Source organism: Heteronotia binoei, chromosome 8, assembly GCF_032191835.1.
Source record: "Heteronotia binoei isolate CCM8104 ecotype False Entrance Well chromosome 8, APGP_CSIRO_Hbin_v1, whole genome shotgun sequence".
Lineage (NCBI taxonomy): Eukaryota > Metazoa > Chordata > Lepidosauria > Squamata > Gekkonidae > Heteronotia > Heteronotia binoei.
This window is the reverse complement of record NC_083230.1, coordinates 117,292,059-117,364,147: the sequence shown is the minus strand read 5'-3', so window position 1 is coordinate 117,364,147 and position 72,089 is coordinate 117,292,059.

The window sequence follows — 72,089 nt, the reverse complement described above, 5'->3', positions numbered from 1 at the left end:
TATTAGTTTAGTGAGATTGTCGGTGCTGAAGGTCATAGCCACCTCCCCCTAACCATTAAAGGTGAGCTTGAAAAGTTCGGTCTTACAGGCCCTGAGAAACTGTGGCAGGTCCCGCAGGGCCCTGATGTTTTCGGGGAGGTCATTCCACAACGTGGGGGCTGTTACTGAGAACACTGGCTCTAGTGCTGGTCCATCGAGCTTCTTTCGGTCCAAGGATCTTAAGGAGATTTTGAGACCCTGAACGGAGTGCTCTCTGGGGCGCGTATGGGGAATGGCGGTCCCGAAGGTAGACAGGTCCCAGGCCATAGAGGGCTTTAAAGTTTATAACCAGCACCTTGAAGCGAATCCGGAACGCCACAGGCAACCAGCGTAAGGCTTTCAGCGTAGGTTGAATGTGCTCCCGTACAGGTAGCGCCATTAACAACCTGGCTGCTGCATTTTGCAGCAGTTGCAGCCTCCGAAGTTGAGTCAAGGGCAGCCCCATGTAGAGGGTGTTACAGTAGTCTATTCTCGACGGGACCGTTGCATGGATCAGGTATGGGACCAACTGCCTTATCTGCCTAAGATGGTAGCATGCAGATTTGACAGTGGTTGCTACCTGGGCCTCTATCGTCAGCAAAGGCTCCAGGAGCACCCTCAGGCTCTTGACCCTTGACACTGGCACTAGTAGCGTCCCATCAAAGGCCGGCAAGGGGATTTCCCTACCCTGGCTGCTGCAACTTGGTAGCTTGGTAGCATAAATGTATTCAATGTAGAATCTCTTCAGTTGAGATCCTGATGTCCCTGATAAGATGGAGGGGCCATGACTCAGCGATAGAGCATCTTCTCGACATGCAGAAGGTCCCAGGTTCAATCCCTAGGAAGAAGAAGAAGATATTGGATTTATATCCCGCCCTCCACTCCGAAGAGTCTCAGAGCGGCTCACAATCTCCTTTACCTTCCTCCCCCACAACAGACACCCTGTGAGGTAGATGAAGATATTGGATTTATATCCCGCCCTCCATTCCGAAGAGTCTCAGAGCGGCTCACAATCTCCTTTACCTTCCTCCCCCACAACAACAGACACCCTGTGAGGTAGATGAAGATATTGGATTTATATCCCGCCCTCCACTCCGAAGAGTCTCAGAGTGGCTCACAATCTCCTTTATCTTCCTCCCCCACAACAACAGACACCCTGTGAGGTAGATGAAGATATTGGATTTATATCCCACCCTCCACTCCAAAGAGTCTCAGAGCGGCTCACAATCTCCTTTACCTTCCTCCCCCACAACAGACACCCTGTGAGGTAGATGAAGATATTGGATTTATATCCCACCCTCCATTCCGAAGAGTCTCAGAGTGGCTCACAATCTCCTTTACTTTCCTCCCCCACAACAGACACCCTGTGAGGTGGGTGGGGCTGGAGAGGGCTCTCACAGCAGCTGTCCTTTCAAGGACAACCTCTGCCAGAGCTATGGCTGACCCAAGGCCATGCTAGCAGGTGCAAGTGGAGGAGTGGGGAATCAAACCTGGTTCTCTCAGATAAGAGTCCGCACACTTAACCACTACACCAAACTGGAACTCCAGTTAAAAGGACCGGGCATCAGGTTATGTGAAAGACCTCTGCGAAAGACCTTGGAGATCTGTGACCAGTCTGAGCAGACAGTACTTGTATTGATGGACCAAGGGTCTGATTCAGTTGAAGGCAGCTTCATGTGTGTTCGAAATCGCAAGTGACAAAACTCAAAAGACCTCGATCCAAGATCTTGGGACTAGGAAGAACTCCAAGAAGAAACATACGAGACCATAGAAGGCAGCTTTATATGTTTATAAAGCTTTTTGATGTTCTACTTTCAGATGGGAGCTTGCCAACTTCAATATCTACAAAACGGCAACTTACGTAACTCTGTGTCGTATTTATAAAGCATTGTTTCTATCGGGGGGCGTTGAGTCTACAAAGGCTTTTTACGCGATGGGTTGAAGCAAGTGCCGCAAGCGCATTAACGTTTCAAAGAGTCCCTAGTGTCTCCCTTAAGTAAATATAATAAGACACTGAGTGGAGAGAAGCCAGCCCACTCAACAAATAGCAGTCGGCCACACTAAAGATAAAACAAACTTTCATTAAAAGAAATTAGGAGCCTAACAAAACAGGAGAAACAGCTTAATGAACTACTAGTGTGGTACAAATCTCTGCAAACTGACAAGGAAATAGACCATCCCGCTTTCATCTTGAAAGTTCCTGGGCTCGTAAAAAAAAAAAAAAAAGAAAGAAAGAAAAAAAAGGTCTAATCAACAAAGAACCCAGCCCAGGTTCCTTGCTATTTTATCAGCCTTTTAAAAGGAGCTTTGAATATACTCAATTAGAAGGTAAAAAGAGAGGGAAGAACAATGAGCAAACACCAGTCGCCTTTTTAACTTTCGGCAGCCTTTAAAAAGGCACGAAAGCACTCGCTAGGACAAAAGTCCTTTGATGAAAGTTGGCTTTTGTTCACTACTAGGAAAGGCCCAATGTTTCAGTTGTTGCAGTGGGAACCAATCACAATATTTATTAACGTACTTAGCTACCCATGCAGTCCAAAGCAGAGTTATACCCTTCTAAATCCATTGAAGTGAAGGGGCTTAGAAAAGTGTATCTAACTCTGCTTAAGAACAACTCTGCTGGATCAGAGCAGTGGTCCATCTAGTTCAGCATTCTGAGAACATCAGAAGAGCCCTGTTGGATCAGATCAATGGTCCATCTAGTTCAGCATCCTGAGTACATAAGAAGAGCCCAGCTGAATCAGACCAGAGGTCCATCTAGTTCAGCATCCTGAGAACATAAGAAGAGCCCTGTTGGATCAGACCAATGGTCCATCTAGTTCAGCATCCTGAGAACATCAGAAGAGCCCTGATGATTCAGACCAGTGGTCCATCTAGTTCAGTATCCTAAGCATGTAAGAAGAGCCCTGCTGGATCAGACCAGAGGTTCTTCTAATCCAGCATCCGGTCTCACACAGTGGCCAGCCAGTTCCTCTGGTGCAGAGGCTGTGGCCTTCCCTTGATATTGCCTCCTGACTCATGGATTCAGAGGCTTAGTGCCTCTGATTGTGGAGGTTCCCCTCAGCCACCTTGGCTAGTAGCCATAAGAACATAAGAGAAGCCATGTTGAATCAGGCCAATGGCCCATCCAGTCCAACACTCTGTCACACAGTGGCCAAAAAAACCAGGTGCCATCAGGAGTTCCACCAATGGGACACTAGAAGCCCTCCCACTGTTGCCGCCCCACCCCCAGCTCCAGCCATCAGTAGACTTATCCTCCATGACTCTAATTCCCATCTATTCCAGCATCCTGTCTCACACACTGGCCAACCAGTTCCTCTGGATGGCCAACAACAGGGTATAGAGGTCAAGGTCTTCTCTTGGTGTTGCCTCCTGCCTCTGGAATCCAGAGGTTTAGTGCCTCGGAATGTGGAGATTCCCCTCAGTCACCATGGCAAGTAGCCATTGATAGACTTATCCCTATATGGCCGAGGACCAGCCTACCTAAGGGACCGTCTCTCCCCATATGAACCCCAGAGGGCACTGAGGTCAGTGGGTAAAAACAAAATGACCATCCCTGGGCCGAGAGAGGTCAAACTCCAACATACTAGAGTACGGGCCTTTTCAGCGGCTGCACCGGCATTGTGGAACCAGCTTCCGGAGGAGGTGCGGGCCCTGCGGGACCTTGGCCAGTTCCGCAGGGCCTGCAAGACCGCCCTTTTTAGACAAGCCTATAATGACACTGACTGCTGAGTTGCCTGGTGTAAGAACCGCCATCCATAAGACTACCTAAACTGGCAGAACCAGCGCCATAACAGCTCTATCGCTGCCAGATATACTCATATATATTTAGTCTAACGAAAATCATGTATTTTAACTTAACTGACTGGTTTTTATGTTTAATTTTAACTGTTAAATTTAAAGTTTTATTAATTATGTTAATGTGTAAGTTGTTGTTAGCCGCCCTGAGCCACCTAGGCGGGGAGGGCGGGATAGAAATAAAAGTTATTATTATTATTATTATTATTATCCTCCATGAATCTTTCTAATCCTCTTTTAAAGATGTTTCTTCCTGTGGCCATCACTACACACCCTGGCAGCGAATTCCACGTTTTAATCACTCTCTGTGTAAAGTAGAATTTCCTTTTGTCCATCCTGAACCTACTGCCCATCAGCTTCATTGGATGCCTTCGAGTTCTAGTGCTTGGGGAGAGGGAGAAAAATTTCCCTTTGTCAGCTCTCTCTATCCCATCCACAATTTTATAGACCTCTATTAGGTCTCCCCCCCACCTCAGTCATAAGAACATAAGAGAAGCCATGTTGGATCAGGCCAATGGCCCATCCAGTCCAACACTCTGTCACATAAGAACATAAGAGAAGCCATGTTGGATCAGGCCAATGGCCCATCCAGTCCAACACTCTGTGTCACAGAAGAACATAAGAGAAGCCATGTTGGATCAGGCCAAAGGCCCATCCAGTCCAACACTCTGCGTCACATAAGAACATAAGAGAAGCCATGTTGGATCACACCAATGGCCCATCCAGCCCAACACTCTGTGTCACATAAGAACAGAAGAGAAGCCATGTTGGATCAGGCCAATGGCCCATCCAGCCCAACACTCTGTGTCACATAAGAACAGAAGAGAAGCCATGTTGGATCAGGCCAATGGCCCATCCAGCCCAACACTCTGTGTCACATAAGAACACAAGAGAAGCCATGTTGGATCAGGCCAGTGGCCCATCCAGCCCAACACTCTGTGTCACATAAGAACACAAGAGAAGCCATGTTGGATCAGGCCAGTGGCCCATCCAGTCCAACACTCTGTGTCACATAAGAACACAAGAGAAGCCATGTTGGATCAGGCCAGTGGCCCATCCAGTCCAACACTCTGTGTCACATAAGAACATAAGAGAAGCCATGTTGTTTCAGGCTAATGGCCCATCCAGTCCAACACTCTGTCACATATACACACACACACACACTACTGTGGCTAATAGCCACTGATGGACCTCTGCTCCATATTTTTATCCAATTCCCTCTTGAAACTGGCTATGCTTGTAGCCGCCGCCACCTCCTGTGGCAGTGAATTCCACACGTTAATCACCCTTTTATCTGTTTGAACCTGACTGCTCAGCATTTCATCGAATGCCCATGAGTTCTTGTATTGTGAGAAAGAGAGAAAAGCACTTCTTTCTCTACTTTCTCCATCCCATGCATAATCTTGTAAACCTCTATCATGTCACCCCGAAGTCAACGTTTCTCCAAGCTATAGAGCCCCAAGCGTTTTAACCTTTCTTCATAGGGAAAGTGTTCCAAACCTTTAATCATTCTAGCTGCCCTTCTCTGGACTTTTTCCAGTGCTATAATATCCTTTTTGAGGTGCGGTGACCAGAATTGTACACAGTCATCTCTTTTTTGAAAATGAAACGTCCCAGATTCTTCAGCCTTTCCTCGTAGGGAAGGGGCTCCAACCCCTGAATCATCTCGGTTGCCCTTCTCTGCAATATCCTTGTTAGGGGACCAGAACTCTACATAGTATTTCATGGACAGACTTACCCTCTATGAATCTATCGAATTCCCTTTGAAAGCTGTTTCTTCCTGTGGCCATCAGTACATTTTCTGGCAGCGAATCAAACATTTTAATCACTCGCTGGCTGCGATCACGCACACTAAATAATGCACTTTCAATCCGCTTTTTGATGCACTTTCCAACTGGATTTTGCTGCGTGAACTGGCCAAATCCAGTTGAAAAGTGCATTGAAAATGGATTGAAAGTGCATTATTTATTGTGTGTGATCGCAGCCTCTGCGTAAAGTACTGTTTCCTTTTGTCCTTCCTAAACTCTACTGCCCATCAGCTTCATCAGATGCCATTGAGTTCTAGTTTTCCTGGGGAGACGGACAAAAAATTATCTTTGTCCACTCTCTCCACCTCATGGATCTTTTTATATACCTCTCTCCTGCCCCCCCGCCCCTTGTCTCTTTTCTAAACCAAAAATTCCCAGCCTCTTTAGACTTTCCTCCTAGGGAAAGCGACCCAAGCCTTGAATGATCTGGGTTGCCCTCCTCTGTACTTTTTCCAGCTCTGCAGTGTCCTCTTTGAGATACGGTAACCAGCATTCCAAATGAGCCCCGTGGCGCAGAGTGGTAAAGCTGCAGTTCTGCAGGCGGAGCCCTGAGTTCGATCCCAGCGGAAGCTGGTTCAGGTAGCCGGCTCCAGCTTGACTCAGCCTTCCATCCTTCCGAGGTCGGTAAAATGAGTACCCAGCTTGCTGGGGGGGGGGGAGTGTAGATGACTGGGGAAGGCAATGGCAAACCACCCCGTAAAAAGGTCTGCCATGAAAACGTTGTGAAAGCAACGTCACCCCAGAGTCGGAACAAATATTACAAACAAACACGAACAAATATTACACACACGTCTTTATTAAAACTCTTAATACTTTCTTTGCACAGAAAGATAAAATGCATATGCATGCACTTCACAACATGGCCATACCAGAAGATGACTTTTTAAAAAACAAAAAATGGGAATAACAGTCCCCATAAGACCAGCATAGGGAAAGGTTAGGGAATTGTGTTTTTTTTGCATCAATGGGAGAAGGAAACACACATGTACCATACAAACCACTGACCACTGTTTGCATCATTATGCATCTCTCTTTGCCTTGACACTAAGGTTAGTAAATACAGCTCCTACAAGAGCTACAAAACTAAGGGGGAACCCTGTGCCACCCTCTTTAATTCTGTCCTGCCTTCCAGTGGCTCCCTCGGCTCTTGAGCTCTCTCCCTGTTCTAGGTCTCCAGGTGCCTCTGTGGTGAAGAGCTTGCAAACTTGCCTATTTCTCCCTCTTTCTCTGCTTCACACATTGCAGAAATAGTCGCCTACCTATGGGTCAGCACTTAGAGTCTGTGACATCACATGGGAAGGTGAAAGTGAATTGCCTGTGACACTCTTACCATCACTCTTCAATTCTGATGTGTTTATTGACTTCGCTGTTTTCCAACACTATAAATGGTATCTAAACCAAACTGGCTGTTCTTTCAAATTGTTAATTGTACTATTTTGCCATAGATCCTAACTTGGTACTGTTTTGCATGCTTAATCACTGCCCACCAGCTCAATGTAACTCTGCTCACTGTACCCCATTTCATTGTCTGATGAAGTCAGGGTTGCCAATCCCCAGGTGGGGGCAGGGGATTCCCTGGTTTGGAGGCCCTCCCCCCGCTTCAGGGTCATCAGAAAGCAGGGTGGGGAGGGAAATGTCTACTGGGGACTCCATTATTCTCTATAGAGATCAATTCCCATAGGGTATAATGGAGAATTGATCTGTGGGTATCTGGGGCTCTGGGGGAAGCTGTTTCTTGTGATAAAGGCACCAAATTTCCAGCATAGTTTCTGGTGCCTCTCCTCAAAACACCCGCCAAGTTTCAAAAAGATTGGACAAGGGGATCCAGTTCTATGAGCCCCAAAGAAGGTGTCTCTACTCTCCATTGTTCCTAATGGAGGGAAGGCATTTAAAAGGTGTACAGTCTCTTAAATTTGATGGCCAGAACTCCCTTTGGAGTTCAATTATGCTTATCACAACCTTGCTCCTGGCTCCATCCCCAAAGTCTCCTGGCTCCACCCCCAAAGTCCCCAGATATTTCTTAAATTGGAGCTGGCAACCCAAGATGAAGTGTGCATGCACATGAAAGCTTACATTGTGAGTAAAGCTCTGTTGGTCTTAAAGGTTATCAAAGATTTCAGGTTTTCACAGCTGGTTTGTAGAATCTTTCGGGCTCAAGTGCCGTGTTCTACTGGAGAAAGTTTTCCTTCCAGACGTTTCGTTCTCAGCTGCGGAGAACATCCTCAGTGGCGTTGCAGCCGGAGCAGGCGCTCTGACCTTCTTGGCTGCTGTGCATTGAGTGGGGACAGGGTTGCGGGAGAGCTGCTATTTCTAGGCTGGAGAGGGTGTGATGAAAGGGCGATTGGTTTGTGGATGTGCCCATTGTTTGGTGGGGCTTCCTGGAAGGGTAGTGATAAGGAAACTGACTGTTTCTTATCACTACCCTTATCACTACCCTTCCAGGAAGCCCCACCAAACAATGGGCACATCCACAAACCAATTGCCCTTTCATCACACCCTCTCCAGCCTAGAAATAGCAGCTCTCCAGCAGCCCTGGCCCCACTCAAAGCACAGCAGCCAAGAAGGTCAGAGCGCCTGCTCCGGCTGCAACGCCACTGAGGATGTTCTCCGCAGCTGAGAACGAAACGTCTGGAAGGAAAACTTTCTCCAGTAGAACACGGCACCTGAGCCCGAAAGATTCTACAAACCCTAATGGTCTTAAAGGTGTTAATGAACTCCAACTTTGTTCTATAAATGAGATATTTAACAGGGAATTTATTCACTGGAGCCAGAATGTTAACAGCCAGGACATGGAGACAGGAGAAAGCAGCAGATATTGAGTTATGACTAACTGAGAAATATCAGAGTATAGAAAGTTCTGGGCAGGAGGCCGATATGCACAAAATAATTACAAAGAAATCTGGTCTTCTTCATTACAGCTTGAAACAGAAACAAACCAAAAAGAAACAGTTATAAAAAAGAAATATAGAATCTTGTTTGGATTATAAATTCTTATTTTGTTGTGAATTCTTATTTTAAGGATACATTATAATAATTACAAAATAATTTCATAGAAGTTTGGTCTTTTTCACTGCGGCTTGGAACAAAAGCAAGTCAAAAGAATCGGTTATAAAAAGAAATATGGGATCTTGTTTGGATTATAAATTCCTCTTTTGTTGTTAATTCCTATTTTAAGGATACATTATATATTATGCAAAGGGAAGGCAATAGATATACACAAAAGAAGTTTGTAAAAGTTTGGTCTTTTTAATTACATTTCAGACCAAAAACAATTCACGTAAAAACAAGAGAAATATGGAATATTGTTTGGATTCTAAATTCTTATTTCTTTGTGATTTTTTTTTTAAAGTTAGGGATGTAACATTTATCTTTTTTAAGTTTTTATCTTTTTTATCTTATCGATTTATCTTTTTACATTTTATTTCATGTCACATAACAACGTATCGTGCACAATGTGCTATGAAATCTAAAAAAAAAAAGATAAACCGATAAAGATAATTAGCATTGACATGTTGTAAGGATGACCTAAAAAGCATCTGTGAAATGCTTAAGATGTTCCAAAATATTATTACTTGGTGTAGTTTTGTTGAATTGGTTGGACGAATTCACATAAACGCCAATGTATGTTTTAAGGAACGAGGTGGCCAGGGAGGGAGGACAGAAGAGAACGAATTCATCTCTTGGCCCCAGGTTGGAGGAAGTATTGATATCCTCCAATATGTCACCCGTCCCATTTGCAACAGGATAACTAGCTCGGCAAGTGTTGTAGCGCTCTTAATGCGAGCAGAGACATTCTTAAGCTAGCAATGGTGCATCGGCCCAGGAGCAGTCCTCAGGGAGAACCATTCTGTCTTTCTGTCACCACTTAGCAGAAAAGTAGCCCCCAGTGGGCCTGAAATGGATCCCCTATCCCAACAGATTGAACTTTTTAGCCCCGGCCGTTATCAGCCATATCTCCCCTTTTTTAGGGATTAGATTTCAGTAAAGTAAAGAGAAGGCCAAGTTCAGAGTGGGACCCTGAAAGGGATTTGGATGCAATCATAAAAATATCAGTTTTACCTCCTCGCCAGTGGTATTCCTCACAACCATCGATCCAGCTGGAAATTCACATCTTGCTGCAGGGTTTTATAGTAAAGGAGACGGGGAATAAAATAAATATGGAAAATCTTATATATTTGTTTAGGATATTTATGGGCTGCCCCTTCAGAAGCCTGTTTACAATTAAAAACATTTGCAATTAAAAATCAGACTGTTAAAAATGCAAGCCATGTAAAGGTTTTCAGAGAGCCAGTTTGGTGTTGTGGTTAAGTGCACGGACTCTTATCTGGGAGAACAAGATTTGATTCCCCACTCCTTCACTTACAGCTGCCGGAATGGCCTTGGGTCAGCCATAGCTCTCGTAGGAGTTGTCCTTGAAAGGGCAGCTTCTGCAAAAGCTCTCTCAGCCCCACCCACCTCACAGGGTGTCTGTTGTGGGGGAAGAAGATAAAGGAGATTGTGAGCCACTCTGAGTCTCTGATTCAGAGAGAAGGGCAGGATATACATCTGCAATTCTTCTCCAAAACAATTTTCACTAGCCCACTCCCAAAATGTGCTATATGGCTGTTCTTCATCTTGAAATAGCCCAGGCAATATTCACCCTTTTGTGTGTTTCTTACTTTGTGATGCTTTCCTATTTGTATCAAGAAGTGACACAAATTGCACAATAGTTCCTCATCCCTCACACAAAAACAGCACCAAAAACCTTGTAAAAACATAAGAACATAAGAGAAGCCATGTTGGATCAGGCCAATGGCCCATCCAGTCCAACACTCTGTGTCACACAGTGGCCAAAAAATTTTATATATATATACATACACACACACACACTGTGGCTAATAGCCACTGAGGGACCTCTGCTCCATATATTTATCTAACCCCCTCTTGAAGCTGGCTATGCTTGTAGCCGCCACCACCTCCTGTGGCAGTGAATTCCACATGTTAATCACCCTTTGGGTGAAGAAGTACCTCCTTTTATCCGTTCTAACCCGACTGCTCAGCAATTTCATTGTAACATTCTGTAATTCTCCCCCCCTCACCCCGCCAAAATTCTATCCACTGGAAAGACTACATATCCCTTGATGCAGGACATCCTGATATGCAAAAGGCCTTCACCAACTTCTGTCAGATGTCTCACACATAGTTAATACCACTGTACATACACAGGATGCATCTATAGTTTTTTTCCCAGTGCAATCAAAGTTCATTTATTTCAATGGGCTTTAATGCGGTAACTTGGTTTAGGATTGCACTGTTATTCAAGAACCTTTACAGACTATCTTTCCGTTGAACAAAATCAATGCATAGGGCAAGGGTGGCCAAACTTGCTTAATGTAAGACCCATATAGAATAAATGCCAGATGTTTGAGAGCTGCAAGACAAGAAGGAAGGAAGGAAGGAAGGAAGGAAGGAAGGAAGGAAGGAAGGAAGGAAGGAAGGAAGGAAGGAAGGAAGGAAGGAAGGAAGGAAGGAGGGAGGAAGATGTTTGAGAGAAGGAAGGGAGGGAGGGAAGAAGGAAGGAAGATGGAGGGAAGGAAAGGGGAAAGAAAGCAACATTAAATGTATTCTCCAAGCTGCTGGCTGTCTTGGCTTGGAAAAGTGATTTAAAGAGACAAATGCCTTCTTCAAGCTGGCCGATGGAGTGGTGGAGGCTTCAAGAGCCACGAAATATGTGTGAAAGAGCCACATATGGGGGTTAGTTATCATATAACAACTAAAGCAACAGACTTGCGACTAAAATAAAACCAAATCTGATGACCACAGCAAGATAAAGCAATCTGTGAACAAACTAAAGCAATAAGCAACCCAAAAACATTTCACAAGAGCAATGATAAAAACAATCAAGGGATAAAACAACTCAAGGCCTTCCAGAAGATAACACACATGGAGAGACATGTGGCTGCTTTTTCCTGAATCACAATGTTTGTCCATCAAAGTCGGCATTGTCTACTCAGACAGGCACCAGCTCTCCAGAGTCTCAGGTAGAAGTCTCTCCACATCAACTACCACCTGATCCTTTTAACTGGAGGTGCCTGGGATTGAACCTGGGACCTTCTGCATGCCAAGCAGAGGTTCTTCTGCTGAGCCACAGCCCTTCCCTAACAGACAGCAGCACCTTCCCAAAGACATGAAAGTGTGGGCAAGATTCAATGACGTTTCCTACCACTGGTAGAAGAATGGATGCTTTTGAGATGTGGTGCTGAAGAAGAATCTTGAGAGTCCCTTGGACTGCAAGAAGATCCAATCAGTAAGTCCTAAGGGAAATCAACCCTGATTGTTTCCTGGAAGGCCAGATGCTGAAGCTGAAGCTCGAATACTTTGGCCACCAAAGGAGAAGGGAGCACTCCCTGGAGAAGATCCTGATGCTGGGAAAGACAGAAGGCCAAAGAAGAAGGGAACGGCAAAAGATGCGATGGCTGGACAGTGTTACTGATGTAACAAACAAGAATTTGAGCAGACTTCGGAGGATGGTGGAAAACAGGAGGGTCTGGCGGAACTTTGTCCATGGGGTTGCAAAGAGTCGGACTCGATTGTGCGACTGAACAACAACAAAACCCACTGGTAATCAAGCCATCTTCACCATAATGATGTAGATCAAAGTTTGTCTCTAAACTATGGTAGGGTTACCATATTTCTTGGGAGGAAAGAAAAAAAAGGACATATTTCCCAACTGACTATTTCAAACAAGTGATCATTATGACAAATCTCATTTTAAAGACCTCTACTATTTAAGCTGTGATAACTGCTACTAACTAGAAATATTCCTAACCTTCCAACTTCCAAAGACAACATTTTCATCAGCTTTTTCTTAAAGAGCCCTAGTCTAATCAAAGCGCATTAACCTGGAAATCATGTTCATGTTGAAATTCTCAGGAAGTTGGATTTTTTAATGGTACTGGTCATGTTGGCCCATTTCCAAGAACTGTAGCGAGTACTCCATTTTTAGTAGATTAAGAACATAAGAGAAGCCATGTTGTATCAGGCCAATGACCCATCCAGTCCAGCACTCTGTCACACAGTGGTCAAAAAACCCAAGTGCCATCAGGAGTTCCACCAGTGGGGCCAGGACACTAGAAGCCCTCCCACTGTGCCCCCCCCCCAAGCACCAAGAATACAGAGCATCACTGCCTCAGTCAATACGCTGTGACTAATAGCCACTGATGGACCTCTGCTCCATATGCTTATCCAATCCCTTCTTGAAGCTTTCTATGCTTGTAGCCATCACCATCTCCTGTGGCAGTGAATTCCACGTTAATCACTCTTTGGGTGAACAAAAAATTCCTTTTATCAGTTCTAACCCGACTGCTCAGCAATTTCATTGAATGTCCACAAGTTTTCGTATTACGAGAAAGGGAGAAAAGTACTTCTTTACCTTCTCTATCCCATGCATAATTTTGTAAACCTCTATCTTATTGATGTTTCTCCAAGCTAAAGAACCCCAAGCATTTTAACTTTTCTTCATAGGGAAAGTGTTCCAACCCTTTAATCATTCTAGTTGCCCTTTTCTGCACTTTTCCCAATGCTATAATATCTTTTTTGAGGTGCGGTGACCAGAATTGTACACAGTGTTCCAAACGTACAGCATTACTGATGTAACTAACACAAATTTGAGCAGTCTTCAAAGGATGGTGGAAGACAGAAGGGTCTGGCGTGACTTGGTCCATGGGGTCACAAAGAGTCGGAATCGACTGTGCGACTGAACAACAAAAAAATTCCAAATGTATTCCAAATTGTACACAGTATTCCAAATTATATTAAAAGTTATGAAGTGTTGCTCTAGACAATAAGAGAAATGACTTTTGTTCTCCAGCGGCTCTTATCTATAGCAGAACTGCAAAGGACTTGGCCCAAGGTGAAAACATGGGACAAAAAGAAGAAAGGATCTTTTCCAGGGGCTATCTTTCAAATAATCAGCGTGCAGGAAAAGGCCATGATTCTTAATGAACAGCCCTCATGTTCATCAGTGATATCTCCAGATTTGGAGAACAAGTTAATAAAGAAGGGAACATTATATTGATGTTTAATTTTACAATTAAGTAAGAACCAATACCCTCCGCCCCATGAAACTTGATTCCTACGGCTATGAGTATAACCCCTTGGATCCTCCAGAGGTTTTCCACCCTTTGATGCTTGACTTGCAATAAACGCTTCCCATCAATTGTTTCTGGTTTCCCTTTTTATAGCAAGTTGTTTAGACATGATTAAGAAAGTATTAATGGGGCGATAGGGAGAGATAAGATATAGCCAGACCTCATCCAGTCATTTGATCCAAAAATAATACATCAACAAGGATGGTGATCAAAAAGCCGCAAAAAGAGCCTCAAGTGAGAACTTTTGAAACAGTCCGAAGTTGCAGTGACTGTTGTGATTGTCCGCTAGCCAAGGTGAAGATATGCTTTTCCACTCACTGCAGATGTCTTACGATGGGTTTCCCACACTTTGAACACCAAAGCCAATCTTTTTTATTGAAAGAATAATATATGAGGGTGATTTCCATAGACTGGAAAACCCGTTGTGAGTACAATCTAGATCCCATTGAGATAGTTTTGTTGGTTGTTGAAGCAAAGGTCAGAAAAGTTTCCCAATATAATACTAGAATTCTGTTTGAAACCCTAGATGGGATATAGGTGGAACCTGGTAATCTCCTGTTATTACCGTTGATATCCAGATCACCAAAATCAGTTCCCTTGGAGAAAATGGCTGCTTTGGAAGAAGGACTCTATGGCTTTATATCCTGCTGAGAAGAAGAAGAAGAAGCGGAGGAGGAGGAGATTTATATCCCACTCTTTATTACCCGGAGGAGTCTCAGAACGAAGGAGTCTCAATCTTCTTCCCCTCCCCACAACAGACACCCTGTGAGGAAGGTGGGACAGAGAGAGCTCTCCCAGAACTGCTCTTGAGCAGAACAGCTCTGTGAGAACCTGTGACTGATTCAAGGTCACATCAGCAGATCTATGTGGAAGAACGGGGAATCAAACCCTATTCTCCCAGATGAATCCACACACTTAACCATTACACCAAACTGAGGTAAATCATATCCCTGTACCCCGATTTTCCCAGGCTCCACTCCCCCAATTTCCATCTATTTCCCAACTCAGAGCTGGCAACCCTAGATATGAATCAGAAATCTTATACCCTGGATCAAGGGTCATCTAGTGAAAATTCATAGATGACACATAGAATCATAGAATAATAGAGTTGGAAGGGACCTCCAGGGTCATCTAGTCCAGGGGTGACCAGCGGTAGCTCTCCAGATGTTTTTTGCCTACAACTCCCATCAGCCCCAGCCAGCATGGCCAATGGCTGGGGCTGATGGGAGTTGTAGGCAAAAAAACATCTGGAGAGCAACCGTTGGTCACCCCTAAACTAGTCCAATTTATTTATTGGGCATGATGTACATTTAGATAGTACTGTATTATCAGTACAAGAGCCCTGTGGCGCAGAGTGGTAAAGCTGCAGCACTGCAGTCCTAAGTTCTGCTCACAACCTGAGTTCGATCCCAGCGGAAGCTGGGTTCAGATAGCCGGCTCGAGGTTGACTTAGCCTTCTATCCTTCCAAGGTCGGTAAAATGCTTGCTGGGGGGAAAGTGTAGATGACTGGGGAAGGCAAGGGCAAACCACCCCATAAAAAGTCTGCCATGAAAACGGTGTGAAAGCAATGTCACCCCAGAGTTGGAAATGACTGGTGCTTGCACAGGGGACTATCTTTACCATATATATATAATCATTATTGGTATTTCATTAATTGTCAATACTTGGTTGCTTGTTTTTTTTTTTCTGTACACTGTTCCATGTGTGTTAATTCTGTAACTATTTATTTATTTTTCAATAAAACTGTTGAACTGGGAAAAAAATTAAAACAAACAATGGAATGTAATATGAGATTTTTAGATTGTCCAGGCCTCAGAAATAGGGTTGCTGTGTCCAGGTGGTACAAAACTGGAGGAAACCATTCTATAATAAATACAATAAAGACAAGGCTTATAACCACCAAAACTTTTCTGAGTGATTATTCTCTAATGTGACATAATCATGTGAAATGCTACTGTGAGCACAATACATTGTACCAAGGTATAATAGTAAGCATTTGGTAACAAGTCCATCATAAGAGAAAGTCTATTATGAGAATCCAAAATGCTAAGTTTGAAAAAAAGGCTGCAGTACAGAAATATCTTGTCTCATACAGCAATCTTAAAACACAACACGCCCCCTAGGAAAAAAATTTCGTGTTTTGATAATAATTATTCCTCAGCCACTTCTGAATGTTTAGACTCATGCATGCCTAAAATTGTGAGCTTCGGTTCCAGGAGAATAGTCACCTGAGGAAGAATTATTATCAAAACTCGCAAATTTCGCCTAAGGGGCATGTTGCGCTTTGAGATTGCTGTGTGGCACAAGATATTTCTGCGCTGCAGCCTTTTTTTCAAACTTGGCATTTTAGACACTTATGATGGACTTTCTCTTATGATGGACTTGTTATCAATTATTTACTATTATACGTTGGTACAATATATTGTGAGAGTTGGACCATAAGGAAGGCTGAGTGCAGAAGAATAGATACTTTCGAGCTGTGAGAAGAATCTTGAGAGTCCCTTGGACTGCAAGATCAAATCAGTCCGTCCTTAGGGAAATCAACCCAGACTGTTCTCTGGAAGGTCAGATGCTGAAGCTGAAGCTCAAAAAACTTTGGCCATCAAATGAGAAGGGAGCACTCCCTGGAGAAGACCCTGATGCTGGGAAAGACAGAAGGCAAAAGAAGAAGGGGACGGCAAAAGATGAGATGGCTGGACAGTGTTACTGATGTAACTAACATGAATTTGAGCAGACTTCGGAGGATGGTGGAAGACAGGAAGGCCTGGCGTGACTTTGTCCATGGGGTCTCAAAGAGTCGGACTCTAAGAACATAAGAGAAGCCATGTTGGATCAGGCCAATGACCCACCCAGTCCAACACTCTGTGTCACACAGTGGCCAATATATGTGCGACTGAACAAGAACAACTCTACTGTGCGACTGAACAACAACAACAACAACAATTCATGGTGCAGAGTGGCAAGCTGCAGTGCTGCAGTCCAAGCTCTGCTCACAATCTGAGTTCAATCCTGGCAGAAGCTGGGTTCAGGTAGCTGGCTCAAAGTTGACTCAGCCTTCCATCCTTCTGAGGTTGGTGAAATGAGTACCCAGTTCGCTGGGGGTAAAGTGTAGATGACTGGGGAAGGTAATGGCAAACCACCCTGTAAAGTCTGCCAAGAAAACGTCCTGATGTGATGTCACCCCATGGGTCGGAAATGACTCGGTGCTTGCAAAGGGGACTACCTTTACTTTTTTTCATTCAGTTTTGAATCGCACTGTTCGTTGCAAGGGAATCACTGATTCCAATCAAGCATCCAACGGCCAGTTCCCTGTGCCATTTTGTGAGCATGGGGGTGAGAGGTTTCACCTATCACAATAATTTTCACGTCTGATTATGGAGACTTGCCGGTGGGCAAGACGAGACATTTCCCAGATGAGAGAAAAACACTTTTGTGGCTGATTCTACTTTAAGACATCCCAACAACCCATCTGACATTTTAGCGGGTAAAAAGGTAAACTATTCGAAGGATGTGCCGACGGTAGCTAAACTTTCTGAGTTCAGAATAACAAATAAAATAAACACCTATTAGCCGGCAAAGGCATCGGGCTGCGCAAAGTGACTGTCACATCCCCTGAAAGCTATTTCAGACATCCATTTGGGACTGCAGCCATTTCATAACATGCACCTCCCTTTCTCCCCCCTCCCACGGTAAGTGGCTAGAGACACACATATGTTTAGTCTATTAAGACAGACGCTGGGCGCATTCTAACAGCACCGAGCTGCATTACTAAGTCTCCGTTACCACAAAGTATGAGGTAGTTGTAACCCCCCCCCCCCCCCAGGTCACTACTTAACCCCAGTCTCCCTATCTTGTGTGTGTGTGAAGCAAAAGTAAACCTTTTCCTTGCTTGTGGTGATGCCTCGATGGAGATTTTTTAAAATGGTTTTCCGGAGATGTCACCCCTCCATTAAAGTTGAAACAAAGCACTTAAAACAGTGTTCTAAGAAAAGAAGAAGGGATTGGATTTATACCCCGCCCTTTACTTGAAGAAGAAGACTGCAGATTAATACCCCGTCCTTCTCTCTGAATCAGAGACTCAGAGCGGCTTACAATCTCCTATATCTTCTCCCCTCACAACACACCCTTTGAGGTGAGTGGGGCTGAGAGGGCTCTCCCAACAGCTGCCCTTTCAAGGATAACCCCTATGAGAGCTATGGCTAACCCAAGGCCAAACCAGCAGGTGCAAGTGGAGGAGAGGGGAATCAAACCCGGTTCTCCCAGATAAGAGTACGCACACTTAACCGCTACACCAAGCTTGCTCTAGATGGAATTTCAGAGTGGCTTACAATCTCCTCTCCCTTCCTCTCCCCACAACAGATACCCTGTGAAGTAGGTGGGGCTGAGAGAGCTCTGACAAAAATGCCCTTACCGGAACAGCTTCTGACAGAGTTTTGACTGACCCAAGGTCATTCCAGCTGTGGCATGTGAAGGAGTGGGGAATGAAACCCGATTCTCCCAGATAAGAGTCCACGCACTTAACCACTACACAAGACTGGGAAAACCCATTCTCTCCAAGCTTCATCCCCCAAATCTCCAGACATTTCCCAACCTGGAACTGCCAACCCTACCTCCAAGCATATTCATTTGACTCCGATGACCCAACCAAGGTGTGTGGTCAACAACTCCTCCTCCCTCATTCCACATTGAAAGAATGCTTGAGTCTCCTTAGTGACTCAGTCTAGTCACTAGTCTGGTCTAGTTAGTGACTCAGATTACATAATCCATGTGCTGCTGAGCTGATAGGTGAATGAGCTGATAGGTAGCCAATGTCAGTTTGAAGTAGAATTACCAGCTAGCAGCTGACCATCGGCAAGAGATATATCTGGGGCTTGAGGGAGCTGCTTTTTGAATTAGAGGCATCAAATTTGCGGGTATCTGGAGCTTTGGGGGGGGGGGTTCTTTTTTTAGGTAGAGGCACCAAATTTCCAGCATAGCTTCTTGTGCCTCTCTTCAACCTCCCCCCCCCCCAAGTTTCAAAAAGATTGGACCAGGGGGTTCAGTTCTATGAGCCTCAAAAGAAAGTGCCCTCATCCTTCTTTATTTCCAGTGCAGGGATGGCATTTAAAAGGAAGGCGGTCCCTTTAAATGTGACGGCCAAAACTCCCTTTGGAGTTCAATTGCGCTTGTCACAACCTTGCTCCTGGCTCCACCCCCAAAGTCCCCAGATAGTTCCTGAGTTGGACCTGGAAACCCTAGCCACTACACTTCCAGGAATTCCCCAATGTGGACAAGGCAAACCTACTGAAAACTAAGAACCAGCGCTTTGAATTGTGCCTAGAAACAGATGAGCAGCTAGGGCTGATTTTTCTGCACAAGGGCGATACAGTCCTCGTAACCAACCCCTCCCCCCCTTCCCAATAATGGCTTGGTAGCCACATTTTGGACCCAGTGAAGTACCCTGACCATTTTCAAAGGCATTTAGATGACTATCGGTGCCGGTTTCTTGTTAGAACGAGTCCTGCCCTAGTTAGACAACTTCATCCTCAAATCGTTTTGACCTCATAAGGATTTAATCTCACACATATAACTGCGAGCAGGGGAGAGTTTCTAAGAAGGTATCCCCCCCCCCTCATTTTTATTTCTTTCTCCAGCAAATATGATCCAGGGTGTTTGAAAAATTTGAGAATTCCTACCCTGGCTAATCCTTTTAAACCTAGCTATGCTTATTAGCTTTTCTTTGAACAGATAAGGCTTAAAGAGACGTGTCGTTTGGAGAAGGGAAGTCAATTTGAACCGCCAAGAAGTCGACAAAACAGGAGGATAGGGAAGGTGAAATGTGGCATGTGATGAAATGGCAGCGATATATTTATATATAATTTTATTTTTTATTTTATTTTTTTTAAAAAAATCTCTTCTAAAACTATATTGTCGGAATGACAGAAATTACTCAGAAGCTGTTATGGTTTCAGGAGTTACAGGCCTCAGTCTATTTAGTGGCGCTAAGAAGGCGCTCGATTCCCTCACTGTCTTTCAAGTTGTTTCTGACGGCGTGGCAGCCATTGCTCCATGTTCCCCCCCCCCCTCCACTACTTCCTGACAAGTGCCTTGAATTTTATCAGCCTGTGGCTTGAAATGTAAAGATAGGAGGGGAAGAGTGGAAAATGCCCCTCTTTATCCATCTTTTTAAGGGCGGAGGGGGATTCAGAAAACCTTCTCAAATTCAAATGGCCTGTTTTAATTGAACTCTCGCCCATCCAGCATGATTTATGCATTTCATCTGCCTCTTTAATTAATACAGGCGCTGAGAGAAGAGGCCCTGCCTTCATTAGGTTGCTGTGGTGAGCTTCCGAATATGTCCGCCGCTGTGCGACGTCTGCTCATATTGCGGCGCTGTTTATAGCATCTGTCGGCCAAGTTGAAAGACAGGTTTCATTAAAATATAAGCGGCACATTTGGACTGGAGAGCATTAGAGAGAATATCGTTGGATGGCCTCTAAAATGCCATTGTCAAGAGGAAAAGTTCAGCTTTCCTAGAAATGTTTATCGGAAGACTTGTTTGTGGCTAATATTCCAAATAGGGTTGTCTGCGTTTCAGAGAGATTTTTTTTCTTTCCCAGAGGTCTTTGCAAATGTAATACCAACTGCCTGAGGTAAATGTACAAATGGAGCACGAAGTTGTTACTTCATCACACATATTGCCTATAGTCTTTCTGTCTGGCTGCAAACCAGCTTTTCATTGGTTCAGTTTTCATGATGTCAAGGCATGCTCACAGGCATTAAAATTCGTTTGAGGAAGGACTGATAACAATATTTTGGATGCTCTGAGGTAAAAATGGAATGGAAATTTCACTACCTCCGAGGACCATTTTTACCTCAGAGAATTTGCTGAATTGAAAATAGTTACAAACAGAAGAACCTGTACAGGCAGGGAATGAGGGAACAAGTGCAAAACTGCTTGGGAAGGTTGAAAGCTGGGGAGTCAATTGGGTCAGTGTTAGACGATAAAATGGATGAAGGAATGGAGAGGGGGAGGGAACACAGGCATGTTCACGTGAACAAATAGTTGGGAAAATCACTCTTGCTACATATCCTGGCCCCACTGATGGACCTCCTGATGGTGCTTGGAGTTTTTTGAGTGTTGGACTGGATGGGCCATTTTTGAGTGTTGGACTGGATGGGTCATTGGCTTGATCCAACATGGCTTCTCTTATGTTCTTATCCCCATAAAAGTGCTGTCAAATCATAACTGACTTATGCCAGCCCTGTAGGGTTTTCAAGGCAAGAGACATTCAGAGGTAGTTTGCCGTTGCCTGACTCTGTGTAGCAATCCTATTCTGAGGATTGTAGGGAACTGAAAACAAATCAGCCACTATCATAATGCCTCTGTATAAATCAATGGTGCAGCCTCATTTGGAATACTGTGCACAATTCTGGTCATCATACCTCAAAAAAGATATTATAGCATTGGGAAAAGTGCAGAAGAAGGCAGCTAGAATGATTAAAGGATTGGAACACTTTCCCTATGAAGAAAAGTTAAACTGTGTGGGGTTCTTTAGCTTGCAGAAACGACGACTAATGAGTGACATGATAGAAGTTTACAAGACTATGTATGGGATAGGGACGGTAGAGAAAGAAGTACTTTCCTCCCTTTCTCACAATACCAGAACTCATGAACACTCAATGAAATTGCTGAGCAGATAAAAGAATGACTAGCACATGGATGGCATAGAATTGTTTTCTGTGGCCTCAGAAGGTAGGACCAGAACCAATGGGTTGAAATTAAATCCAAAGAGTTTTTGGCTCAACATTAGGAAGAACGTCCTGACCATCAGAGCAATTCCTCAATGGAACAGGCTTCCTCGGGAGATGGTGGGCTCTCCTTCCTTGGAGGGTTTTATATAAATATATATATATATATATATATATATATATATATATATATATATATATATATATATATATAAAATTTTATTTTATTTGGCTAGATGGCCATCTGACAGTAATGAAGATCCTGTGAATTTAGGGGGAGGTGTTTGTGAGTTTCCTGCATTGTGCAGGGGGTTGGACTAGATGACCCTGGAGGTCCCTTCCAACTCTATGATTCCTCCTTCCTCCGCCTGGCTACTGGGCAGGGAAAAGGGCTGCAGACTGCTGAGCACTGCTGTGCCTCGCTCTGAGGCTGTCTCTCTTTTCAGGGAGTGGGGGACAAGCTTCAGAGCAACACTGCTCTCCTCTGAGCCTGGCTAGGAAGCTAGACTTAGAGGAGAGCACAAACTGAGGTACAGTTCCGCCACTTTCAGCTTCTGGGGTCTGCGACCGGGGAAGCTGAGAGCAGTGGAAGAAGGCTTTTGGAGATGCCCTGGAGGTGAGGTGGCAGTCGCCTACCTTGCCGACTCCCACGTGCCGGCCCTGGCCATATAGCCCGGAAAATCTACATGAACTAATGCTACTGGACTCTTTGCTATTAGGCAAAACTGGGTTATTGTGAGGTAGATGAAGATACTGGATTTATATCCCGCCCTCCACTCCGAAGAGTCTCAGAGCTGCTCACAATCTCCTTCACCTTCCCCCGCCCCCACAACAGACACCCTGTAGGTAGATGAAGATATTGGATTTATATCCTGCCCTCCACTCCGAAGAGTCTCAGAGCGGCTCACAATCTCCTTTACCTTCCTCCCCCCCCCCCCCCACAACAGACACCCTGTGAGATAAATGAAGATATTGGATTTATATCCCGCCCTCCACTCTGAAGAGTCTCAGAGTGGCTCATAATCTCCTTTATCTTCCTCCTCCCCCCACAACAGACACCCTGTGAGGTAGATGAAGATACTGGATTTATATCCCGTCCTCCACTCCGAAGAGTGTCAGAGTGGCTCACAATCTCCTTTACCTTCCTCCCCCCAACAGACACCCAGTGAGGTAGATGAAGATATTGGATTTATATCCCGCCCTCCACTGCAAAGAGTCTCAGAGCGGCTCACAATTTCCTTTACCTTCCTCCCCCACAACAGACACCCTGTGAGGTGGGTGGGGCTGAGAGGGCTCTCCCAGCAGCTGCCCTTTCAAGGACAACCTCTGCCAGAGCTATGGCTGACCCAAGGCCATTCCAGCAGGTGCAAGTGGAGTAGTGGGGAATCAAACCCGGTTCTCCCAGATAAGAGTCCGGACACTTAACCACTACACCAAACTGGCTTTCTTTAGCTAGTTAGAACAAACAGAGAGGGAAGCGATCTGGGTTTGAAATCCACATTTGGAAAATGAAATCATCTGAAGTAATGTTGATCGATTTTTCCCGCCAGCAATACTTCATCACAAGAGTAAAAAACCTAAAGGCATCTTCTTTTTCTTTTTTTTTAAAGGGAATCAAAATACGACAGCATCAAGCTATGGGCCCCAATTGCCGCTGCTGAGATTGGCTCTCAATGCAGGTGGATTTTAGATGCAATTACAAGGGAGAAAGAGAGAAGCCAAGCAAAACAGACCCAGCCGCTCTAATACTCTATCCGTCAGTCACAAAGATGAGCTTCTCCTTTCGGGCTGTTACCAAATTAACACATCAGTGACTTATGCATAACTGGGGACTTTAATTCACAGCTCGACAAACCATAAACAAGGAATGCAAAACTACATTTCCTCCCCTCCGCCTCCATTTCTCTGCAAATGCCTCAAAAAAAAGGTATTCCGTCAAGCCTGCGAGAAGATTAAATGATGCATTAGGTCGGGGGTGCCGAACTCATTTCTTATGAGGGCCGGATTTGACGTAAATGAGATCTTGTTGGGCCGAGACGATTCAGGTCGTGAGCAGAGAGCTCGGACTGCAGTACTGCAGCTTTACCACTCTGCGCCATGGGCCCTAGGTGCACCTATTTAAGATTAAATAGAAGAGATATAAACTTTTTAAAGGACACAGATTAGCACAAATGTTTTTTTTTAAAACCCTTAAAACCTGCTTAAAACATTAGCACTCATTGGTCTTAAAAAGTGCTTTTTAAAATTTCTCTCATGGGATCCAAGGAACTGGGCAAAGGAAGCTCTGGCTCTTTCCTTCCTTCCCCAGGGGACCAGGAGGGAGAGAAGCCTTAGCCAATAGTAGGAAGAGAGGCTTGGCTCAGTAGCCCTGCTGTGCGATTGAGAGAGCCTAGCAAAGCAAGCTCTTCCTTCCTCCCCAAGGGAGGAGCCTCAGCCAAAGGAGAAAATAGAGATTTTGCTCTGTAGCTCCTGTGCAATTGAGCCCAAAGGGTGATTAACGTGTGGAATTCACTGCCACGGGAGGTGGCAGCGGCTACAAGCATAGACAGCTTTAAGAGGGGATAGGATAAAAATATGGAGCAGAGGTCCATCAGTGAACCCCAGAGAGCACTGAGGTCAGTGGGGAAGAACCTGCTGACTATCCCCGGGCCAAAAGATGTAAAACTCCAGAGTACCCGTACTCGGGCTTTCTCCATTATGGCTCCACAGCTATGGAATCAGCTTCCAGAAGAAATGCAGGCCCTGCGGGACTTTGAACTAAAACCGCTAAGTAAACTCGCCACCTGTATAATAGCACCAAAATATTAATATTGATTTTACTGTTCTTAGAATTTTAATAGTTTTTAATTAATTGTAGGTTTATACTGTTAGTTGTAACATAATGTATGTATTGAATTCTTGTTGTTAGCCGCCCTGAGCCTGCTTCGGCGGGGAGGGCGGGATATAAATAAAATGTGATGCTGATGATGATGATGGCTATTAGCCACACTATATATATACGTGTGTGTGTGTGTATACACACACATATATTGGCCACTGTGTGATATAGAGTGTTGGACTGGATGGGCCATTGGCTGATCCAACATGGCTTCTCTTATGTTCTTATGTGACACAGAGTGTTGGACTGGATGGCTATTGGCCTGATCCAACATGGCTTCTCTTATGTTCTTATGTGACACAGAGTGTTGGACTGGATGGGCCATTGGCTGATCCAACATGGCTTCTCTTATGTTCTTATGTGACACAGAGTGTTGGACTGGATGGGCCACTGGCCTGATCCAACATGGCTTCTCTTATGTTCTTATGTGACACAGAGTGTTGGACTGGATGGGCCATTGGCCTGATCCAACATGACTTCTCTCGTGTTCTTATGTGACACAGAGTGTTGGACTGGATGAGCCATTGGCTGATCCAACATGGCTTCTCTTATGTTCTTATGTGACACAGAGTGTTGGACTGGATGCGCCATTGGCCTGATCCAACATGGCTTCTCTTATGTTCTTATGTGACACAGAGTGTTGGACTGGATGGGCCATTGGCCTGATCCAACATGGCTTCTCTTATGTTCTTATGTGACACAGAGTGTTGGACTGGATGGGCCACTGGCCTGATCCAACATGGCTTCTCTTATGTTCTTATGTGACACAGAGTGTTGGACTGGATGGGCCATTGGCCTGATCCAACATGGCTTCTCTAATGTTCTTATGAACAAGTCTTGCAGAACAGGCTGTGATGCAGAAGGAAGCAAGTGAGAGGGAGAAGGAAGCAGATGACAGTCAGTTGTTCAGGGGCCTGATAGGAGCCCTCCGACGGCTTGATTCAGCCCCCAGGACACATGTTTGACACCCTGCATTAGATGCCTTGCCACATAAATGATGGGAAACAGGTTTGGACAGTTCTGTTTCCATTTTAAATGGATGCATAACTCAGGGGTCATTTTGTAGAAAAATAGGTGATGGAGCTCATCCTGGGGTTGTTATGCAGCTGCACCTACTATTCAATGGGCAAGATGGAAAAGAGGAGGCAGAACTCAGAAAGGTTCAGGAGCTGCACTCCTGTGAGCTCTCGCTGAATCTGAGGCCTGCATACACTACAGAAGACCGATTCATTGATTATCTACTGGAGTGGTCCCCAACCTTTTTGGCTCTAGTGTCTGGTTTTGTAGAAGACAATTTTTCCACAGACCGGTGCGGGGGGGATGGTTTCAGGATGATACAACTGTGCACTTTATTTCGGTGTGGTGGTGAAGTGTGCAGACTCTTATATGGGAGAACCGGGTTTGATTCCCCACTCTTCCACTTGCAGCGGCTGGAATGGCCTTGGGTCAGCCACAGCTCTCGCAGGAGTTGTCGTTGAAAGGGCAGCTTCTGGGAGAGCTCTATCAGCCCTACCCACCTCACAGGGGGTTTGTTGTGGGGGGAGAAGACATAGGAGATTGTAAGCCACTCTGAGTCTCTGATTCAGAGAGAAAGGCAGTGTATAAATCTGGAGTCATCATCATCTTCTTCTTCTAGAACAAGATTTTTTTGGGATGTAAGGTTTTCTGACAAAGGGCGCTTTGACTCTCAAAAGCTTATAACCCCCAAATCTTGTTGTTCCCTGAGGTTCTATTGGACTCAAATCTAGCTGTAATGTACTCAGAGACGAGACGTGCAAAAGGCAACATACTTTATTCGAAGGTACATCACAGAACAGGGCAACGCGGGCCGGGACTCCCTTTATATACATTTTACCCGGAACAGCCCTCCAGCTGGCCAGTCCAATCCTGGCCAGTCAAACTTCCCGCCACTGGTCTTGATTGGCGGAGATCTTCCCGCGCTGCGCAGAGTGACCGAGGGACTTCCCCTGGACGCCTCTGCTGCGCGGCCACACAGTGCTACTTCATATAGCACAATACACGACACTAGCTTTTGCTCGGAGTTGTTGTTTAGTTCTAAATCCATGACTCAGGTAAAGGTAATCCCCTGTGCAAGCACAAGTTGTTTCTGATTCTGAGGTGACGTCACATCATGTTTTCACGGCAGACTTTTTTTATGGGGTGGTTTGCCATTGCCTTCCCCAGTCATCTACATACAAGCTGGGGACTCGTTTTACTGACCTCGGAAGGATGGAAGGCTGAGTCAACCTTGAGCCGGTTACCTGAACCCAGCTTCCGCCGGCATCGAACTCAGATCGTGAGCAGAGAGCTCGGACTGTAGTCCTGCATCAAAGATTTCAGGTTTTCACGGCTGGTAACATCATTAGGGTTTGTAGAATCTTTCGGGATCAAGTGCCATGTTCTACTGGAGAAAGTTTTCCAAGGACCAACCAACAACCATCTTCCTTATCTTCAAACCCCTTCCAACCTTCCCAGCAATTAACACAGAACAATGGTCACATTCAACAGCCAGTTTCCTTATCACTACCCTTCCAGGAAGCCCCACCAAACAATGGGCACATCCACAAACTAATTGCCCTTTCATCACACCCCCTCCAGCCTACAAATAACAGCTCTCCAGCAGCCCTGGCCCCACTCAATGCACAGCAGCCAAGAAGGTCTGAGCGCCTGCTCCGGCTGCAACGCCACTGAGGATGTTCTCCGCAGCCGAGAACGAAACGTCTGGAAGGAAAACTTTCTCCAGTAGAACACGGCACTTGATCCCGAAAGATTCTACAAACCCTAATGTAGTCCTGCAGCTTGACCACTCTGCGCCACGGGGCTCCTCGGCTCATATACGAGGGTGAACCATTTTCAGCATTTAATTGCATCGTGTCAATTTTTTGACTGAAGGCAAACATCTGTGTTGGAGTATAAAGTATTCTATTTAAAAAAAAAAAAAAGCAAACACAAAGACAGGATGGTGTATTATTTCAGATGACACGATACTTTTCGACCTGTTTGTCAAAGACGCAGGTGTGCCATTCATCCTTGCTCGCTAAAATCCTCAGTTGTGTAGTCATGGATATGACACCAGGGCCAGAAGGTGGCATGGTACTTGGTTGACCATGACTTGAACCTGATGTAGTGAGCAGATTCTCTTTCAGGACGAACAGAAGAGGATATAGGAAAACGTATTATGTGGTCTGGACAGTTCGAAGAAGGGAAGGCAGTTATGTATTCTCTTTGTGCAGCGCCGTTGATGGGGGTATCAGAGGATGGATGTGGGAGATCAAGCTCCAGCGAGCACCTATGGAGAATATCAGGTGGCCTTAGAGAAGCCTTCTTCTCTCAGTGACCTGACATGGCCTCTAGCTTGGATAAGAGATTAAGGAATGATAGATATGGCCCATGTGCTGAACTCCATTGCAGCTGGCTACAGTGAACGAAGGCTTTGATTGGGAAACTCTTAACTTTTTAATATTGGAAGCAGTTACATCAGCAGGAGGTGAAGCCCAGTCCTCATCTCTCTCTCTCTCTCGGCTTGACTTCGCGAACGAAGATTTAAGAAGTGGTGGCTGGCTCAGCAGACATCCCCCCCCCCGCGGGGTGAGGGCCTCCAAACCAGGGGATCCCCTGCCCCTACCTGGGGATTGGCAACCCTATGACCCAAGCAAGGGGCCTTCAGGGAAAGTGAATAACACAGGTGATTTGCCATCGCCTTTCTTCTGCAGAGTCTTCTTTGAAGGCCTCCCTTCCAAGTACTGACCCTGCTTAGCTTCTGAGATCCGTTACTCTCACCTGGTGTGGTGGAAAGAGGGGCCGGAGCTCAACAGCACAACTCATTTGCGTATGCCACACACACCTGACATCACCCGAAGTGGTACTCAATTCTATCAACTCAGCAATTACCTTAAAATGCTTAAACGAGCCAGTTTGGTGTAGTGGTGAAGTGTGTGGACTCTTATCTGGGAGAACTGGGTTTGAGTCCCTACTCCTCCACTTGCAGCTGCTGGAATGGCCTTGGGTCAGCCATAGCTCTGGCAGAGGTTGTCCTTGAAAGAGCAGCTGCTGTGAGAGCTCTCTCCAGCCCCACCCACCTCACAGGGGGTCTTTTGTGGGGGAAGAAGGTAAAGAAGATTGTAAGCCGCTCTGAGACTCTTCGGAGTGGAGGGCGGGATATAAATCCAATGTCTTCTTCTTCTTCTTCTTGAATTATAATTGTCATAATAAAACCTGACTCCTGTCATACTTTCTAAATTCCTTTCTCCTATGTGTCCACAGTGGCGTGAGGAAGATTTCCATCTGGCTGCTTGATATGTTTTGGTTCCTTCCCCATTTTTGTGTGGGAGGAAATATTAGAATGTCTGTCAAATCTTAAGAGTTCAGCGAAATTCTCACAGGGGGTTTGAACAAAGGAATCCAGAAACAAGTATTTTGGGGGGAGGTGAGGGGAGAGAAAGAGCACAATAACATTTAGAAGTTTCAGAGCCTTGCTCCTGTGAGCTCTTGCCCTGGTGGAAAATACTTTCAAGTCACAGCTGCTTTATGGTGACCCAGTAGGGTTTTCAAAGCAAGAGATGTTCAGAGGTGATCTGCCATTGCCTACCTCCGCGTCATGACCCTGGTATTCCTTGGATGTCTCCCATCCAAATATTAACCAGGGATGACCCTGTTTAGGGTTAGCTGCTGGAACAGCCTTGGGTTAACCATAACTCTCCTAGGAGTTGTCCTTGAAAGGGCAGCTTCCGGGAGAGCTCTCTCAGCCCCATCCACCTCACGACAGTGGGGAGGGGAAGGGAAAGGAGATTGTAAGCTGCTCTGAGACTCCTTCGGGTAGTGAAGGTCAGGGTATAAATCTGATCTCCTCTTCTCTCCTCTTCTCCAGTGGTTGAGCTACTGTGTTGGCGGAAAGAAACTAGTAAGCTTGGTGTCCCAGAGAAAGTGTGGCAAACTGGAGAGCCAATTTGGTGTAGTGGTTAAGTGTGCGTACTCTTATCTGGTAGAACTGGGTTTGATTCCCCACTCCTCCACTTGCAGCTGCTGGAATGGCCTTGGGTGCAACATAGCTCTTGTAGGAGTTGTCCTTGAAAGGGCAGCTTCTGGGAGAGCTCTCTCAGCCCCACCCACCTTACAGGATGCCTGTTGTGGGGGGAGGAGATAAAGGAGATTGTAAGCCACTCTGAGACTGATTCAGAGAGAAGGGCAGGGTATAAATCTGTGGTCTTCTTCTTCTATCTGACAAGATCAGTCTTGTCTGGACTGTTCAGATCAGTGCCATGCTCAATGAGAGTATGAAAAAATCTTAGAGCACAATGCTCCAATTTCTGTGTACCTCAGTGGGTATAATGCCACAGATTTTCACCCTCCAGAGCAGCCATTTTCTTCAGGTGAGCACCGAGCAAAAAAGAAATGTGTTGAAACAAAAGTATTCCTCTGTGGCTCTGTGGAACGATGGTTGTGGAGAGATCAGGCTGACGAAGGGACAAGAAATGAAACCGTAATTTGACCTAGAAGTACAGTCCACTTTCTCTCTCCAGTGGAACTTTTTGGATTCCTTGGAAGCAGCATGGAGGACAACAGGACATAGAGACATGTACAAGAAGTGGGCTTTGCCCCATACATGGAGTTGTGTGGACGTTTTCACTATTAGACTTCTTGTGTGATTACATTTTGTAACCAGCTGCTTTTCTGGAAGCATTACTGTATGTTTAAATGTTGTTAAGTCTTTGTCACTAAAATATATGTTTGTGCACACTTCGGTGTGATAATAAGTCTATTTCCAGTGTTGACTGTATTGTACCATTTTCTCCAGGGGAGCTGATTTTAGTCATCTGGACATCTCCATCCACCACCTGGAGGTTGGCAACCTATATAATAATAGGCTGTGATCTCACACACACTAAATAATGCACTTTAAATCCACTTTCAACGCACTTTCCAACTGGATTTTTACTGTGTGAACTGGCAAGATCCAATTGGAAAGTGCATTGAAAAAGATTAGGGTTTGTAGAATCTTTCGGGCTCAAGTGCCATGTTCTACTGGAGAAAGTTTTTCTTCCAGACGTTTTGTTCTCAGCTGCGGAGAACATCCTCAGTGGCGTTGCAGCCGGAGCAGATGCTCTGACCTTCTTGGCTGCTGTGCATTGAGTGAGATAGGCTGAGTGAGATTGGCTGCTGTGCATTGAGTGCATCACTCAATGCACAGCAGCCAAGAAGGTCAGAGCGCCTGCTCCAGCTGCAACGCCACTGAGGATGTTCTCCGCAGCTGAGAACGAAACGTCTGGAAGAAAAACTTTCTCCAGTAGAACACGGCACTTGATCCTGAAAGATTCTACCAACCCTAATGATGTTGCCAGCCGTGAAAACCTGAAATCTTTGATAGCATTGAAAATGGATTGAAAGTGCATTATTTAGTATGCGTGATGGCAGCCCTCATGTCCTTGAGGCAACATGGCACAACTCAGCACAATGAGACATTCCACAGATTTGTGAAAACTGCCGGGGTGCCCATAGTATTTTTTTTTTTAAGGCAAGGCCTGTCTTTGTGTCTTCGAAGGTCATTGAGAGAATTTGTTCCCACAGTTCTATTTCACTAATGAAGTCACTCTAGCTACCCAAAGAGTGGCATGGCTGACCCCTCCCGTTGCTGGATGCCAAATTTTAAAGGTAACACGATCACAGTTTTGGAGGGAGAGACAAAGCCGGTCTATGTGTAGCCCCATAAGCAGGGGGTGGACAAACAAAGATACTATAGAAAGGGAGAGAGATAATTCCCAACGGGGAGAGTGTAAAGTAATCCTAGCGTCCTGGTCCTTTGCTCACCATCGCATGGTCTTGGCTTTCTGTGTCCCCCTTCTCTACTTCTTCACCTTTTGTAGCAAATAAAGAGATTTGTTTTGTAACATGGAGCGGGAGGAAAAAAAGTAAAACCAAGTCACAGAGTGGCTAATTCCCGCCTCCCCGGCCCCCGTTTTGCACATACAATCAAACGTGCGAGTCCATTTTCTCCGCAGTGTAAGACATACTGTCTCTCGGCCTAAGTATCTCGACACAAGATACTCGAAGACGGGCTCATGAAACATTCATCTCCTCTTCTTTAGTTGTATGTCCTCGAATTAATTCCATCCCCCACCTCCGTGCCGTCAATGCCTTTCCCCCTTTCCATGCCTTTTGACAATTGAAAGAATTAAAAAAAAGGGGGGGAAAGGAAGAAAACACTCAAAGGAGAATGTAGCTGCCATTTCAGGTGCCTCTGTTTTATTACTGACTGTGAATTACTACCAAAACATTTCAAGCTAAGATAGGGGGAGCCCGTTCCCTTAAATTTTCTCCATCTTATTTTTGTATTTGTGTGTGTGTGTTTGCACCTGGTAGTGACCTCTGGTGACTACTGGGGGCCTGGTGGATATTTAAGGAGGTGGCCGAATAAAGCCTGTCCCCTCAGGACTGCTGGTATTCCAGGGAGGTCTCTCATCCAAGAACGTAAGAACATAAGAGAAGCCATGTTGGATCAGGCCAATGGCCCATCCAGTCCAACACTCTGTGTCACACAGGGGCCCAAAAGCCCCAAGTGCCATCAGGAGGACTACCAGTGGGGCCAGGACACTAGAAGCCCTCCCACTATTCCCCCCCCCCCCAAGCACCAAGAATACAGAACATTACTGCCCCAGACATAAGAAGATAAGGGAAGTCACGCTGGATCAGGCCAATGGCCCATCCAGTCCAACACTCTGCCTAACACCCATCCAGTCCAACGCTGTCACACAGTGGCCAAAAAACCAGGTGCCATCAGGAGGTCCACCAATGGGCCCAGGACACCAGAAGCCCTCCCACTATGCCCCCCCCAAGCACCAAGAATACAGAGCATCACTTGCCCCAGACAGAGAGTCCCATCAATACGCTGTGGCCAATAGCCACTGATGGACCTCTGCTCCATATGCTTATCCAATCCCCTCTTGAAGCTGTCCATGCTTGTAGGAGGTGGCAGCGAATTCCATGTGTTCATCACCCTTTGCCAGGGCTGACTCTGCTTAGCTTCCAAGATCTGATGAGATCAGGCCATCCAGGTCAGGACATTTCCCCCCATCTCTTGAAGGAAGTGGGCAGTTGGACCATGCTTCGTATCTTTCTTTATTAAAATGGTGTTGCGTTCTCTGTGTAGAGTTGCCAACTCAGGGTTGGGAAAGAGCCTGGGAGTTTTGATGCGGAGTCTGGAGAGGGAGGGACTTAGGGAAGGGAAGGACCTAGAGTTGCCAGTCCCCAGTTGGGTGGCAGGAGATAACCCTAAGGTTCCGTGATAACCAGCCTCCAAACAAATCAACATTCTAATAGGGTTCCCAAGTCCAATTCAAGAAATATCTGGGGACTTTGGGGGTGGAGCCAGGAGACTTTGGGGGTGGTGCCAGGAGACATTAGAGGTGGATCAAGGCTGTGACAAGCATAATTGAACTCCAAAGGGAGTTCTGGCCATCACATTTAAAGGGACCACACACCTTTTCAATTCCTTCCTTCCATAGGAAATCATGAAGTATAGGGGCACCTTCTTTTGGGGCTCACAAAATTGGACCCCCTGGTCCAATCTTTTTGAAACTTGGGGGGTATTTGGGGGAGGGGCACTGGATGCTATAGGGAAATTTTGGTGCCTCTACCCCAAAAAAACAGCCCCCCCAGAGCCCCAGATACCCGCGGATCAATTCTCGATGATTTTCTATGGGAATAAATCTCCACAGGGAATAATAGAGTTCCCAGCAGACATTTCCCTCCCCTCCCCCTGCTTTCTGACGACCCTGAAGTGGGGGGAGGGCCTCCAAACCGGGGGATACCCTGCCCCCACCTGGGGATTGGCAACCTTACATTCTAAACATTCGCAAATAACCCTATTTATAAGCATACCCTGATAAACAGAACACCTAAAGTGACAGCAAAGAAAGGACACAGTCTCACAAAGTTCATTACACATGTAGACAATGGTCTGCCCTTCCACATTAAAAAAGGAATCCTCCATCCACTTGTTTCCGAGGAGACCCCGTAATGTTTCTGGATGATTTCAATTCCATATATGAAATGCACACAGCATAACACAGCAACAAGGTCGTACTTTGTGTTCCCTTGTTCCAGTAGAAGCTTTGGCCAGCTTTCAACAACTTTCTCAGAGCCCAACAAGATTTTAATTCTTTTCACACAGACAGGTTACAGTTCTGGCAAGACCACCACCTCCCGATGAAGCCCGTTCCACTGAGGGACCTCTCTAACTTTCAGGAAGTTCTTCCTATGTTTAGCTGAAAACTAGGGCTGCCTAGTTTCTTTGCGTGCGCAATGCACACGCAGTGCGATGACGTCACCCAGACGTTTTCCCTCCCAAATTGCTAGAGCATCCAGGAAAACCATAGATTTTTCCTGGGAAAGGCTAGAGCGGTGGCTGCGCGGCATCGCGACATCATAGCACCAGTGATGTCGGAGGAGGTTCCTCCCACCGGCCCAATATGGGCCAACAGGTTGAGAACCTCCAGGGTGGGAGAACCCCCGCCTGGCCTGGGGACTTGGCAGCCCTACGAAAACTTATCTGATTTAATTTCAACCCATTGGTTCTGGTCCAACCTTCTGGGGCAACAGGAAACAACACCACACCATCCTCTCTATGATAGCTCTTCAAGTATTTGAAGATGGTGATCAGATCACCTTTCAGGCATTTCCTCTGCAGGTTAAACATCCCCAACTCCTTCAACCCTTCCTCACAGGACTTGGTCTTCAGACCTCTAGCCATCTTCGTCACCCTCCTCTGGACCCGTTCCAGCTTGTCTATATCCTTCTTGTGGTGCCCAAACCTGAACACAGTACTCCAGGTGAGGTCTAACCAGAGCAGAGTAAAGCTATCCCATCAGACTGTGCGATCTGGACACTATACTTCTGTTGATAAAGCCCAAAATTGCATTTGCCTTTTTAGCCACCACGTCACACTGCTGACTCATGTATAGTGACCCCTAGATCCTTTCTGCACAAACTACTGCCAAGACAAGTCTCCCCCATCCTATAATGATGTACTGGATATTTCCTTCTTAAATGCAGAACTTTACATTTGTCCTGTTTAAAATTCATTTTATTAGTTTTAGCCCAGTTTTTCCAGTCTGTTGGGAACATCCTGAATCCTGACTCTGTCTTCTACTGTATTTGCAACCCTCCCAATTCAGTATCAGCTGCAAATCTAATAAGCATTCCCTCTATTCCTTCATCCAAATCGTTTATAAAGACGTTGAACAAAACAAGGCCGGGGACAGACCCTTGCGGCACTCCACTTGTCACTCTTCTCCAAGGAGATGAAGAACCATTCACAAGCAAGGAAGAAAAATGGGAACACGAAATTTCCTGGCAGAAAGGGAGATGATGGAAACACAGGAAAGAAGATGTTGTGCAGCTGGCAAGATGGTCCCCAAGCAGGGCTTTTTTTTTTGTAGGAGGAACTCCTTTGAATATTAGGCCACACCCTTCTGATGTAGCCAATCCTTCTGGAGTTTACAGTAGGCTCTGTAAGGAATTCTAGCAGGACCTCCTTTGCCTATTAGGCCACACACCCCTGATGGAGCCAATCCTCCTGGAGCTTACAATAGGCCCTGTACGAAGAGCCCTGTAAGGAATTCTTGCAGGACCTGCTTTGCATATTAGGCCGCACCCCCCTGATGTAGCCAATCCTCCTGGAGCTTACAATAGGCCCTGTACGAAGAGCCCTGTAAGGAATTCTAACAGGACCTCCTTTGCCTATTAGGCCACACACCCCTGATGGAGCCAATCCTCCTGGAGCTTACAGTAGGCCCTGTACGAAGAGCCCTGTAAGGAATTCTAGCAGGACCTCCTTTGCCTATTCGGCCACACACCCCAGATGTAGCCAATCCTCCTGGAGCTTACAGTAGGCCCTGTACGAAGAGCCCTGTAAGGAATTCTAGCAGGACTTCCTTTGCCTATTAGGCCACACACCCCTGATGTAGCCAGTCCTCCTGGAGCTTACAATAGGCCCTGTACGAAGAGCCCTGTAAGGAATTCTAGCAGGATCTCCTTTGCCTATTAGGCCACACACCCCTGATGGAGCCAATCCTCCTGGAGCTTACAGTAGGCCCTGTACAAAGAGCCCTGTAAGGAATTCTAGCAGGACCTCCTTTGCCTATTAGGCCACACACCCCTGATGTAGCCAATCCTCCTGGAGCTTACAGCAGGCCCTGTACGAAGAGCCCTGTAAGGAATTCTAGCAGGACCTCCTTTGCCTATTAGGCCCCACCCCCTGATGTAGCCAATCCTCCTGGAGCTTACAGCAGGCCCTGTACGAAGAGCCCTGTAAGGAATTCTTGCAGGACCTGCTTTGCATATTAGGCCACACACCCCTGATGGAGCCAATCCTCCTGGAGCTTACAGCAGGCCCTGTACGAAGAGCCCTGTAAGGAATTCTAGCAGGACCTCCTTTGCCTATTAGGCCACACACCCCTGATGGAGCCAATCCTCCTGGAGCTTACAATAGGCCCTGTACGAAGAGCCCTGTAAGGAATTCTTGCAGGACCTGCTTTGCATATTAGGCCGCACCCCCCTGATGTAGCCAATCCTCCTGGAGCTTACAATAGGCCCTGTACGAAGAGCCCTGTAAGGAATTCTAGCAGGACCTCCTTTGCCTATTAGGCCACACACCCCTGATGGAGCCAATCCTCCTGGAGCTTACAGTAGGCCCTGTACGAAGAGCCCTGTAAGGAATTCTAGCAGGACCTCCTTTGCCTATTCGGCCACACACCCCAGATGTAGCCAATCCTCCTGGAGCTTACAGTAGGCCCTGTACGAAGAGCCCTGTAAGGAATTCTAGCAGGACTTCCTTTGCCTATTAGGCCACACACCCCTGATGTAGCCAGTCCTCCTGGAGCTTACAATAGGCCCTGTACGAAGAGCCCTGTAAGGAATTCTAGCAGGATCTCCTTTGCCTATTAGGCCACACACCCCTGATGGAGCCAATCCTCCTGGAGCTTACAGTAGGCCCTGTACAAAGAGCCCTGTAAGGAATTCTAGCAGGACCTCCTTTGCCTATTAGGCCACACACCCCTGATGTAGCCAATCCTCCTGGAGCTTACAGCAGGCCCTGTACGAAGAGCCCTGTAAGGAATTCTAGCAGGACCTCCTTTGCCTATTAGGCCCCACCCCCTGATGTAGCCAATCCTCCTGGAGCTTACAGCAGGCCCTGTACGAAGAGCCCTGTAAGGAATTCTTGCAGGATCTGCTTTGCATATTAGGCCACACACCCTGATGGAGCCAATCCTCCTGGAGCTTACAGCAGGCCCTGTACGAAGAGCCCTGTAAGGAATTCTAGCAGGACCTCCTTTGCATATTAGGCCACACACCCCTGATGCAGCCAATCCTCCTGGAGCGTACAGTAGGCCCTGTACGAAGAGCCCTGTAAGGAATTCTAGCAGGACCTCCTTTGCATATTAGGCCACACCCCCCTGATATAGCCAATCCTCCTGGAGCTTCCAGTAGGCCCTGTATGAAGAGCCCTGTAAGGAATTCTAGCAGGATCTCCTTTGCCTATTAGGCCACACACCCCTGATGGAGCCAATCCTCCTGGAGCTTACAGTAGGCCCTGTACAAAGAGCCCTGTAAGGAATTCAAGCAGGACCTCCTTTGCCTATTCGGCCACACACCCCTGATGTAGCCAATCCTCCTGGAGCTTACAGTAGGCCCTGTACGAAGAGCCCTGTAAGGAATTCTAGCAGGACCTCCTTTGCCTATTAGGCCACACACCCCTGATGTAGCCAGTCCTCCTGGAGCTTACAGCAGGGCCCTGTACGAAGAGCCCTGTAAGGAATTCTAGCAGGACCTCCTTTGCCTATTAGGCCACACACCCCTGATGTAGCCAATCCTCCTGGAGCTTACAGCAGGCCCTGTACGAAGAGCCCTGTAAGGAATTCTAGCAAGACCTCCTTTGCCTATTAGGCCACACCCCCCTGATGTAGCCAATCCTCCTGGAGCTTACAGCAGGCCCTGTACGAAGAGCCCTGTAAGGAATTCTAGCAGGACCTCCTTTGCCTATTAGGCCCCACCCCCTGATGTAGCCAATCCTCCTGGAGCTTACAGCAGGCCCTGTACGAAGAGCCCTGTAAGGAATTCTTGCAGGACCTGCTTTGCATATTAGGCCACACACCCCTGATGGAGCCAATCCTCCTGGAGCTTACAGCAGGCCCTGTACGAAGAGCCCTGTAAGGAATTCTAGCAGGACCTCCTTTGCATATTAGGCCACACCCCCTGATATAGCCAATCCTCCTGGAGCTTCCAGTAGGCCCTGTATGAAGAGCCCTGTAAGGAATTCTAGCAGGACCTCCTTTGCATATTAGGCCCCACCCCCTGATGTAGCCAATCCTCCTGGAGCTTACAGCAGGCCCTGTACGAAGAGCCCTGTAAGGAATTCTTGCAGGACCTGCTTTGCATATTAGGCCACACCCCCTGATGTAGCCAATCCTCCTGGAGCTTACAGCAGGCCCTGTACGAAGAGCCCTGTAAGGAATTCTAGCAGGACCTCCTTTGCATATTAGGCCACACCCCCTGATGTAGCCAATGCTCCTGGAGCTTACAGTAGGCCCTGTACTAAGAGCCCTGTGAGCTCTTGGAGGATTGGCTACATCACAGGCGTGTGACCTGCTACAAAAAAGCCCTGTTCTCAAGAATGCCTTGGGGAGCCGCTGGCAGTCAGAGATGTTAGAAAGGCAGGCCTAGAATCTGACTCATCCTCAGGTACTCAGTCCTGTACATCTATAAAGGGATTATACTTTGGGGGTGGAGCCAGAAGACATGGGGGGTGGAGCCAGGAGCAAGGGTGAGACAAGGATAATTGAACTCCAAAGGGAGTTCTGGCCATCCCATTTAAAGGGACTGCACACCTTTTAAATGCCTTCTTTCCATATGGATAGGGGCACCTTCTTTTGGGGTTCATAGAACATGACCCACTGGCCCAATCGTTTTGAAACTTCGGGGGTAGTTTGAGGAGAGGCACTGGATACTATACCGAAAATCTGGTGTTTCTATCTCAAAAACAGCCCCCCCCCCTAGAGCCCCAGATACCCACGGAACAATTCATTATTTTCTATGGGAATAAGTCTCCATAGGGAATAATAGAGTTCCCAGCAGACATTTCCCTCCCCCCCCCCCCCACTGCTTTCTGACGACCCTGAAGCAGGGGGGGAGGACCTCCAAACTGGGGGATCCCCTGCCCCCCCCTGGGGATTGGCAACCCTACTTATACTATTTCTGTTTCTTGAATGGATGTTATTATTTCACTTCACATATCTTTAAGGGCACATTTTTGTAAGAGCAAAGGGGGGGGGGGGTCTTTCCTGTATTTAATGTACCCAAAAGCATGGAATGTTTCCCAACGGGTTTTGAAAGCTTCAATAAATTCTGCGCTGCTGCTTATAAAGGGGCACCGTCAGCGACAATTTGTTTAACCATTCTTTGGAGGTCAGGCTTCCTCTAGCCCACTGGTGCTTCCCACAGTATTTACAGCACTGTTATCGGGATGGAGTTTCAAAAGTGATTTATGGGAGGCGTTTGTCCCGCTTGCCTTTTCTTGCCGCATCCGGTAGAAGCACCATTCTAAACAGTCAGGTCAGTCTGTGAAATGTTGATTTCTTGGAGGATGAAATATGACACATGGCCAGGGGTGGACAGAAGAAGAAGGCTGTAGATTTATACCCCCCAACTTTCTCTCTGAATCAGTGGGTGTTTTCGCACTTACCTTACGCCGGAGCGACGTCCCTCTTCACCGCGCAGCTGCGCGGATTTTGCACTAATTGCTCCACAGAACCCGGAAGAGCTGCAAAGTCCCGCGGCTTTTGCGTCGCAAATGTAAACTGGTTTTGGAGGTTTACATTTGCGACGCAAAAGCCGCGGGACTTTGCTGCTCTTCCAGGTTCTGCGGAGCAATTAGTGTGAAATCCACGCAGACGCTGCGCGGTGAAGAGGGACGTCGCTCTGGCATAAGGTAAGTGCGAAAACGCCCAGAGTCTCAGAGCGGTTTACAATCTCCTTTACCTTCCTCTCCCGCAACAGACACCCTGTGAGGTAGGTAGGGCTGAGAGGGCTCTCACAGCAGCTGCCCTTTAAGGACAACTCCTGCTATAGCTATGGCTGACCCAAGGCCATTCCAGCAGCTGTAAGTGGAGGAGTGGGGAATCAAACCCGGTTCTCCCAGATAAGAGTCTGCGCACTTAACCACTGCACCAAACTGGAAGAAGACTTCCATGTAGGGTTGTCAGCTCTGGGTGAGAAATTCCTGGGGATTTGTAGGGCTGGAGCATACGAAAGGCAGGGTTTGGGGAGGGGAGGGACCCCCAGTGGGGAATAATGCCATAGAGCAGGGGTGGCCAATGGTAGCTCTCCAGATGTTTTTGCCTACAACTCCCATCAGCCCCAGCCAGCATGGCCAATGGCTGGGGCTGATGGGAGTTGTAGGCAAAAAACATCTGGAGAGCTACTGTTGGCCACCCCTGCCATAGAGTTCTCCTTTCATAGAAGACATTTTGTCTTAAGGAACTGAACTCGGTCACTTAAAGGCCAGCTGTAACTCCAGGGGATCTTCAGCCATCCCTTGGAGACTAAGACTCAAAAATGGATGTCTGGGATAGGGAAGTCCCAAAAGGAAAAAAAATGCCAGAGAAAACTGTCAGGATAATGAATTATTATAATGAAAACACAAATCACGTTTTGAAATGAAGACGACGACTGCAGATTTATACCCTGCCCTTCTCTCTGAATCAGAGACTCAGGCCGTTTTCGCACTCACGTTTTACTGGCGCCACGACCCTCCTCACGCCGGCGAATCTGCATGGATTTCGCACCAGAAGCGCCGGCGCACCCAGAAGCGCCGGCTACTTCCGTCGCTAAGCCAGCGCAAACGGAAATCGCAAAGATGCAGGAAAACGTTTGCGCTGGTTTAGCGACGGAAGTAGCCGGCGCTTCTGGGGTGCGCCGGCGCTTCTGGTGCGAAATCCATGCAGATTCGCCGGCGTGAGGAGGGTCGTGGCGCCAGTAAAACGTGAGTGCGAAAACACCCTCAGAGCGGTTTGCAATCTCCAATATCTTCTTCCCCCACAACAGACACCCTGTGAGGTGGGGTGAGGCTGAGAGGGCTCTCACAGCAGCTGTCCTTTCAAGGACAACCTCTTCCAGAGCTATGGCTAACCCAAGGCCATTCCAGCAGCTGCAAGTGGAGGAGTGGGGAATCAAACCCGGTTCTCTCAGATAAGAGTCTGCAAACTTAACCCACTACACCAAACTGGCTGTTAATTATTAAATTATTCCAAAGTCGGTTGACCACTGGAGAAGTGTATGTAGGTGCACCAAAACTTCAAATACGCACTTGTAGGCACATAAGAACATAAGAAAAGCCATGTTGGATCAGGCTAATGGCCCATCCAGTTCAACACTCTGTGTCACACAGTGGCCAAAAAAACCAGGCACCATCAGAAGGTCCATCAGTGGGGCCAGGACACTAGAAGCCCTCCACTGTTGCCCCCGCCCCCCCAGCACCAGGAATACATAGCATCACTTGCCCCAGATAGAGAGTTCCATCTATATCCTGTGGCTAATAGTTACTGATGGACCTCTGCTCCATATGTTTATACAAGTTCTTGTATAGTGAGAAAGGGTGAAAAGGAGTTCCAGGAGAAAAGGACTTCCAGAAAAGGAGACCCAGTTTGGTGTAGTGATTAAGTGTGCAGACACTTATCTGGGAGAATCGGTTTTGATTCTCCGCTCCTACACTTGCAGCTGCTGGAACGCCTTTGGGTCAGCCATAGCTCTTGCAAGAGTTGTCCTTCAAACAACAGCTTCTGTGAGAGCTTTCTCAGCCCCACCCACCTCACAGGGTGTCTGTTGTGGGGGAAGAAGATAAAAGAGATTGTAAGCTGCTCTGAGACTGATTCAGAAAGAAGGGCAGGGTATAAATCTGTAGTCTTCTTCTCCTTCTCTGTCCCATGCATAATCTTATAAACCTCTGTCATGTCCCTGCTTAGTTGACGTTTCTCCAAGCTAAAGAGCCCCAAGCGCTTTAACCTTTCTTCATCGGGAAAGTGTTCCAACCCTTTCGTCATTCTAGCTGCCCTTTTCTGCACTTTCCCCAATGCTATCATATCTTTTTTTGAGGTGTGGTGACCAGAAAGGAAATACTACTTAACACAGAGAGTGATGTGGGATTCACTGCCAGAGGATGTTGTGAAGAACACAGGAATAAACAGCTTTCATAGGGGATTCTACAGATTCATGAAGGATCAGTCTATCCGTGGCTCCTAGTCATGGTGACTGAGGGGAACCTTCACATTCAGAGCCGCTAACCTCTGCATCACAGAGCCAGGAGGCAACCTCAGGGGAAGGCCTACACCTCAGCTGACGACTGTGTGCAACAGGATGGCAGACTAGATCACGGGTGTCAAACATGCAGTCCAGGAGCCAAATCAGGCCCCCGGAGTTCTCCTATTAGGCCCCTGAGCAACTGGCTGTCATCTGCTTCTTTCTTCCTATATCTTGCTTCCTTTTGCATAACAATTTGCTTTGCAAGGCTTGCTCAATTGCACAGGAGCTACCGAGCAAAACTTCTATTTTCTCCATTGGCTGAGACTCCTCCCTTGGGGAGGAAGGAGGGGGAAAGGAAGAGTTTGCTTTGCCAGGCTCTCTCAGTTGCACAGCAGAGCTACTGGGCCAAGCCTCTCTTCCTTCTATGGGCTGACGCTCCTCCCCCTCCTGGTCCCCTGGGGAAGGAAGGAAAGAGCCAGAGCTTCCTTTGCCCAGTTCCCTGGATCCCATGGGAGAAATACAAAGAAAGCACCTTTAAGACCTATGAGTGCTCATGTTTTAAGTTTTTAAAAAGTATATATTTAATTGTTTTTGTTTGTGTCCTTTATAAAGTTTGTATCTCTGCTACCTAATCTTACAAGAAGATATTGGATTTATATCCTGCCCTGTAATCTGAATCTCAGAGTCTAAGAGCAATCACAGTCTCCTTTACCTCCCCACCCCCCACACCACTGTGTGGTAGGTGGGGTTGAGAGAGCTGTCACAGCAGCTGCCCTTTCAAGTACAACTCCTACGAGAGCTATGGCTGACCCAAGGCCATTCCAGCAGCTTAGGGTTGCCAAGTCCAATTCAAGAAATATCTGGGGACTTTGGGGGTGGAGCCAGGAGACTTTGGGGGTGGGGCCAGGAGACATGGGGCAGAGCCAGGAGCAAGGGTGTGACAAGCATAATTGAACTCCAAGGGAGTTCTGGACATCATATTTAAAGGGACAGCACACCTTTTAAAATGCCTTCCTTCTATAGAAAATAATGAAGGATAGGGGCACCTTCTTTTGGGGCTCATAGAATTGGACCCCCTGGTCCAATCCTTTTGAAACTTGGGAGGTATTTTGGGGAGAGGCACTAGATGCTATACTGAAAATTTGGTGCCTCTACCTCAAAAAACAGCCCCCCCCCAGAGCCCCCAATACCCGCGGATCAATTCCCCATCATTCCCTATGGGAATCGTTCATGGAGGTGCATGATGGCTGTGTGGGCGGGGCTTCCCCCACCGGCCAGCTGGCTGGGGGAGGGGTGAAGCCTGTAAAACCGGGGGATCCCCCGCTGGGACCTGGGGCTTGGGAAGCCTACAGCAGGTGCAAGTGGAGGAGTGGGGAATCAAACCCAGTTCTCCCAGATAAGAGTCCGCGCACTTAACCACTGCACCAAACTGGCTCTCAGTTCCTCTGGACAAATGAGTTCAACACCCCCGGACTAGATGGACTATTGGTCTTAACATGAAGATGATTACAGCCAGATTGGCACAAGACTCTCCAATTTAATTGGGCGGGTAATATATTTGCCTGTAAATAGGAGGGGGGGGGGGAGTCACCTGACCTCAGCCTATTGCCTTGCCAGTGGAAAGAAACCTAAGCTCTCCATTTCTGCTCAACAGCTCTCTAATAATTTCGGCAGCTCTTGTTCTGCCAAAATTATTTTTGTGAACTGAACTGGGAGAACCCTTGCGGAGAAGAGAGCATTATCTTAGAGGTTTTTCTTTCCACCCTAGACATGAGCGGCAGACTCGGCTGGCAGGACTCCATTTGGAAGGCACAGAAGGGAACCTCACTCCTAATCCTAAGCACCATGGAGACTTTTAGGGCCTTTGAATGCGCAGCCATCCCGGGACTCTTCTTGCTTGGAATCGGTATAATTCCAACAAAAACGACCCTGTTAAAGGGAAGGATAGCTAGTTCTGGATAGCTCTTTGAGGGGGGGGGGGGCGTTTAACCACAAGATTCCCAGTGAGGGAGCTCTGTGCACACTGAAGTTCAGGGCTTTTTTGGTAGAAAAAGCCCAGCAGGAACTCATTTGCATGTTAGGCCACACCCCCTGGTATCACCATTGTTCCACACGGGGCATTTTTGCAGAAAAAGCCCAGCATGGATTTATTTGCATGTTAGGCCACACCCACCGACACCAAGGCAGCCGGAACTGCGTTCCTGTGCGTTCCTGCTCAAAAAGAGAGAGAGAGAGACACCCGCTGAAGTTTCAAGGGCCAAAACTGACCACTGGCAAGCAATACTCCCTCTAAGCTGTGAAATCTTGTGAGCAAAAATTCTGCTTTGTGAGCTACCGGCATGAACGTTGTGAGTAAGCAAATTGGCTACTGCATAAATTGGTTTTACCTGGGGCCATCCTTCCTGAGCTAAGGCAAAGATGTGTGAGCTGGGGGCTAAAAATCTGTGAGCTAGCTCACACTAACTCAGCTTAGAGGGAAACATGGCTGGCAAGTGATCCACAAGCTACCTTCCTCTTTCCCTAGGTGGGGGCAGGGGATCCCCCGGTTTGGAGACCTTCCCCCCGCTTCAGGGTCATCAGAAAGTAGAGGGGGGAGGGAAATGTCTGCTGGGCACTCCATTATTCTCTATAGAGACTGGTTATAATGGTGAATTGATCTCTGGGTATCTGGGGCTCTTGAGGGGGGCTGTTTTTTGAGATAGAGGCACTGAATTTCCAGCCTAGCATCCATAACCATTCTTCAAAACACCCTCCAAGTATCAAAAAGATTGGACCAGGGGGTCCAATTCTACGGGCCCCAAAAGAAGGCGCCCCTAGCCATTATTTCTGATGGAGGGAAGGCATTTAAAAGGTGTGCGGTCCCTTTCAATGTGATGGCCAGAGCTTCCTTTGGAGTTCAATAATGCTTGTCACACCCTTGCTCCTGGCTCCACCCCAATATCTCCTGGCTCCACCCCCAATGTCTCCTGGCTCCACCCCCAATATCTCCTGGCTCCACCCCCAACGTCTCCTGGCTCCACTTCCAAAGTCTCCAGATATTTCTTGCATTGGACTTGGCAATCCTACCCTTCGCCCACCTAAAACAAAACTCACTATTTCCCCCTAGCAGGAAAGACCTAGATGGAAAGCATTTCCAAGCACCGTTTCTGACGGGTCAGCAGAAAAAAAGTCCCGCTCTCACTTGGCTTCAGTGTTGGAGCTTCCACTTTTTATGGAAGCGGCTATTTTTCTTTGCACTTAGATCTGACAGCTGTTGAAGCTTTCAGGCATCATAAATCTCTCCCTGACTCCCCAAAAGCAACAGTGGCAAAGAGAGCGATCCCTCCAATAACATTTTGTCAACTCCAGCAGGTGCGACCAGGGGTGGAATTCTAGCGGGAGCTCCTTTCGTATTAGGCCACAGACCCCTGATGTAGCCCATCCTCCAAGAGCTTACCAAAAAAAGCCCTGTAAGCTCTTGGAGGATGGGCTACATCAGGGGTGCATGGCCTAATATGCAAAGGAGCTCCTGCTAGAATTCCACCCCTGGGTGTGACGGGCACAGAGATCCTTACACTGCCCGTTCCATCTGCCACATGAGCTCTGTTCAGTCTACCGCCATCTTGGACTTCGAAAGGCATCCTGGTAATCCACTAGCATTAAAGGGGGTTTTTTTGTAGCAGGGACTCCTTTGCATATTAGGCCACACCTTCCTGATGTAGCCAATTCTCCTGGAGTTTACAGTAGGCCCGGTACGAAGAGCCCTGTAAGGAATTCTAGCAGGACCTCCTTTGCATATTAGGCCACACACCCCTGATGCAGCCAATCCTCCTGGAGCTCTCAGTAGGCCCTCTATGAAAAGCCCTGTAAGGAATTCTAGCAGGACCTCCTTTGCATATTAGGCCACACACCCCTGATGCAGCCAATTCTCCTGGAGCTTACAGTAGGCCCAGTACGAAGAGCCCTGTAAGCTCTTGGAGGATTGGCTGCATCAGGGGTGTGTGACCTAATATGCAAAGGAGTTCCTGCTACAAAAAAAGTCCTGGTTACCCCCATCTCTGTTTCCCAGCCAGTCAGATCCATCTCATCAGTCATGTGATGATGAAAGATGAGCACTGCTGAACCTGACAGTTTGGTGTAGTGGTTAAATGTGTGGACTCTTATCTGGGAGAACTGGGTTTGATTCCCCGCTCCTCCACTTGCTGGAATAGCCTTGGGTCAGGCATAGCTCTGGCAGAGGTTGTCCTTGAAAGGGCAGCTTCTGTGAGACTTCTCTCAGCCCCACCCACCTCACAGGGTGTCTGTAGTGGAGGGAGAAGACATAGGAGATTGTAAGCCGCTGCCCAAATTTGATACCGTTTGGAGGGTCAGCTTACCAACACCATCCATCTCTTAAAACGTGTAAAGCAAGGTTGTCTTCAAGTTTTTTTTTAAAAAAAATTAATTGCCTTTCTACCTTGCAGAACTCAAGACGGCTTGCAAAATGAAGAAGCCAATTATTATTTGTTTTAAAACCTGAAGATTTTGGGGTGGAATGTGAAGAGGGTGGGGTTTAGGAGGGGGAGGGACCTCAGTTGGGTATAATGGCATAGAGTCCACCTTCCAAAGTGGCCGTCTTCTCCAGATGAACTGATCTGTGTTACCCGGAGATCAGTTGTAATCACAGGCTATGTATGATAATATATTTCAAAACCTTTCTTTTAATGGCTGGAGCTTTAAAAGAGCATTAGATAAATTCATGTAAGATAGATGCATTAGTGTCTACCAGCCATGATGACTAAAGGAAACCTCTGAATCCCAGTGCCAGCAGGCAACATCCATGTCCTGTTTTTAGACCTCCAAGGAAATGGTTGGCCAATGTGTGAGACAGGATGTTGGACTAGAGGGACCACTGGCCTGATCCAGGAAAGCTCTTCTTAAGTTCTTAGGATGCTGGGCTAGATGGACCACTGGTCTGATCCAGCAGGGCTCTTCTGACGTTCTTAGGATGCTGGACTAGATGGACCACTGGTCTAATCCAGCAGGGCTCTTTTTATGTTCATAGGATGCTGGGCTAGATGGACCACTGGTCTGATCCAGCAGGGCTCTTCTTGTGTTCTTAGGATGCTGGACTAGATGGAGCACTGGTCTGATCCAGCAGGGCTTTTCTTATGTTCATAGGATGCTGGACTAGAGGGACGACTGGTCTCATTCAGGAGGGCTCATCTTACATTCTTAGGATGCTGGACTAGGTGGACCACTGATCTGATCTGGCAGGGCCCTTCTTACGTTCTTAGGATGCTGGACAAGATGAACCACTTGTCTGATCCAGCAGGGCTCTTCATATGTTCATAGGATGTTGGACTAGAGGGACCACTGGTCTGATCCAACAGGACTCTTCTTATGTTCTCAGGATGCTGGACTAGATGGAGCACTGGTCTGATCCAGCAGGACTCTTCTTATGTTCTCAGGATGCTGGACTAGATGGAGCACTGGTCTGATCCAGCAGGGCTCTTCTTATATTCTCAGGATGCTGGACTAGATGGAGCACTGGTCTGATCCAACAGGGCTCTTCTTATGTTCTTAGGATTGTGGACTAGATGGACCACTGGTCTGATTCAGCAGGGTTCTTATATTTTTACAGAACAGTATAAAATCAGCTAGAGTGACCACTAGTCTGATCCAGCAGGGCTCTTCTTATGTTCTTAGGAAGCTGGACTAGATGGACCACTGGTCTGATCCAGCAGGTCTTCTCTTATGTTCATAGGATGCTGGACTAGAGGGACCCACTGGTCTATTCCAGGAAGCCTCTTCATATGTTCATAGGATGTTGGACTAGAGGGACCACTGGTCTGATCCAGCAGGGCTCTTCTTGTGTTCTTAGGATGCTGGACTAGATGGACCACTGGTCTGATCCAGCAGGGTTCTTCTGGTGTTCTTAGGATGCTGAGCTAGATGGACCACTCATCTGATCCAGCAAGGCTCTTCTTATGTTCTTAGGATGGTGGACTAGATGGACCACTGGTCTGACCCAGCAGAGGTCTTATGTTTTTAGGATGTTGGACTTGGTGGGCTACTGGTCTGACCCAGCAAGTCTCTTCTTATGTTCTTATCTTTCCCCGTAGAAACAGATTTATTATTTCTCCCCCATCAACCATCCTGCTCCACCACCCCAGCAATCTGAAAAGCCAAGATGGGCAGGCAAGGGCAAGTTATGATGACTTGGCAAATTGTTGTCTGTTATCTGCCAACGAAGGGTTCTGTCAGTGCCCCTCGAGAAAAGTCGATAAGGACAGACCGAGAAGCAATTTGCGTCTCTTGCTCAGGAAAAAAACCACAGCCCATTTTCATGCCAGATGAAGCAGCGAAAAATTCATCACCTTTGACAGGTTTTTTTTTTTTAAAGTTCTGTTTCACTTGGGGCAAGGGGAGGGGGGAAATGACAGCTAACCTCAACACATTCTTTTATGAAGCAGTCACTGAATAGACGTTTGATGGATGGCAAGAAGGTGTCTCCAAGGCTGGAGCTGATTTGGTGACGTAAGTATGAAATGGAGAGAAACCACCAGTTGTACCTGACAGATAGACCCGATGGGTCTTGCTCAGGGATTGCCAAACTGTAGCTCAGGAGCCACATGTGGCTCTTTCATGCATATTGTGGGGCTCTGGAAGCTGGCAGCTTGGAGAATGCATTTAAAGTTGCTTTATTTCCACCCCCCCTCCCTCCCTTCCTTCCCTCCTTCCTTCCTCCCTCCCTCCCTCCCAGCCAGTTCGGTGTAGTGGTTAAGTGCGTGGAGTGTTATCTGAGAGAACCAGGTTTGATTCCCCACTCCTCCGGGTTTGATTCCCCAGTCCTCCACTTGCAGCTGCTGGAATGGCCTTGGGTCAGCCATAGCTCTCGTAGAGATGTCCTTGAAAGTGCAGCTTCTGTGAAAGCTCTCTCAGCCACACCTACCTCACAGGGTGTCTGTTGTGGGGGGGGGGAGATGTAGGAGATTGTGAGCCGCTCTGAGTCTCTGATTCAGAGAGAAGGGCGGGGTATAAATCTGCAATTCTTCTTCTTCTTCTCTTGCATCCGTGTCTTGCTGCTCTCAAACATTAGACATTTATTCTATGTGGCTCTTACATTAAACAAGTTTGGCCACTCCTTGTCTAGCTTACAGATTAACAGGCCTGTTGGAACTGCCTGTCTTTTTATGCAGGGCTTGTAGCAGGAACTCCTTTGCGTATTAGACCACACACCCCTGATGTAGCCAATGCTCCAAGAGCTTACAGGGCTCTTTGTACAGGGCCTGCTGTAAGCTCCAGGAGGATTGGCTACATCAGGAGGGTGTGGCCTAATATGCAAAGGAGGTCCTGCTAGAATTTCTTACAGGGTTCTTTATACAGGGCCTACTGAAAGCTCCAGGAGGATTGGCTACATCAGGGGTGTGTAGCCTAATATGCAAAGGAGTTCCTGCTGCAACAAAAGCCCTGTATGTATGCAATGGAACGGTATGTATGTAATGGCCTTCAGAACAGAGATGGACCTCAAACAATCTCCCCTCTCCAATGCATTTTATTTATACCCAGGCCCGGTGCTAGGGGTTCTGGCAGCCCTAGCTGAACCCTGCATCCCTGCCCTCTCCGAAGTGCGCACAGCCTGATGACATTGCAGGAAGTGACATCATCAGGCAGCTCATGTCTCGTGAACGCTCAGCCCCTTGGCCAGCCAGCTACACCCACGACCCCCACCGCCAGTCGAAGCACAGGTCGAAGCACACTGTGCTGGGGTGCGGGCCTGGCTTGGTCCTCCAAGGCCCCGCTGCCCAAGGAAGGAAGGCTGCTGCCCGAGCTCTCTTGTAAAGCGGGAGAGGGCTTGCTCTCTTGTAAAGCGGGAGAGGGCTTGCTCTCTTGTAAAGCGGGAGAGGGCTGGTCAAGGGACAGGCTGAGCTGCATGTTTGGGTCGGCGTAAGTGGGGACGGGGAGGGGGCGCCCATGTGCTGGCCCTGTTAATATCTCACATTTCACCCCAGGGGACTCAAAGTGGCTGAGAAGATCATTCCCAGCTCCTCTTTTCCCTCACAACAGCAACTCTGTGAGGTAGGAGAAGAAGAAGAAGATATTGGATTTATATCCTGCCCTATACTCTGAGTCTCAGAGCGGTCACAGTCTCCTTTACCTCCCCCCCCCCAACAGACACCCTGTGAGGTAGATGAAGATATTGGATTTCTATCCCGCCCTCCACTCCAAAGAGTCTCAGAGCGGCTCACAATCTCCTTTACCTTCCTCCCCCCACAACAGACACCCTGTGAGGTAGATGAAGATATTAGATTTATATCCCGCCCTCCATTCCGAAGAGTCTCAGAGCGGCTCACAATCTCCTTTACCTTCTCCCCCCCCACAACAGACACCCTGTGAGGTAGATGAAGATATTAGATTTATATCCCGCCCTCCATTCCGAAGAGTCTCAGAGCGGCTCACAATCTCCTTTACCTTCCCCCCCCCCCCACAACAGACACCCTGTGAGGTAGATGAAGATATTGGATTTATATCCCATCCTCCACTCCGAAGAGTCTCAGAGCGGCTCACAATCTCCTTTACCTTCCTCCCCCACAACAGACACCCTGTGAGGTGGGTGGGACTGAGAGGACAACTCCGACGGGAGCTCTGGCTGACCCAAGGCCATTCCAGCAGGTGCAAGTGGAGGAGTAGGGAATCAATCCGGTTCTCCCAGAAAAAAGTCCGCACACTTAACCATTACACTAAACTGAATTTATGAGGAGAGGCTAAGAATTTATGACAGGCCCAAGATCATCCATGGATGAGACAGAATCTTGAGCCTTGATGTCTCAAGTCCTCATCCAGCACTAACCACTATATGCCACTGTTTCTCCAACATGAGACGGCTACCCTACCTGCTTGAATATTTCAAAGCCTTCCATTTTGCAGATGTTCTCCAGAGTCCGCACAGATGAGCTCTGTAATTTTTTTTTTTTTTGTTGTTTCCCAGAGACGGGTAAAACCACACTGGCTCCACAAGTTCAACCTTCTGCCCCGGCAACAGAGGTCACAGGAACATGGAGTCTGCCTTGGATATCTTCCAATCAGAAACAAATAAAAGTTAGCCCAGTGGGATTCCTAGCTCGGCCATTAGCCGCCCTTCTAATGAAGAGTTCAGCTTTGTAGTTCGTCAGCTTACAGGACCAGCTGTTTACCTAACCCTTGAACTGCCCCGCTATATTAATCGAGGGCATAATTGAGCTCCGTCTGCGCTTCTGTGCACAGCACCAAGAGCGAGTAAGCGGGAAATTTTTTTTTTAACAGTCAGTTTAAAATAATAATTGAGGAGGTTTTGTTTTCTAATGCTTCCCTGATGGAGATTAATTGGAGATGAAAATATTTAGCAAAAACCCAACGTTGGATGCAGCCCTCGATCATCGCTTGGCGCCTGCTGTCTTTCTGTCTGAGGGGAAAAAAAATTCTATAGATGTCGCTCTTCCTAGGAGTCTAATGTACAGTAACGTCTCCCCTTTTGCCTCATTTGAGGGTCATTTTTGAAAGTATTCATGAAGTCTCCCCAGTTGGGTTGTTGTTGTTTCGATGCTGTTCTCCTCAGCTTTCTATTTCCTGTTCCTTCTTGCCCTTTGCTGTGCTCACTTTGCTTTCACTGTTAATGACATCATCTTTCTACCTTTGACGGGTTGCTAACCCCTGAGTTCCTAACTAAGTCCACATGAGCTGCTACAGCCAGAGCTTTTTTTTTGTAGCAGGAGCTTATTTGCATATTAGGCCACACACCCCTGATGTAGTCAATCCTCCTGGAGTTTACAGTAGGCCCTCTACTAAGAGCCCTGTAAGCTCTTGGAGGATTGGCTCCATCAGGGGTGTGTGGCCTAATATGCAAAGGAGGTCCTGCTAGAATTCCTTACAGGGCTCTTCGTACAGGGCCTACTGAGAGCTCCAGGAGGACTGGCTACATCAGGGGGGTTTGGCCTAATAGGCAAAGGAGGTCCTGCTAGAATTCCTTACAGGGCTCCTCGTACAGGGCCTACTATAAGATCCAGAAGGATTGGCTACATCAGGGGTGTGTGGCCTAATATGCAGAGGAGGTCCTGCTAGAATTCCTTACAGGGCTCTTCATACAGGCCCTACTGTAAGCTCCAGGAGGACTGGCTCCATCAGGAGGGTGTGGCCTAGGGTTCCCAAATCCCCTGCTAGGCCTGGAGACCCCCCGATTTGGAGCCTTCTCCCCCCGCTGGCCATAAAAGGGAAAGCGGGGGGAGGGGAGGGGGAGAACGGCAGCCCTTCCCACCCAGCCCCGATCGCAGCAACCAGAGCTCTTCCGTTTTCTCAGGCTGCTTCCCGCTCCCAGTCAGCTGGCCGGTGAAGGGAGGGGAGCCCAGCCACGCCCCCAAAGGACCATGTGCCTTTGCACCTCCAGAGGTGAGTGAGTTCTGCCGGCTTCCTATTCCATGCCATAAAGTGCCCAGCTGGTGTTGCCTGTGTTTCTGTGAGAAGCTGGCAGGCAACTCGTGAGTAGAGTCCCCTGCATCAGATTTGCCAGAAACGGGGGGGGGGGGACGTCTTCTCATAGGGTATAATGGGAATTCATCTGGAGGTTTCGGGGGCTCTGGGGGAGCTGTTTTTTGAGGTAGAGGTACCAAATTTTCAATATAGTATCTAGTGCCTCTCCCCAAAGTACTCCCCAAATTTCAAAATGATTGGACCAGGGGGGTCCAATTCTATGAGCCCCAAAAGAAGGTGCCCTTATCCTTCATTATTTCCTATGGAAGGAAGACATTTAAAAAGGTGTGCTGTCCCTTTAAATGTGATGGCCAGAACTCTCTTGGAGTTCAATTATGCTTGTCACACTCTTGTTCCTGGCTCCGCCCCAATGTCTCCTGGCTCCACCCCCAAAGTCTCCTGGCTCCACCCCCAAAGTCCCCAGATATTTCTTAAATTGGACTTGGCAACCCTAGCTGCATCAGGGGGCTGTGGCCTAATAGGCAAAAGAGGTCCTGCTAGAATTCCTTACAGGGCTCTTCGTACAGGGCCTGCTGTAAGCTCCAGGAGGATTGGCTACATCAGGGGGGGTGTGGCCTAATAGGCAAAGGAGGGTCCTGCTAGAATTCCTTACAGGCTCTTCGTACAGGGCCTGCTGTAAGCTCCAGGAGGATTGGCTACATCAGGGGGTGTGGCCTAATAGGCAAAAGAGGTCCTGCTAGAATTCCTTACAGGGCTCTTCGTACAGGGCCCTGCTGTAAGCTCCAGGAGGATTGGCTTACATCAGGGGGTGTGGCCTAATAGGCAAAAGAGGTCCTGCTAGAATTCCTTACAGGGCTCTTCGTACAGGGCCTGCTGTAAGCTCCAGGAGGATTGGCTACATCAGGGGGGTGTGGGCCTAATAGGCAAAGGAGGTCCTGCTAGAATTCCTTACAGGGCTCTTCTCACAGGGCCTGCTGTAAGCTCCAGGAGGATTGGCTACATCAGGGGGGTGTGGCCTAATAGGCAAAGGAGGTCCTGCTAGAATTCCTTACAGGGCTCTTCGTACAGGGCCTGCTGTAAGCTCCAGGAGGATTGGCTACATCAGGGGGTGTGGCCTAATAGGCAAAAGAGGTCCTGCTAGAATTCCTTACAGGGCTCTTCGTACAGGGCCTGCTGTAAGCTCCAGGAGGATTGGAAAGAAGGTCCTGCTAGAATTCCTTACAGGGCTCTTCGTACAGGGCCTGCTGTAAGCTCCAGGAGGGATTGGCTACATCAGGGGGTGTGGCCTAATAGGCAAAGGAGGTCCTGCTAGAATTCCTTACAGGGCTCTTCGTACAGGGCCTGCTGTAAGCTCCAAGAGGACTGGCTACATCAGGGGTGTGTGGCCTAATAGGCAAAGGAGGTCCTGCTAGAATTCCTGGACAGGGCTCTTCGTACAGGGCCTGCTGTAAGCTCCAGGAGGATTGGCTACATTAGGGTGTGTGGCCTAATATTCAAAGGAGGTCCTGCTAGAATTCCTGACAGGGCTCTTCGTACAGGGCCTGCTGTAAGCTCCAGGAGGATTGGCTACATCAGGGGTGTGTGGCCTAATAGGCAAAGGAGGTCCTGCTAGAATTCCTTACAGGGCTCTTTGTACAGGGCCTGCTGTAAGCTCCAGGAGGATTGGCTACATCAGGGGTGTGTGGCCTAATAGGCAAAGGAGGTCCTGCTAGAATTCCTTACAGGGCTCTTCGTACAGGGCCTGCTGTAAGCTCAAGGAGGATTAGCTACCTTAGGGAGAGTGTGGCACCTTAGGGAGAGTGTGGCCTAATAGGCAAAGGAGGTCCTGCTAGAATTCCTTACAGGGCTCTTCGTACAGGGCCTGCTGTAAGCTCCAGGAGGATTGGCTACATCAGGGGTGTGTGGCCTAATAGGCAAAGGAGGTCCTGCTGGAATTCCTTACAGGGCTCTTCGTACAGGGCCTGCTGTAAGCTCCAAGAGGATTGGCTACATCAGGGGGGTGTGGCCTAATAGGCAAAGAAGTTCCTGCTACAAAAAAAGCCCTGGCTACAGCCAATTAGAGGAAATGGTGACAAGGGCCAATGAGGCTGTGTGCAGTGAGGACACAGAAGGAAAATGGTACAGAGAAGAAGCAGGAGGGTGAAGTGATGTCGGTGGCGCCAAGGCAGCATTTCAGCAAAGTATTCATTTGTTAGCACAAATTGGTGTCAAAATTAGGAAATACGAGCGTGAACCTGTGAGCAGGGCTGGCGTGTGGGAGTCGGCCAAGTAGGTGGCGGCTTAGGGTGCCACCTGGCCTAGGGGCACCACGAGGCACCCCCTCTCCTCACGCGCCGCCTGTGTGCTCCTTGGAGCCTGCCTTCTCCAAAGAAAGCAGCCTGGCCGCTTTTGCGTTCTTCAGGGACAGGCTCTGAGGACAGCACTACGCAGGCACCACCGGGCCGCTTTCACGTTCCCCGGGTCTGTAACAAAACCTCAAAACGTGAAAGCAGCCGCCCCTCGACCCCTCTTGGGAAGCCTGGGTGAGTTGGGGGGGGGGGCGTGGCTGCAAGTGCACTCAGATCATGACGCTGAGTACCCCCACTACAATCCGGACCTTGCTGAGGCTTCCAAAGGCTCGGGAAGCCTCAGCAAAGTCGGGGGGCGCGACAGCGAGTGTGCTCAGAGCCTGGCTCTGACCATGCCCGCTGCCACCCTGACCTTGCCAAGGGCGGGGAGCGGGAGTCTTCCTGGGGCGGCAGAACCCCCAGCACCGGGCCTGCCTGAGAGACCTGCAGAAAGGATCTTATCTTCCTCGTGTGAAAAAAAAAAAAATAGCACAGCCTACCAAGCCAAACCTTTTAGTGCAGGAGTGGTCAAACTGCGGCTCAGGGGCAACATGTGGCTCTTTCAAGCATATTTCAAGCCCAGGCAGCCAATGGCTTCGAGAATGCATTTAAGGTTAAAGCTGTTTTCTTTCTATCTCTCCATCCCTCCCCCTTCCTTCCTTCCTTCCTTCCTTCCTTCCTTCCTTCCTTCCTTCCTTCCTTCCTTCCTTCCTTCCTTCCTTCCTATTCCTCCCTCCCTCCCTTTTTTCCTTCTTTCTGCATACCAAGCAGATGATCTACCCCAGAGCCATGGATCAAACCTGAATGGAACTGTCTGAGAATGCATTTAAGGTTAAAGCTGTTTTCTTTCTATCTCTCCATCCCTCCCCCTTCCATTTTCCTTCCTTCCTTCCTTCCTTCCTTCCTTCCTTCCTTCCTTCCTTCCTTCCTTCCTTCCTTCCTTCCTTCCTTCCTCCCTTCCCTCCTACCTCCTTCTTTCTTTCTTTCTTTCTTTCTTTCTTTCTTTCTTTCTTTCTTTCTTTCTTTCTTTCTTTCTTTCTTTCTTTCTTTCTTTCTTTCTTTCTTTCTTTCTTTCTTTCTTTCTTTCTTTCTTTCTTTCTTTCTTTCTTTCTTTCCTTTCCTTTCCTTTCCTTTCCTTTCCTTTCCTTTCCTTTCCTTTCCTTTCCTTTCCTTTCCTTTCCTTCCTTCCTTCCTTCCTTCCTTCCTTCCTTCCTTCCTTCCTTCCTTCCTTCCTTCCTTCCTTCCTTCTTTCCTCCTCCCTCCCTCCCTCCCTCCCTCCCTCCCTCCCTCCCTCCCTCCCTCCCTCCCTCCCTCCCTCCCTTTTTTCCTTCTTTCTGCATGCCAAGCAGATGATCTACCCCTGAGCCATGGATCAAACCTGAATGGAACTGTCTGAAGTAGCAGCCTTCTACTCAGGATTGGATCTACATGTTTTTTGAGAGGGGGGGCAAAATTAAAAAATGGCACCCCCTTATGGGCCATTCTGTCTTATGGTCACATAGAATACAATGGACTCCATACCCAATTTGGCACCCACCCTCCATCGGCACCCAGGGCAAGCACCCCCCTCTGCCCCCCCCCCCCCCCCCGATCTGGCCCTGCTTCTACTGAATCATACCGTTGTTCTCTCAAGGTCAGTACTGTCTACATGGGATGGCAGCAGCTCCCCAGGGTCAGAAGCAGAGGTCTTTCAGATCACCCACTTCACTGATCCTATAAATGGAGATGCTCGGGATTGAACCTGGGACCTCCTGCAAGCTAAACAACTGCTCTACCACTCCCTCTTCTTGTCTTGTCTCTCTTGGCCTGCTACAAAACAAAGGTATGCCAGGCTGGTATATAAATGAATCCAGGGTGCTTTTTTTTGTTGTTGAAAAAGCCCAGCAGGAACTCATTTGCACATTAGGCCACACCCCCTGGCACCACCATTGGTTTGCACGTTTTCTACAAAAAAGCCCAGCAGGAACTCATCTGCACAAACGTGGACTATTGCACCCGAGAGAGAGAGGGATTTCTAATCCGCCCTCCCCGCCGAAGCAAGCTCTGGGTGGCTCACAACAGTAAAAAACATGTACAAATATTAAACATTAACGAATTAAAACCTTAAAACAATATAACAATTAAAACATTTTTAAAAACAATTTGGTGCTAATAATACATTCCAGTAGTTTCAGTTTCAGTCTTCTTTGAAGCTCCTCACATGCAGCTATCGGTTAAAAGCAACTTGAAATAAAGCTGTCTGGCAGGCCTTGCAGAACTGAACAAAGTCCTGCAAGGCTCTTGCTTCTTCTGGCGGTTCCGCCAATAGGGGGCCGCTGTAGAGAAGGCTCTCTCTCTCGAGTGATCTTCAATCTCGCCTGCCTCGGCCCAGGGATCGATAACAGGTTCCGTGTCCCTGATCTGAGTACCCTCTGGGGAACGTTAGGCCACACCCCTGACATCGCCATTGTTTCACACATCATTGTCTACAAAAAAAGCCCAGCAGGAACCAATTTGCATATCAGGCCACACCCCTTGACACCGAGCCAGTCGGAGCTGCATTCCTGTGTGTTCCTGCTCAAAAGCCTGAGCCACTTTGGTGGGAAGGGCGGGATATAAGCCTAAATATAAATAAATAAATAAATAAATAAATAAAAGAAAGCCCTGAATGAATCCAATGTTTCATTTGCAAACAATACCAGCAAAGTTTCATTTTTTTTTTCCTAATCCTTGGCTCTGCGTGTGTGTGTGTGTGCGGGTGTTTTTTAAATGAAAATTATTCAGAGGCTGAAGATATCTATTCAACAAGAAAGGGGGGAGCAAACCCAAACTCGAAACGGAGCTGTCATCCGAAAAAAAATAATGAGCGCTGGATCATTATTTATAACCCTTTTAAATTAATGGGGAAATGCAGATGGAGATGTTCGTTTTGAAAATGGGGTTTCAGCAAATAAGAAATAAATGAACATTTAATGTAATAGTTGCCTCCCGATGTGCTTGCTCTTTTGAAAGGGGGGGGAAACGCGCCTTTGATTAATGCAGGGAACAAATAATAAATAATATTAATTAGCCATTACGGATAATTAACGTTAAATCATTAGTACCGAAAGACAGGAAATCACCACTACCACCACCCCCCACAAAAAACACCAGCGTTTGGTCGTAAACAAAACATCCTGTCATGTAGTAACTTCTTGTGAAATTAATGAAAGTCCATTGGATGTGTTCAGTAATTAAAACATAACGAGTTGACAGAAAAATGCTATGTGCTACTAATCACGGAAGCGGAAGTCTGTCTCCTGAGGATACTTCTGTTGATAAAGTTTGAAACATTGATATAGTTTATGGAAGTTGGCTCCAGGGCCGGGCCTAGAATGTCTGGCATCCTAGGAAAGGCTAACTTCTGGCACACACACACCCCTGCACTGATAACATCTCCGGGTCACATAGGGACACCCAATTTGGTGCTCCAAGAAGGCCGGCACCCTAGGTGATTGCCTAGTGGCAGGGATAGCGCTGGTTGGCTGGAAAAGGCTACATTCGGAGATCATTCACAACCCGGATTGCCAGCCCCCTGCTCTGCTCCTCCCCTCCCTTGGCCCGCCCCTTCCCCCTACCAATTAGCTGGCCAGCAGGGAAACTTAGCAGCAAGGAGAAGCCTAGGTCGGCATTGCCAGGAGCGGATGCCATCACTTCCAGAGCTCACAGGAAGTGATATCATAGCATTGCGGGCGACAAATCAAAATGTAGAATGGCATTGCAGATGACAAGCTTTTAAAAAGCCCTGTGTGTGTGGCCTAATGTGCAAATGAGTTCCTGCTGGGCTTTTTCTACAAAAAAGCCCTGCGTAAAAACAATGGTGGTGTCAGGGGTGTGTGGCCTAATATGCAAATGAGTTCCTGCTGGGCTTTCTCCACCAAAAAAGCCCTGTTTAAAACAGTGGTGATGTCAGGGGTGTGTGGCCTAATGTGCAAATGAGTTCCTGCTGGGCTATTTCTACAAAAAAAGCCCTGAACTCAGCTAACCTCGGCAATCCAGGCCAGTGCCAAAACTCTCTTTTACTTGATGCACACACTCAGCGGGACATCTTTTTTCCCATGCTGAAGGAGTAAGGACATGTTATGCTGCCGCTGCTCACGTAGTGAAACGTCTGGCAGTTATATTCCAGATACAGGGATGTCAATAAATTACTCTTTTTGTCTCTCTTCATCAGAACTGTTTACTTTTCTGCTTTTCTAAATCTGCAAGGCAGTGGGTGGGCATAGAACTGAACAAGAAACACAGAACGAGGAAAATAACGTAGAGCAATGCCAGGGCTTTTTTCTTTTGGTAGAAAAAGCCCAGCGGGAACTTATTTGCATCTTAGGCTACACCCCCTGACATTAAGCCAGCCGGAACTGCGTTCCTGTGTGTTCCGACTCAAAGAAAGAAAGAAAGAAGCCCTGTGTTAGTTTCATGATACTCAAAGCTAAGCTAGGTGGACCATGGTTGGTACTTGAATGGGAGACCACCAAGGAAGTCCAGCTTTGGGAGACTTCCAAGGAAGTCCATGGCTACTATGCAGAAGAAGGCAATGGGAAACCACCAGATGTCTCAGACTTGCCCTATCTTGTCAGAACTCAGAAGCTAAGCAGGATCAGCTAGCATGGCCTAGCATGGCCTTGGGTCAGCCATAGCTCTGGCAGAGGTTGTCCTTGAAAGGGCAGCTGCTGTGAGAGCCCTCTCCAGCCCCACCCATCTCACAGAGTGTCTGTTGTGGGGGAGGAAGGTAAAGGAGATTGTGAGCCGCTCTGAGACTCTTCAGAGTGGAGGGCGGGATATAAATCCAATATCTTCATCTACCTCACAGGGTGTCTGTTGTGGGGGAGGAAGGTAAAGGAGATTGTGAGCCGCTCTGAGACTCTTCGGAGTGGAGGGCGGGATATAAATCCAATATCTTCTTCTTAGACCTTGGATGGGAAGTCCATTGCAGAAGGAGGCAATGGCAAACCACCTCTCTTTGTCTGCTGCCTCGAAAACCCCAGGGGTATTGACCTCGTTAGTTATGAAGGATGGATCTGATCTAAATGAGACCTTGTCGGGCAAGGATGGACCATGTTGGGCGGGACCATGTGTGTACCTATTTAAGATTAGGTAGCAGAGAAGAAGAAGACTGCAGATTTACATCCCGCCCTTCTCTCTGAATCAGAGACTCAGAGCGGCTTATAATCTCCTGTATCTTCTCCCCCCACAACAGACACCCTGTGAGGTGGGTGGGGCTGAGAGGGCTCTTACAGCAGCTGCCCTTTCAAGGACAACCTCTGCCAGAGCTATGGCTGACCCAAGGCCATTCCAGCAGGTGCAAGTGGAGGAGTGGGGTATCTAACCCAGTTCTCCCAGATAAGAGTCTGCACACTTAACCACTACACTAAACTGGCTCTCCTGTATATATATAGAGACATAAACTTTTTAAAGGGCACAGACAAATACGACTAAAGATTCTTTAGTAAAAAACAGACTTAAAATAAAACATGCTTAAAACATTAGCACTTGTAGGCAGACCTCGCATTCAGCAGGAGCTCACAAGAGCACAGCCCCTGAACCTTTCTGAGGGTTTCCCCTCCTCCTCCTCCCTACCTTGTCCATTGAATAGTAGGTGCAGTTGCATAAAAATCCCCGGATGTGCTCCACCACCTATTTTTCTACAAAACGACCCCTGCTTGTAGGTCTTAAAGATGCTTTCTTTATATCTCTCCCAATGGGAGCCAGGGAACTGGGCAAAGGAAACTCTGGCTCTTTCCTTCCCCCACCAGAGGACCAGGAGGGGAAGGAGCCTCAGCCAATGGAGAAAATAGAGGTTTTGCTCTGTAGCTCCTGTGCAATTGAGCAAGCCTTGCAAAGCAAGCTGTGATGCAGAAGGAAGCAAGAGGGGGGAGAAGGAAGCAGACAAGAGCCAGTTACTTGGGGGCCTAATAGGAGTCCTCCTGGAGCTTGATTCGGTCTCCGGGCCACATGTTTGACACCCCTGCCCTATGGGGTAAATTAGCTTCTTCAACTCGATGGCACTTTCCACCACATATAGTTTTGTCGTAGAAGGCAGATGGTTTGAATTGAAAGATGGAAGTCAGAGGGAGGCGATAGCTGATGAGATTATGCCCAGCAGAGAAAGCGACGAGAAATGCAGCCAATCATTATAATGAAGTCAAAGCCTCAAATAAAAATCTCCTCTGTGCCATAGCTGGAAAATTGATACCACAGATTTGTGTGTGTTTGTGTGTGTGTGTCCGCCCAGTGTGTGCGGACGAGGAGCTCGTCCTTAAAATGGAAAATTAGAATGTTTCATGAAATTAATGGAAAAGAGTATCCTAGGAAGAATAAAGAGGGGCCCGGATAAATTAAAGATGTTATCAGCCACCAAACTGGAGTAATTGACTAAATTAACTTGTCTTAAAGAGACACGTCCTGAGACATTGCGGGAAAAAAATACGGAGAAGATAAAAGGAAATTAGAGAATGTAATATGGCATCAGGCCGGGTGAGGAAGAAAACCCAAACGGGGAATAGAAATAGTGATTGTCAAAGAAGATGGAGGGGGGGGGGCGAATTGTTGCAAGGCCTACGAGCCAGGGGGCGTTGGGGTTGGCAACAAAGGACCTTATCATTTGGCTACCATTTCAAAAGGAAGCAAAATTCGGATAATGCCTATCAGAGAATCGTTCACATTTGCTAGATGCAGGTGCGTTGCCCATTCAAATCCTTGACCCACTGCATTTGGGAGGGGGGAATGTCATTTCCCCCTTCGTGCATGATGTTTTACAGGCATTTTCTCCTACTGACAGTGATCTGGTTTGGGCCTTTCCAGGGGTCGTAGAAAAAGAGATGCCGAAGCTCATTAGCACAACTCATTTGCATATGCCACACACCCCTGACATCATCAGAAGGTGTACTAAATTATATCCGTTCAGCATCTACCTTAAAATGCCTCTTGAATTATAATTGCCATAATAAAACCTTACTGCCATCATACTTCTAAAATTACTTTCTCCTATGTGGCCACAATGGCATGATGAAGATTCCCATCTGTCTGCTTGATATGTTTGGTTATTTCCCCCTTTTCTGTGGGGAAAAATATTAGAAAGTTTGTCAGATCTTAGAGTATTTAGTAATGATTTAGTAATGTGCCCAGCTCAATTATTTAGATTAATTCGGTCCTTAACATCTTTGCCTTAGGACATGCCAAACATTAGGGAATTGGATATAGGTTGCGTGGCTTTCTCATGTTATTTTGCAGATAAAGTCTTGTCACTCTGCCATGACCTTCCAGCCACAATCGATACAATAATGGAACTGGAAGCCCCTTGCTCGTCTTCAGGTCCAGTTTTGGACCATTTCAGCCTGCTCTACCAGAAAGAAATTGGTAAGACCCTGGCAGCTGTGAAACCCACCACTTGTCCCCTTGATCCTTGTCCATCATGACTGGTTAAAGCCTGTGGTGACAGCATATGAATTCCCCTGAGGGAGATCATCAACTTGTCCCTCTCAACAGGAGCATTCCTGGGGGCCTTGAAGGAGGTAGTGGTCTATCCTCTCCTGAAGAAACCATCTGTGAACCTTACAGTCCTAGCAAACTACCATCCAGTCTCGAACTTGCCGTTCCTGGGCAAGGTAGTGGAGAGGGTGGTAGCAACGCAGCTTCAGACTTTCTTGGAGGATGCTGATGTCCTGGATCCCTTCCAGTCTGGCTTCCACCCTGCCCATGGGAAAAAGACGGTGTTGGTCACCTTGGTGGACGATCTCCAGAGGCACCTAGATCGAGGTGGTTCATCACCGCTGATCCTACTTGATCTGTCAGCAGCATTCGATACGGTCGACCATGAAGTGTTGGCCCACCATCTTGCTGACGCAGGGATACGGAAGCTGGCCCTACAATGGCTGGACTCCTTTCTCCAAGGTTGGGGACAGAGGGTGACGCTTGGGGGTGAACTATCCCAGTAGCACTCATTACAATGTGGTGTGCTGCAGGGAACAATTCTTTCCCTGATGCTATTCAACATCTACATGCACCCCTTGCCCAGATTATCCAGAGGTACGGGCTGGGGTATCATCAATATGCAGATGACACCCGACTCTATTTGCTGATGGATAGCCACCCGGATTCGGCTCCAGAGGAACTGGGTAGGTCATTGCAAGCCGTGGCTGGTTGGTTGCAACAGAGCCGGCTGAAATTGGATTCATCGAAGACAGAGGTCCTGTGCCTAGGTTACAAGGGGCTGAGTCAGAGATCAGGCTCCCATCCTTTGATGGGGCTCCATTGAAGCTCACATGGAGGGTGAAGAGCTTGGGGGTATTCCTGGATGCCTCTCTGACTATGGAGGCCCAGGTTACCACCACTGCCAGATCGACCTTTTTTCCATCTGAGGCAGCTCAGACAGTTGGTCCCATATCTCACCCACCACTACCTGGCCACAGCGACCCATGAGATGGTCACTTCCAGGCTAGATTATTGTAACTCTCACTACATGGGGCTGCCCTTGACCCTCATCTGGAAACTCCAGCTGGTGCAGAATGCTGCTGCACAGATGCTGACATCGTAGCCTATACAGCCACAGATCCTGTGCTGCTTGAACTACACTGGCTACCCATTGAGTACTGGATCCATTTCAAGGTGTTGGTACTTTCACTTAAAGCCTTATACAGCCAGGGGCCAGCATGCCTACAGGACCGCCTCTCCCTGTATGAGCCCCATAAGGGCATATGGGGAACATAATGTCAGCTGTATCCCTATGTCACTCCCAGGAAGAACCCAGAAATGAGGTAGGGTATCTCTAGAAATAGTTAGATATTCAATGGAATGATATAGAGTTTCCAGTAATTCCTAGAACTATTCGGTCTCTTCTGTTTTCCCTCCATGAGTGACACAGTCCTCTCTCTCGGCTTGACTTCGCGAACGAAGATTTACGAAAGGTGCAGTAGTCCACGTCTGCTGCAGGCTCGCTGGTGGCTGACAAGACCAATGCGGGACAGGCAGGTCCGGCCACAGTGGCTGCAGGGAAAAGTCTGATTTGGGGTTGGTGCTGTAGCAGTACGATTCTTCCTCAATCTCCTTTTGTCCTCAAGACCAGCTATGCGTGCGTTCTCAAAGGAAGAGAGCCTGGTGGATGGTGTGCCTCCATGCTTTGCGATCTGAGGCTAGGTCAGACCACTGGTGATGGTTAATGCAACAGGTACCAAGGGATTTCTTCAAGGAGTCCTTGTACCTCTTCTTTGGTGCCCCTCTATTTCGATGGCCAGTGGAAAGTTTGCCATACAGGCAATCTTGGGAAGGCGGTGGTTTTCCATCCTGGAGATATGCCCTGCCCAGCGCAGCTGCGTCTTCAACAGCAATGCCTCAATGCTTGTAACCTCCACCTGCTTGAGGACTTCAGTGTTGGTCGCAAAGTCACTCCAGTGGATGTTGAGGATGGTGTGAAGGCAGCACTGATGAAAGCGCTCAAGGAGTCGCAGGTGATGATGGTATAAAACCCACGATTTGGAGCCGTAGATTAGGGTTGTCTTCACAACCGCTTTGTAAACATTGATCTTTGTGCCTTTTTTCAGATGCTTGTTGCTCCACACTCTTATGCAGTCGGCCAAATGCACGGTTTGCCTTTGCCAGTCTATTGTCAATCTCCTTGTCGATCTTGGCGTCTGAGGAGATGATGCACCCCAGGTAGCTGAACTGCTGGACTGTCTTCAAAACTGATTCACCCACAGTGATGCAAGGAGGGTGATAATCTTCCTGGGGTGCAGGCTGTCTGTCCTAGAAAGAATAAAAAGGACACAGTCCTAGAAAGAATAAAAAGCCAATTTGGTGTAGTGGTTAAGAGTATGGACTCTAATCTGTGAGAACCAGGTTTGATCCCCCCCCTCGTAGAATCATAGAGTTGGAAAGGACCTCCAGGGTCATCTAGTCCAACCCCCTGCACAATGCAGGGAACTCACAAACACCTCCCCCTAAATTCACAGGATCTTCATTGGTGTCAGATGGCCATCTAACCTCTGTTTCAAAACCTCCAAGGAAGGAGAGCCCACCACCTACCGAGGAAGCCTGTTCCACCGAAGGATAGCTCAAACGGTCAGGAAGTTCTTCTTAATGTTGAGCCAGAAACTCTTTTGATTTATTTTCAACCCATTGGTTCTGGTCCTACCTTCTGGGGCCACAGAAAACAATTCCACACCATCCTCTAGATGACAGCCCTTCAAGTACTTGAAGATGGTGATCATATCACCTCTCAGCCACCTCCTCTCCAGGCTAAACATGCCCAGCTCCTTCAACCTTTCCTCATAGGACTTGGTCTCCAGATCCCTCAGCATCTTGGTTGCCCTCCTCTGGACCCGTTCCAGCTTGTCTAGATCCTTCTTAAAATGTGGTGCCCAAAACTGAACACAATACTCCAGGTGAGGTCTTACTCCTCCACATTCAACTGCTGGTGTGATCCTGGGCCAGACACAGTTCTCCCAGAGCTGTTCTCTCAAGAGAGCTGTCTCAACTCCACCCACCCCTGTGGGGAGGTGAAGGGAAAGGAGATTGTAAGTCCCTCTGAGTGAAGGACAGGGTATAAATACAATCTCCTCCTCTTCCGCCTTTCTTTGCCACAGCCTCACCCTTGGTCCCGTATCCTGTTTCACACCATGGCCAACCAGTTGCCCCTCCTTTAGGGCCCAATTTTCACGACAGATTATTGCACATAGCCATCAGTGGCGCCTCCAGTAACAAAGCCATGCCACTACCTGCTGTAGTGTAAAACAAGCAAATGAGGACAGTCTTCCTGGATTAGATGTTACTGGGGGAGAGAAGAGGACATGACCAGTAGATGCCATTTTCAGCAGCCATAAAAGGAATGTGATTTTCTAGTCCCAAGAGTACCATGAGTTTGGGGCAATGGGAACTGCTGATTACCTGGGGACAAGCTACGTCTTAGACATTTATCAGAAAGATTTCTATCCTGCACTTCCAGAATCTGCCCAAGAAGAATCTTCATTTGCAGTGGCAGATGCGGTTCAATGTGGCCAAGTGCAAAGTAATGCACATTGGGGCCAAGAATCCCAGCTACAAATACAAGTTGATGGGGTGTGAACTGGCAGAGACAGACCAAGAGAGAGATCTTGGGGTCATGGTAGAGAATTCACTGAAAATGTCAAGACAGTGTGCGTTTGCAATAAAAAAGGCCAACGCCATGCTGGGAATTATTAGGAAGGGAATTGAAAATAAATCAGCCAGTATCATAATGCCTCTGTATAAATCGATGGTGCGGTCTCATTTGGAGTACTGTGTGCAGTTCTGGTCGCCGCACCTCAAAAAGGATATTATAGCATTGGAGAAAGTTCAGAAAAGGGCAACTAAAATGATTAAAGGGCTGGAACACCTTCCCTATGAAGAAAGGTTGAAACGCTTAGGGCTCTTTAGCTTGGAGAAACGTCGACTGAGGGGTGACATGATAGAAGTTTACAAGATAATGCATGGGATGGAGAAAGTAGAGAAAGAAGTACTTTTCTCCCTTTCTCACAATACAAGAACTCGTGGGCATTCGATGAAATTGCTGAGCAGACAGGTTAAAACGGATAAAAGGAAGTACTTCTTCACCCAAAGGGTGATTAACATGTGGAATTCACTGCCACAGGAGGTGGTGGCGTCCACAAGCATAGCCACCTTCAAGAAGGGGTTAGATAAAAATATGGAGCAGAGGTCCATCAGTGGCTATTAGCCACAGTGTGTGTGTGTGTGTGTGTATATATATATATATATATATATATATATATATATATATATATATATATATATATTTGGCCGCTGTGTGACACAGAATGTTGGACTGGATGGGCCATTGGCCTGATCTAACATGGCTTCTCTTATGTTCTTATGTTCAGTGTCCCCCCCATAAAGCCTGAGCCACCTGTACATTAAATATGACAATGAAATATTCCACATAAGAACACTGGAAGAGCCCTGTTGGATCAGACCAGTGGTCCATCTAGTCCAGCATCCTAGAACATCAGAAGAACCCTGCTGGGTCAGACCAGTGGTCCATCTAGCCCAGCAGCCTAAGAACATCAGAAGAGCCCTGCTGGATCAGACCTGTGGTCCATCTAGTCCAGCATCCAAAGAACATAAGAAGAGCCCTGCTGGGTCAGACCAGTGGTCCATCTAGCCCAGCAGCCTAAGAACATCAGAAGAGCCCTGCTGGATCAGACCTGTGGTCCATCTAGTCCAGCATCCAAAGAACATAAGAAGAGCCCTGCTGGGTCAGACCAGTGGTCCATCTAGCCCAGCAGCCTAAGAACATCAGAAGACCCCTGCTGGATCAGACCAGTGATCCATCTAGTCCTGCATGCTAAGAACATCAGAAGAGCCCTGCTGGATCAGACCAATGGTCCAACTAGTCTAGTATCCTGTCTGCCACAATGGCCAGGCAGTTCCTCCGGAGGGTCAACAACAGGGCAGAGAGGCCGAAGCTTTTATAAGAACATAAGGGCCCTGTTGGATTGGACCAATAGTCCAGCTTCCTGTCTCTCACGGTGGCCAACCATTTCCTCTGGAAGGCCAACGACAGTGCAGAGAGGCTGAGGCCTTCATAAGAACATCAGAAGAGCCCTGCCCAGTCAGACCAGTAGTCCATCTAGTCCAGCATCCCATCTCACCCAGTGGCCAACCAGTTCCTCTGGAGGGCCAACAAGAGGGCAAAGAGGCCAAGGCCTTCCCCTGAGGTTGCCTCCTGGCTCTGGGATTCAGAGGCTTAGTGTCTAGTGGTCACTGATAGACTTATCCAATTATCCAAACTATATACTCAAGCAATTTGTTTCTAATATCCTGAATGTACGACTCCAAACAATAAGGAGTCCATAACGGTATTGTCTAATATGCGGCAGCACTCATGTGTAGGGCTTCAATGAGGGTACAGGTGGAGGTACAGAAACCCAAACAACACAGTCCATAATTCACCAGGTAGATGATCTCTCTTCCGATGGAAAGTTACTTGGTCAAGGTTGTTCTGGGCTTTAAACCATTCAGGGAAAAGGAAGGCAAGAACCGTTCTCTTATTTACCTCACTGATTACTTTGCCTGTACTGGATATTTACTCGGAACATGAGCAGTGAACTGTTTCAGAACCAATATTGCCACTGCTCTGCTAATTAATTGCAGATAATGAATAAACAAAGCATCTCAGAACACCAAATATTGTAGAGAAGATACGATAGCAGCTCATTAATTTCCCATTCGTTTTTTTTTTTTTAAATGTGAGATGGTAGCAACACTTTACTGGCTTCGTGCCCTGTAGTGGGCGCATCCCAGAGTAGACTGGCCTTCACAGATCTCAGAAGCTAAGCAGGGTCAGCCCTGGTTAGTATTTGGATGGGAGACCTCCTTGAAATATCAGAGTCATGATGTGGAGGCAGGCAATAGCAGGCTACTTCTGAATGACTCTTGCCTCGGAAACTGTAGGGCAGGGGTGGCCAAAGTTGTGTAATGTTAGAGCCACAGAGAACAAACATCAGATATTTGAGAGCCACAAAACATGAACATCAGATGTTAGAAGGAGGGAGAGCTGGAGGGAGGGAGGGAATCATAGAGTTGGAAGGTGCCTCCAGGGTCATCTAGTCCAACCCCCTGCACAATGCAGGAAACCCACAAATACCTCCCCCTAAATTCACAGGATCTTCATAGCTGTCAGAGCCATCTAGCCTCTGTTTAAAAACCTCCAAGGAAGGAGAGTCTACCACCTCCCGAGGAAGCCTATTCAACTGAGGAACCACTCTAACGGTCAGGAAGTTCTTCTTAATGTTGAGCCAGAAACTCTTTTGATTTAATTTCAACCCGTTGGTTCTGGTCCTACCTTCTGGGGCCACGGAAAACAATTCCACACCATCCTCTATAGGACAGCCCTTCAAGTACTTGAAGATGGTGATCTATCACCTCTCATTCACCTCCTCCAGGCTAAACATGCCCAGCTCCTTCAACCTTTCCTCATAGGACTTGGTCTCCAGACCCCTCACCATCTCGGTCGCTCTCCTCTGGGCCCGTTCCAGCTTGTCTATATCCTTCTTAAAATGTGGTGCCCCAAACTGAACACAATACTCCAGATGAGGTCTTACCAGAGCAGAGTAAAGCGATACCATCACATCACATGATCTGGACACTATATTTCTGTTGATACAGCCCAAAATTGCATTTGCTTTTTTAGCCATCACATCACACTTTTGGCTCATGTTCACCATATGATCCACTAAGACCCGTAGATCCTTTTTGCACATACTACTGCTAAGACAAGTCTCTCCCATCCTATAACTACGCATGGGATTTTCCCTACCGAATTGCAGAATTTTACATTTATCCCTGTTAAAATTCATTTTATTGGTTTTAGCCCAGTTTTCCAGCCTGTCAAGGTCATCCTGTATCCTGCTTTTGTCTTCTACTCTATTTGCAACCCCTCCCAATTTAGTATCATCGGCAAATTTAATAAGCATTCCCTCTATTCCTTCATCCAAATCATTTAAAAAGATGTTGGACAAAACAGGGAGGGAGGGAAGGAGGGAAAGAAAGAAGGGAGGGAGAAAGGGCAGGAAAAAGGAGGGAGGGAGGGTGGAAGGAAGGAAGGTAGGAAGAAAAGGAGGGAGGGAGGGAAAGAAAGAAGGGAGGGAGGGAAGGGAAGGGAAGAAGCAAGGGAGGGAGGAAGGAAGGGAGGGAAAGAAAGAAAGAAAGAAGGGAGGGAGGGAAGGGAAGAAGGGAGGGAGGGAGGAAGGAGGGAAGGGAGGGAAAGAAAGAAGGGAGGGAGGGAGGAAGGAAAGAAGGAAGGGAAGGGAAGCAGCGAGAAAGGGAGGGAGGGAAAGAAAGGGAGGAAGGAAGGAAAGAAGGGAGGGAGGGATGGAGAGAGGGAAGGGAAGGGAGAAAGGAAAGATGGAAGGAAGGACAGAGGTGGAAAGAAATAAACTTTAACTTTAAGTGCATTCTGCAAGCCACCAGTTGGCTTGGCTTGGAGAAGTGATTTAAAGGCAGAAATTCTTTCTCCAAGCTGGCCAACGTGGAAGTGCGGCTTCAAGAGTTGCACACTATGTGTGAAAGAGCCACAGTTTGGCCACCCCTGCCATAGGGGATCTCAATAAGTCAGCTGTGACCGATGGCAAAAAAAAATCCTTAGCATTTGAGTAAGAGTTCCTGATCGCTCTTTGATTATCGTGCTGTAACCATCACAAGGAGCTGCCATGCAGAGGAGGGAGATCTCTAAGCCTTACCTGGAGGTTGACAACTCTTCTTCAAGAGCATGGCCTAAAATATCCCATATTTCCCCAGTTTGGTGTGGTGGTTAACTGTGCAGACTCTTATCTGGGAGAACCAGATTTGATTCTCCACTCCTCCACGTGCATTTGTTGATGTGACGTTGGGTCAGTCACAAGTTCTCTCAAGGCTGTTCTGCTCAGGAGCAGTTCTGGGAGAGCTCTCTCAGCCCCACCTAACTCACAGAGTTTCTGTTGTGGGGAGGGGAAGGGAAAGGAGATTTGTAAGCTGCTCTGAGACTTATATGAACATATGAAGCTGCCTTATACTGAATCAGACCCTGGGTCCATCAAAGTCAGTATTGTCCACTCAGTCTGGCAGCGGCTCTCCAGGGTCTCAAGCTGAGGTTTTTCACACCTATTTGCCTGGACCCTTTTTTGGAGATGCCAGGGATTGAACCTGGGACCTTCTGCTTCCCAAGCAGATGCTCTACCACTGAGCCACCGTCCTTCCCTTACTTCTTTGGGTAAGTGAAGGGTGGGGTATAAATCCAATCTCCTCCTCCTCTTCTTCTTTTTTACAATGATCCATCTCATGAATAAGTTCTGAAGAGCCTGCAATGGAATAGCCTTGGGTCAGCCATAGCTCTCGCAGAGTTGTCCTTAAAAGGGCAGCGTCTGGGTGAGCTCTCTCAGCCCCACCGACCTCACAGGGTGTCTGTTGTGGATGATAAAGGTGATTGTGAACTGCCCTGAGACTCTCAGAATGAAGGGCGGGATATAAATCCAATATCATCATCATCATCTTACAGTTTCGTTTCATTTCATTCATTCATTCACTCACTCATTCATTCATTCATTCATCCATCCATCCATCCATCCATCCATCCATCCATTCATTCATTCATTCATTCATTGCATTTTTAAACCTCCCTCCCCTGTACACACAAGGCTCAAGGCAGTGAACAACAACAGAACACATGAATGTGTGCATTATACTATTGTTTTAGACTGTTTTATTAACTTATGAATAATAAAACAGCTTAAAACAATAGCATAACGCACAGTTAAAACACTTCCAGGTGGTGCTGCAATCTTCATGTTGTACCACTGCCTCGTGGCGGGGGGGGGGGGGGGCGGAAACAGAGAACAGAGCAAGGGCAAAGGAAAGGGGGAGTGCCAGGCAAGGTGGAACCTGTCACTGTCTTCAACCAAAAGCCTGGCAGTACATCTCAGCCTTACAGGTTCCATGGAACTGCATCAGGTCCTGCAGGGCACGGATGTCATTCTGCAGAGAGTTCCACCAACTCGGAGCCAGGGCCGAGAAGGCAGCAGTTCTATGATTCTAGGAGGCAGCAGCTGGGGAGGCCCTGAGCCTCTCTGTTTGTTTGGCTCTCCAGGGGCAACTGGTTGAACACTGTATGGCACAGGATCATGGCCTAGGGGTGAGGCTGTGGTTCAGCGGTAGAGCATCTGCTTTGCATTTGGAAAGTTCCGGGAAAGTCCAATCCCCAGCATCTCCAGCTGAAAGGATGAGATTCGTAGATGATCAGAAGGACCTCGAGTGGAATTTTAATAGGGTTGCCAGCCTCCAGGTGGGGCCTGGAGATCTCCTGCATTGGGCCATGCTCAGGAACTTCCCCTTCCCAAACTCACCCTTTTCCAGATCCATCCCCAAAGTCTCCAGGTATTTTCCAACCCAGACTTGGCAACCCAGATTTTGCAGTGCTGCAAAGGGACGGTGGGTGAGCGGTGATGGCAGCGGGGGTGGCGGGGAAGGGGGGCAGGCAGCTTGCCTAGGGCACCACGCACCCTTGGGCCGGCGCTGCCACCGGGACCTGGAGACTGGTAAGGCTAGTCGGAGCAGACAATACTGACCTTCCTTTCAAATACATTTTGTTGAATTTTCAAGCTTAATATGACAATAATGAACTTCATGGACCAATGGTTTGATTGAATACAAGAACATAAGAACATAAGAGAAGCCATGTTGGATCAGGCCAACGGCCCACCCAGTCCAACACTCTGTGTCACATAAGAACATAAAAGCCATGTTGGATCAGGCCAATGGCCCATCCAGTCCAACACTGTGTCACATAAGAACATAAGAGAAGCCATGTTGGATCAGATCAATGGCCCATTCAGTCCAACACTCTGTGTCACATAAGAACATAAGAGAAGCCATGTTGGATCAGATCAATGGCCCATTCAATCCAACACTCTGTGTCACATAAGAACATAAGAGAAGCCATAGTTGGATCAGGCCAATGGCCCATCCAGTCCAACACTGTGTCACATAAGAACATAAGAAAAGCCATTTTGGATCAGATCAATGGCCCATCCAGTCCAACACTCTGTGTCACATAAGAACATAAGAGAAGCCATAGTTGGATCAGATCAATGGCCCATCCAGTCCAACACTCTGTGTCACATAAGAACATAAGAGAAGCCATGTTGGATCAGGCCAATGGCCCATCCA